Source organism: Anopheles cruzii, chromosome 3, assembly GCF_943734635.1.
Source record: "Anopheles cruzii chromosome 3, idAnoCruzAS_RS32_06, whole genome shotgun sequence".
Lineage (NCBI taxonomy): Eukaryota > Metazoa > Arthropoda > Insecta > Diptera > Culicidae > Anopheles > Anopheles cruzii.
This window is the reverse complement of record NC_069145.1, coordinates 32,383,293-32,444,240: the sequence shown is the minus strand read 5'-3', so window position 1 is coordinate 32,444,240 and position 60,948 is coordinate 32,383,293. Positions and strand designations below refer to the sequence as shown.

At 52.4% G+C, this 60,948-nt stretch overlaps 2 protein-coding genes across 3 annotated transcripts; both read left to right on the top strand.

Annotated features, from left to right (window-relative positions):
• Positions 1 to 6,262: 6,262 nt before the first annotated feature.
• Positions 6,263 to 8,691, top strand: LOC128271582 (uncharacterized). Of its 2 annotated transcripts, XM_053009167.1 has the most exons (4): positions 6,263 to 6,428; positions 6,548 to 7,984; positions 8,069 to 8,185; positions 8,537 to 8,691. In XM_053009167.1, exons 2-4 carry the CDS (start codon positions 6,668 to 6,670, stop codon positions 8,552 to 8,554), a joined length of 1,452 nt encoding a protein of 483 aa, XP_052865127.1. In that variant the 5' UTR covers positions 6,263 to 6,428; positions 6,548 to 6,667; the 3' UTR covers positions 8,555 to 8,691. The 2 variants fall into 2 exon arrangements, with proteins under 2 accessions (XP_052865127.1, XP_052865126.1); XM_053009166.1 differs by lacking the exon at positions 8,537 to 8,691 and having other exon boundaries at positions 8,069 to 8,455.
• A 7,145-nt stretch (positions 8,692 to 15,836) lies between these two features.
• Positions 15,837 to 46,528, top strand: LOC128272774 (uncharacterized). The gene is made up of 6 exons (XM_053010646.1): positions 15,837 to 16,694; positions 30,099 to 30,183; positions 34,847 to 35,026; positions 44,496 to 44,758; positions 44,914 to 45,006; positions 46,175 to 46,528. Exons 1-6 carry the CDS (start codon positions 15,837 to 15,839, stop codon positions 46,286 to 46,288), a joined length of 1,593 nt encoding a protein of 530 aa, XP_052866606.1. The 3' UTR covers positions 46,289 to 46,528.
• Positions 46,529 to 60,948: the final 14,420 nt, after the last annotated feature.

Below are 60,948 nucleotides of genomic sequence, written 5' to 3'. Positions count from 1 at the left end.
TCACGACGATCGCTGCCGGTCGGCGGTCGGTGGTTTGGGATCGATCGATGTGAAACTGTCCCCGGGGCAGTTTGTCAAGTGGTCATTCGGAGTGGCTCACTGCCAGAACTTCTTCTTGACGTCCGCGGCCAAAGGAGCCCATCGCTACGGCGGTTTGACGGCGAGCAAAAATAGTGCCAGAGTAATAGGGTATCATTGGCGCATTTCTATTGCATAACTTCAGGCGTTGGAAGGATGGATTGAATCGGATGCGACAGGTTCCGCAGTCTGTAAGCAGAAGAAGCATTGTTGTGATGTGGTGTTTGGAACCTTCAGAAACAACCTCTTCATCTCGCTGGCACGCATTTCCGTAAGGCTCAACAACCGCTCCGCTCCGAAAGTGGTGCTGTCGGCATCGTCCGCATCGCAACCCATACGCAAGAACGAACGGCGAGGCCAAAGTTAAAGTATTTTCGTTTGCCATTTTCTTTCGCTTCGTTCGGCTCCTTTTAAATGGCCGGCGGCCACAGACCACCCTTCTCGCAATTATCTGCTTGCAGCCTGCGCACAGCCGCCCCCTCCGTTAAACACAGGCCGCGCCGGTTTGTCCGTTCTCGGAGCGCGCATGGTGGGGCTGGACTTCGACATTTTCCACCTTTCCTGCACCACTCTGCGCCGGGTGGCCCGCGGCAGTTTTGGGGATAATGCTGCGAAAGCCCAAACTTTGGTAACGGCTGCGGCCGCCCAGGGCGCCCCCGGGGATGATGGGCGCGCACGATAGCTTAGGCCATTTCTTTGGTAGCGCCGAAGCATTAGCGGACCACCCCCCCCCCCACCCAAGCCCCGAAGCTTCGGTCGCCAGTCGCTCGGAAGACAAAGCAAAAATTGAAAGTTGCTGGCAAGCGATAGTAAATGAAATTACAATGTACGGGCAGCAGAATCGAGCGAGGCTCACCTTTCAGGCTGTTCTGTGTTTGTGTGTGTTTGTGTGTGTGTGTATTACATTCTTTTCTGCTTTTACATAATTGAAAATATTTGCGATTGCGCGTCTGCATTGACTAACAATTGCGAGCGGCGAACAAAAGGGGCATCGTTAGAAGAATGCGACAATGTTGTAGTCGTCTTCGGTCGGTTTTTGTTTGAGCCGTCACTTATGTTGATTGTGAAGGTTTTAGCAAACAAAACAACCCCCCTTTCGATCCCTTCAGCTGAGAGTGAAGATGCCCCGGATGCAGAGTGCATTCTTAGGCTGCTGCCTTCAGCGACGAACCGTGACATCGTAGAGGTCAGATCAATCGCCGATCCTTCGGCGATGGACCAATCCACGCGGAAATATGGCTGAACATTTAATTGAAACCGGCAACCGGGACCGGGAGTTGCCTGGGTTGGGTAAAACAATCCTTCACCAAACCGTCCGCCATCTTGCGGTTGCAGCAAACTGCTTTGAAGTGGGTTTGCGATTCGCTTCGCTGTCGCAGCATTCGCCGGCAGCTTTGGACGCTCCGTTAGGCGGCACAAAAACTTCACCGGACCACAGGGCTTCACAAGGAATCTGCCGAAAGATAGCCGTCTTAAAGTTCGCCCCCAAATAATCCCCCTGTCGCTATCGTCGCTAAACTATTCTCATGTGAGCCGCACATACAGACACAACAGACGAAAAAAGAGAGAGAAAAAACACCGAAACATTGTACGGAATGTGTTCACAATGCCACAATGCTGCCGACCACAGCACAAAATGTGCTGCAAGATATCATCCCCAAACGGGCCACAGATACACCATATTACGTCCCGGTTCCCGGCACGATTAACTAGTTGCTGGGAGGATGGGTTGCGGAAAAAAAACAACCAAGGACCAAGAACAACCGAGGACCAAGCCGAGAAGCCGGGAGCATAGATTTCGGGGGTTTTGGTCTCGCCGCCGCCGCCGGTGACCGCAACGTTTATCCAGCTCGGGGCGAAACGACGGAGCGAAACCGAAACTTGAGCACGAGGAATTTCGGTCGGTCCTTGGCACCCTTGGCCAAACCGGCCTCGCGTTGCGTTGGGTCAAATCGCGCGGACCAAACGCGCTCCAAAGCTCTTGGGTGCGTGGTAAACTTTTCTGCCGGAATCTCTCTGGCCGTTCGTGGAACACGTTTGCCGTCCCGTGAAGCTCGAAACACGCAGCGCGGAACGCGGAATCGTGCTCCGGGTCCGGTTCCGGCCGGTTACGTCTTCTTCACCACCGCTCGCTGGTCTGTCGTCTGTCAGCGGTAGCTCTTTATCTTTCCGGCATCATCCGTCCCACAGGCCGGACCCGCCGGGGCTGAACGCGTCGCAGTGCGGCTGGCTCAACATCAATCACTTCGGTGGGGGACTCCGGCGGTGATGAGCTGCGATGAGTGCGAAGGATCACCGGTACACGTGATAGGCGATCTCGCCGACCGGTGGAAAAGTTAATTTTCATTCATCATAACCACATTATTGTCCGGTCCGGCGATCTGCGGAGCGTTCGTTAAACCTAAGCACAGTCCCCGTGGAGGACCCGGAGCAAAATGTTTGCAGTCCGCTCGGCTGAGGACTACGGCGCGTTCGTTGTCATTCTGTTGGGTGTTTCGGTTGTTTCAACTCGAGTGCTCGAAAGCTGTGTATCCGTTCTGGGACATTTGCATAGCATTAAGCGTCCGAATTAGTGCCAGCGGTGTCAGTACGCCCTGCAGTGTTGTGTACAAGAAGATATAATCACCAGAAGAAGCCACTTTACAACATTCAAGATTAAGGTTAAAGGTAACCCAGCAGCAGTGTGGCTGGTGGCCGCTAGGGGGCGCTTCACGGTGTCCGTTAGTCTCCGACTATCCGAAGTCATAATTAATATGTCCGGCGCGTTTTTTGACACTTACGCGGCTCGTCTCGTCCTGTCGCGAGCCTCGCGATGATTGAAGTTGGGTTGCCGACCGGTCTGATGGGAATGGAACCGCGAGCCAAGCGATCAAATTTCTCAATCACGGCACTCAAGTTGAGCGGGTCCCAGATTGGAGCCACCCCAACACACACACACACACCCCACCGGCACCCAGACCATCACTGGGACGTGCTTTTCCAGATCGGCTCGATTTTTTCCCTCCGCCCGGTCCGTCCCGCCCGCTCCCTGGCATTAGATTGTGTTAAAGTGCCGTAAATAACCGTCGTTGACAACCTGACGACGACAGCGACGACGACGACGACCGTTGTAATCCGAGCCCCGGGTGTCACCCCGTGCCACCAGCCCGCACAGCCGACAGCGACTCACACAGGACCTGTTTTTGTTGGAGCAAGCTGGATGGATTCGATTTCACTAAAAGCCAAGAAGGCGCCCGGAACATCCTGCGGTGGGTACAGTGAATCGGTTTTTGGGGTTACGTCGGTCAGGCCGGTACCGCACCGCAACGGGTGGTGGTAGTTTGTGTGGTCCTCTCTTCACCCAACCAAAAAAAAAAGCTCTCGGATCCCTTCGGACACATACACACACACCAGGCAGGAAGCCACACAGCCAGTGATTGGGATAACTCGATCGGGGTCCGCACATCCACATCCACAAGTAGGTGGCGGCAGGCGTAGTAGGCTCCGTGTCTCCGTGTCACCGTGTGTCCTTCGGTAAGGTATCGTGTTCGGAGCCCGCCACCGCCCATCCTTTCCCCAAGGGTCGAATTGCTGCGCGGCATGGCATCGACTCTAAACTCTCGGTGTGCTTTCCGTTTTATTACGCCGCGCCGGTCGAAATCGATCCCGGACTTTGGGAGGTCCTGGACCGCTCTAATGGGTGCCGCCGGGTGGGAAGTAGCGGAACCGAAACCGACCGACAACCGACCTTGCCCGGCCGGCCCGGTGTTGTGTCCGGATTCCCCTCGGATGACTTTCACTTTGATGGCCGCGAGAGTAAACCGGGAGTACCCTCAGTACGATCGTTGAAGAACTCGTGGAATGTGTCCCTTCTGGGTCGCGTGCAGGAAAGTGGCCCGGTGTTCTGAGATTGCGAAAGATAAAATATTTATGGCCACCGGGGGCGGACATAAACTCCGCTTTGAAGATATCGCGTTATTTCGCGTCAAGGGACCACGTTGACTTCGTCGGCCGGTTCTTCACCACTCGGTGTAAGCAAATTTTTTAGGTTCTCCCACACACACTCCGTTTGCGGGTAATTGCCGGAAGTGGTCGATTTAGGCACCCGGAGACCAGTTATTCTTCTACCGAAATGGTCAATGAAAAGTCAACGCTTGACTCACCGCCGTAAGAGCGTCACCTTTTGGAACGCTAATCGGGTCGGGGATCCACCTACGGCATTTGGTCCGGGAAGAACACAAAGATCATCTGCGTCTGCACACGCGCGCGCCTGGAATCGCCATTTCGAATCTTCCGTCAACGAGCGCCCGTCTCCATAACCGGAGACCGGCTCGTCTAACGACCAGAAGATGGGGCCTTCCACGGCGAGTCACCGGAAAGGGGGTCACCGGGCGTACGGAATTGGCAAGGACTTGAGTCGAACTTTTTGCGACCATTCACCGGTCGTTAACGGCGAAGAACCCCATTCAGTCAGCTGCTTTCGCCCGGCGGCCGACCGGTAGCAACCAGTGCTTTGTCCGAACCGGTTATGGGCATGCTATGTACCAGCATAAAAGCCGCGGCCGGTTTGCGAGCGCACAGATGAACATAAATAACAGATCAAAAAAGGTGGAGGGCACCCCAAGAAACTGTTTATGGAGTTGCGTTGCGGGAAGCTCGAAAAGTTGCTCACGCTCCGGCCGATGATTGGAAACTGAAAGTTGTGGTCCACTTGCCCATTGTGCCATTGTGTTGTTTTAATTGAAACTTAATTAGTGGACTGGTACAACGAAGTAATTGAGGTGGAAAGCAATCAATTCACAGCACCGATTGTGTAGCTCCAAGATAGTAAAGGAAGTGATTGTACCTGAACTTTACCACCTGTTAGGCGAACAGTTACATGCGAAAATACAATTTCATTAACAACAAGGGGATTTCTATGGAACAATGAAGGATGGCACAGCAAAACTTAGCCATAGTAAATTAACCCCGTGCTCTTTGTTCGATGCTATGTTCTCTAGTAGAAAATGGCTATAATGAAACTCTACTAATGGTGTAACGTCAAAAAGATGTTCTGTTGACGTTCTGATATAGTTTTGAAAATGGAGACGAAAGTACAACACTTATTGAACGCTTATGGATGGACAAGGCCGTCGACAACGATTAATGCGTTTGAAGAAAGCTTTGGTCACAGAACGACCAGAATTGGATAAAAGACATGATAAACTGATTTGGCAGCACAGGAGGAGTTCTATCGACACGGAATCTGGGAATTACCTGAAAAATGGGAGGTCACTTGAACTAGCTAACGACGGACAATACTTTCATTAAAACAGTCATATGTTTTGTTGTTATACAGTTAGGCCACAATTATTGAATAAAAACCGCATGAATTAATTCACAATCCCAATATGTAGAGTGTACTAACAAATTAGAACTCTTAGTTCAAGTTCAAGATTAATTCGAGCATTCAAATACTCACTACAAGCACGTTTTGTGTATTTATGGCCCTGTGATTTAACAACTTCTCATTATGGGAAGGACGCTTAGAGAGGATATGCAGACAATTTCATCAATATCGTACTGAAAAAGTAAAATCCGCCAACCACCCTAGAACTTCTACTAATTGACCGATACTGTTGAGATAACTAACTAAAATTACATCTTTTTAAGATAAATCTTTCCTGGTTTGAATAATGCATCCCTCATGAAAATTCGTATTCAAAGATTAGTTGTTCATCTTCAATACACAAACGTCAGAAGTGCAATACCTTACGAGGTTTGCCACGATCTTTAGAGTAAGAAGTACAACAGTTTCCATCTTTACTTCTTCCATTATTTGCAGATCTTTTATAGCTCCATTCTGGCCCATGAGGGATGGGCAATTTAGTTTACCTTTTTTGGGTCGCGCGGGCTGTCAAGGAACAGCCAGCTCTAGTTGTTGTCGCGAAAAATCGATCATTTGGCCCAGTCCTAGTATCTGAATAACCCGTAGGTAGTTGTGGTGGAAGGTGGTCTCGCCAATCTTACGCATGCTCCTACGCGAGCATCGGTATGCGCAGCGGCCAGCAGCGTTCGACGGAACGGCCACGATTTGTGTACAAACAAAATGCTGCGCAAGAGATAAAAATAAGCGGCTCACGCACGCACCGCCAACTGTCAAGCGAGCGCCCGACTATGGTTTTGGGGCCAGCTGCCAGACATTGCCATTTGGCTGCACCAGAGAAGCTGTGCGACCGAAAGTTGTGTTGGCTTTCGTCGCGGACACTCCGACTCCCCGAACTTACGAACTGGACGGAACTTTGAACGGAAGTAGTGCTCTCCTGCCCGGTGTGTGTGGGTGAGCTGTTTACAGTGCCTTGCCGATCGCTGCGAAGACCACGGTAGCTTATGTAAGTAAGGTGCTTTACGTTTTGCACCAAACAAGTGGTGCCGTTTCAAGGCCGACCCGCGCATGCCTAGTGGTGTGTTATTTATTTTGGTTTCACCAAATTCTTCCCCCGTCGTGAAGCGAAGCGAAGCGCCATCGCGCGGAAAGACGACGCAGAATAGTCGATCACGAGGCTGGTGATGTGATCCCGAAATCCCGGTACGACTAGAAAGTACTCGCAAGGTGGTTGTGTCAAAAAAAATGTCCAAAAAGATTCCGGTCCGTACGCTGAGCGAAATAACGCTCGCGGAGCTGGCCGGAACCATCGTCGGAGCGATCGGAACGATGGTGCAGACAAGCTACACGTTCGGCGTGCCACCGGACTACACTTTGCTGATGGTGGAGATCAACTCGTACCTGGATAATATGGGGGCGACCAGCAACATCTACGACGATCTGCTGCGCGTGATCCTGAGCTCCGATTCGCTCGAAGCATCGATGCGCTTCTGTTGCCTGCAGATGCTGCTGAACGAGGGCGTCCAGTGTCTGGCGACCGAGATATTTCCGGTCGCGTACTACGAGCGCATCCTGCAGGTGATCGCCGCGCAGGGGCGCGGTCTGCGCCAGCTCAACATGAAGGGCGTTTGGGTGAAGGAGGACAGTATGTGCTACATGTACGAGATCGTGAAGCGGTTGCCGCGCCTAACGAAGCTCACGATACCGCACATCCCGAACGACGACTTGCTGAAGCACATCGCCGACTACAGCAAGTGCCTGCGCCAGCTTGACATCAGCGGCGAAACGGACATCACCGAGATCGGCATCGAGTATCTGTGCTATGGCGAGTGCCACGAGCTGCTCACCTACGTGGACATTGGGTCGCTGGGCGAGGAAAACATTTGCCACACGGACGTGGCCCTGCTGTTGATGCGCCTCCCGAACCTGGCCACCCTGCAGTCGTACTCGTACGTTGGCCGCAGCTTGCTGCACATCGTCGAGCAGAAGGATGCCGGGTTCCGGTGTAAGCTGGCGTACGTGCACGACATCGAAACGAGTGCCAAAGCGATGGATGCCATCGTGGCTACGTGCCCCCGACTGGAAGACCTTTACCTAGACTCACCGGAAGTCGGCATACTGGCGAAGCTGGAAGGGGTGCGGTTGAAGCGGCTGAAGCTGTACAAGTTCAGCTGCTACGAGCTGACGGGGCTGCTGGAGCCTAGCGGCAGCTCGCTGTACCACCTGACGGTCATTAAGGGCTACGGCCCGCTGGAGGTCAATCGGATCGTGCGCTCGTGTCCGAATCTGATCGATCTCGACTTTTACATGATGGACTCGCTGACGTTCACCGGCGACCGTAGCTTCGCCAGCCTGCAGGGGCTGGAAATCCTGAGCAGCCCCATCACGAAGCCCAGTTTGCGGGCCTTTATCTGCAAGACGACGTCCTTGAAGCGGCTCGCGGTCGATGCCGTTACGTTTAGCGACGAGGACATCAGCTCGATGGTGATTGAGCACGACTTCTACCAGCTGGAGGACGTGTGGTTTACTTCCGCTCCGTATCTGTCCCTGGCCACCGTCGAGGTAGGTTGGGCTCGAACGGTGACCGGAACCGCACCACAGCCATTGGCACCGTACTTTTTGCTCTCTTTGCCCCCGTTTTTCCAGATCTTGATGGACCGCTGTCCGGAGCTGCAAAGTGTCGGGCAGCTGAGCGGTTGGGCCCTGACACCGGACGACGTCACGCTGCTGCGCGGTATCCTGAAGAGCTGCAATGCGTCACTGGTACTATCACCAGCAAGTATATTTCCTTAAGCCTTGGTTTCCCTTTCGCCAATGTCGCTGGCTAGTGTGGGCCTGCGTTCGTGCAGATCTGTTCGTGCGTAGCTAAAGCGTCTATCAACCATTCATTTTTCTATGTCCACCCCCTATGTGCCGGTATCCGGAATGTCCATCGTTCGTTCGTGGCTCGCCTCCTCGCAGATCCTGCGCCAGTTTCGGCTGCGCACGAAAGTCTCGCACTCCCGGTCCTGGTTACCGGGGTAGTTGTAGCAACTGCATAAAAAGTTACCAAATAAACTGCGCTCCACCAATCGCAATGTCTTAATTTCTGCATTTTTTCCCCCCACTTTCCAGATAATACAATCACTTTGATGGCGACACTGGGGAACACTTTGGAAGCCGTTCGATGCGCTTTGCTGATGTGGCGCGTTGCAAAAACTACCGACACGCAGCCAATCCAAAAATAAACGAAACGAACACAAGCAGCAGCATAATTGGTTGTAAAAGGTGAATTCTGTGCTTCAGCAGCCGTTCGTAGATCTCCAGGTCCGTCAGTTCGAATCCTGACAGTTCATCAACTGGAGAATAAATCTTTAAGTCGGTGCTAATGTGGCTCTTCCGGTTCTAACAACACACGTACGCCTGTGGAAATCACAATCCATTAACCGGGCCCTACACTAGAGAAGTGTCCGTGTTGTTTTTAGGGCAATCGGTACAGAATGTTCCTTGTGCGCCTCGAACAGCAGCTGCAAGATTGGCAGCACTTTGTTTTTCTCCAGCCGATGCTGCCTGCCATTGTCATTTGCCAAATCGACCGTACATAATCTTGAAAATGCGGACCTGCTGAGCGAGGCTCGAACTCGTCACTCAATACCCGGGCACCGGCGACGGAACGGTGAGCGCAACCTTTCCGAATCATAAGACGAGGCTCCTTCTTAATGGATCCGCACGTAGAATGCCGAACGAAGAAAGCGACCGAGAAGCACAAATTGGGATGGCCGGACAGCGGCTTGTGGTGCATCTTGCCGATCTCTACCAATTTGCCGGTGCGAAGGATAATGAAGCAAAACAACGCGCGGTCCGGCACCGTTTTTTAGGGAAGCTAAGTTGGGTCCTCTCTTGGGCAATGCTCGGGCTTTCAACAAGTTGCGAACACCTGCCGTTTTGTCGTTGGACCTCAGCACCTCAGTTTGGCTGAGTCGACAGAGAGAGAGAGAGAGACAGAGAAAGAAACACAGCCAACTTGTTTTTTTGCTGCGGTTCCACGACAACAACTTCGGCTTAAGTCCCCGGTCGACTGCCGGGAATGGTGACAAACGCTAAAGACGCAAGATGCAGTGCACTCTGCTCGCGCCGTTTATCGCGCCATCGCCTTCGACGGGACATTAGCGCCGATTACGAACGTGGCGCACGAAGGAGCGCTGGAGCCTGGTTTCTGGTGCTGTGCACCCTGCCGTGCGACCGATGCTGACCGGGCAAGATTGCAACGGCAATAAAACCTGCCCCCAGCACACAGCTGCATTCTGAGTTCGTTACTGCGCAAAACATGGGCCACGGGCTCCAGCCCGTGGAGTCTGGACTCTGGAGACTGGTTCCCGCGTGCTGCTGTTGTTCGGTACCGTTCGGAACTTTTATTGCGTCCGGTCATCCCGGTGAGGGCGAGCCCGACCTTCATTCATTGCCTCTGCTGCGCGTGGCCTTAGCCCGGCGGTGTGCTATGTTTGGGTTAGCGAAACTTATAAGTCGACGTTATGGTGGCACCGTTACACTGCACGCGGGACCTCGCGGAAGACCGAAGCAATATGTATGTGAAAGCGTGGCCAGGACTCTCGTCATAAATTTGGTAGAAAGTTGTGCTATGACAGTCGGGATTAGCAGCAGCGAGAATAGTGGCCTATAAACAAGAAGGGGTTGGCAAACCACGGCAAAAAACGGGAAATTTACTGCCGAGCCCGCGCGATGGCCTTGAACGGGTGCAGCAGCCCATAAAACGCCTGCTAACTCTGCAAAGGGAGGAGAGTCCCAACGGGGGAAAAAAACGCACATCAAATTAACTAAACGAGGTCTTCGGGGGATGCGCACGGTGCGCCAGAGGTACAAGATTTATTGAAACGTTCAATCCCCTGAACCGCTGGGTATTCTCCAATGGTTGCTTAGATCATTGTGTTCGGTGTCGGGGATGCACGCGGGCTCCGTGAGAAACTGCTGTTGCAACCTTGGATGGCGGTCCTTCGTTCCACAGACTTTCGGTTCGGAAGGCGCCCACAAGGCGCACTTGCTTTGGAATCGCCAATTGCCATTGCGGCGTTTGAAGCGGGGGCTCTTCACGAGGCATCGAATTAAGTTGACCGATTCGGACGTACCACCCAGTGACCCAGATATCTGTCGGGGGGCCGATGTACAAATTATGCGAAACAAGATTGACGTCTACGTACTTGGAGTGCGGGGTACCCGATTATACGCAGGTGCTCGTTGACTCCGAAATGCCCGAATAAGACGCAGACGCGGTTGTGTGATGGGCGAGCGTTTGTGTGGTAAATGGTGGCCAGCAAAAGGTTACACTGCAGTTGCTCCATAAGCTCCTCCGCCAGCCAGCAGCGGGGAACAAAAACGCCGTGCGCCGTCCAAATATTTGGTCATCCTGCCTGAAGCCCGCCTCGCAATCGAAACCTTAACTACCACCGGCCACGGTCGGATCAGCCTCCTCACCTGTGTGCAGCATGACGCTGCACGGCGCTGCCGATGATGTTTGATGCTTGATCTTTGGTAACCTTCGGCTTCGTGTCGATCTTCGCAGATAGAGAGATCCGGCCCGGTCGGTGCACCCTGCACCGTGATCGGATCGGTGAATGTTGCCGCGAGGTGGCTGTGGGGTGTAGAAATAACGTGGAGAAGTTAAACATACTCCGAGGAAACCACCGACAGTGGTGAAGCAAAAGTTTGAAAATTACACCCATCGAAGAATTGGAAGGGTTCCGCAACAACACTCGGGGCCGCGGCGTTGATGCCGTTATACAACAACCGGCGGGTAAATCATAAAAGAAAAACACAGCCAAACTCTCAACGAGCAAACCCGCGGCAGTGTCCCGAGGCCCGGCAGGTTTCTTCCCGGGGGCTGCGTATCTTGCGGATGAAGTAACGCGCGGCGTGTTCTGCAACGCCACGACGTGTCGGACTTTGCTGTTGAGCAATGGCCTCTTAAAGCTGACCGAATGCTGCTTGTGTTTGTGTGTGTGTGTGTTTCTGGTTGGTTCTCTCCGCTAACGCCGCTAATACCGTTGCCGGCGATCAACTTGAGAAGACCACGGCAAGGCCACGGATCATCCAGTTTGATGGAAACGGAGCTGGGCTCGCGCCCTCGAAAAATGATCAATGCATTGCTCAAACTTTAAATTGAATTTACGAGCGATCTTTTGGGCGATACACTACAGTTCCCGCTGCCGATGTCTGCACCACAGACATAGAGTGAAGACCGCCCTCCCCCACCGAACGATCATCGGTATCGAAAAGCAGTCAGCGAGCAATTGAACCGCGAGCGCCTCGCCTCAAACCACGAAGTGATCGCTACCTCTTGCCGGCCAGATTGCCGAGTTTTCGTCCATTTTCGAAACTTCTCCATCGTTTCTCCACCGTTTCGTTGGACGCGTCTCGCGCATCTTCCGTCCCCTTTTCTTGCGGAGTCTTCGGCTTTCTTTTCGCGTCCATCTCATGGCGCACCACCAATTATCGCTCGGTCTGTTCTGCTCTGTTCGGATCTGTGCGGGAGCAGACCAGGTCAGGGGCCATCGAAGCATTAGGTGGAGGGGCGGGAGGCCACGTAATAGTTCGCCCCAGCCTCCGCTTCACATAGCGGCCCCAGTAGGCCCCAGCTATGGTTCTGGACCGCAAGAAGTTCTGACAGGAGCCCAGCATAGCGCAGGATGAGAGGCAAGTTCAACGATCTCGCCGAACCGCGTGTTGCAGATAGCGATCCCTAGCAGTGCTATGGGTCCTAAAGTTATGCTTTCGGCGCTTTTACGCCGTTCGGCGCCTGGATGCGGTGGTGGTCCTACCGTAATTGCGGCCATTAATGGTTGATTATGCGATTCAGGTCTTGCCAGGCGGAGATTGAAGGTTCTTTGTTCGAGATTTGACAGCGCCAGCGCTACAGTCGTGGAGTTTAGTGTAGACGTTTTTGTACACTGTGTTTCATCCAGCACACTGTTGTTGTTGTTTGTGACTTCGACCGCAACGTGAGCCCGATGTCCAGAACTAAACGCACCCGAAACGTTGCCGTTTCCATTCGCGCGTTAAGAACAGTTAATTAGCACTCGGCGGGTAAATGCCGGGGGAACTACGAACTACGTTTCCGTTTGAAAGGTTTTGTGGTAAACAAGTTTGGACACGCAGCAGGAACCGCAGGGTGGCCACAAACAACTGCCTAAACCGATCTACTGGTTCAAAATGGCTGAGCTGAAAGCGGTGCTATAGTTAGCACCTTCGGTCTCCGGCTGCCAACTAGGAATCGGTTTGATGAACAGATCGAAACCCTATGAGCTGTCGTCAGGGAAGCCATTGATGTGGACTTCTTCTTATCCGGCCATCTTGGCCTGCACCCCAGACACGTGTTGTTGCTTTCTGTAACGGTGTGCTCCAAATAATGTGGACTACCCAAAGCCCCAAAACAGAGGCTTGTTTATCTTGAGCAAACAATGCTCTACGATGCTCTAGCGTAGCGTCCACCTGACTCTTCACGTTGCGTACCGCAAAGGCTGCGTGGTCCACGTGCGTTGTTACGATATCACCAGAGTTTACCGAAAAAGCTTAGCCAAAAACAGCATCCATCAGCAGGCGGCTACCTGCGCGGGGTTAGTCAACGAGGAAAACCTTGAAACGGCCACCTAAGCCACCCCGGCGCACACATGCGCAAAACGGGCGTACGTACACCAGCGTGCGTTTGCGCAGCGTGTTTGCGGTGGCCCAAAACTGATGCTACCCCTATGCGCTGCGCAGGTAGTGAGTCAGTCCTTCGCCTTCCCGCAGTTGCCGGGTGGCTATTCGCAGTCACGCACACAGCATCACTCGGCACTCTTTCTTCTCACTCCGCCGCGGTGGCCGCGGCCACAGTTCCAATGACCGGCCCGTGATCAAGGTGTTTTCGATGGGCCCCTCTCGAATCTCTCGCTCTCTCTCGGGCGGGCGCGCTGTGTGCGTGTGGCGTAATGTGGCGATGGAGACGGATCGCGCCGAACAGGTCGCGGCCGCGCAGGTTTTTAGTTTCTCCTCGCCACTCGCCGACGACGCAAGAAGCCGTTGCGTCTGCGTACCGTGTGTTCGCGCGTGTCCGCGATCTCTGCTCCTCGCGTTCTGTGTTTTTTTTTTTTCGTGACCACGCACGCAAAGCGTATTGTGGGGAATTTCGAATAATTCGAGGCAAGTTTTCGGGCGGTCGGTTTGTGTGCAAAGCTCGGCAAATATTCCGGCAACCGAGAGTCCAACGGTCGGTGCGCGGTGGCGCAACGAAACGATGTCCGCGTCCGCGTAGTGTAAGTTTCGGGTTGCAGCAGCAGTCACCGTCGTCGTCGTCGTCGTCGTTGTGCTTTGTGTGCACGTTTAATCGCGGCCGCTGCTGCGTGTATGCGCGCGGCCAACTTTGAGGACCGCCCGTCACCCGGGTGGAAAGCTTCGGCTGCCGCCGCCTGTGTTTGTGTTCCATTTAATCCCGGGGACCGTTCGACCGTGCGACGGGGCAACGGTGGTGTGTGGTGTGATCTTGTTTGGTGATGCTGTTGCTGCGCCTCAGCGTTTGCTGCTGTCCGGGGTATATCTCTCTTCGCCTTTACCTTTCGCTCTTCGGTTCGCTTCTCCAGCTTTACTTTTTCCCGTTGCTATTCTTTTGTTTCTATCTTTTGCTCACTTCGGTTTAGTTCTTCCCCTTCTTTCGCGTGTTTCGTGTTTTTACCTTCTTGCGGCGTCTCTTCTTTGTTTCTCCCTTCTAAACTCCGCGCCACCCGGGACGAAGCAACCCGGTTTTCTCCGGCTTCGGCTTCTTCTTGCCACTTGCCTTTGACCACCGAGCACTTTTCGTGCCTGTTCCGCACACCCTTTTTCGGGAACCCATTTTCCTGTGTGGCCACAGGAAGATGGCCTCACTCGCGACGGTCCAGATTTTCTCCGTTTGATGCTTTCCTTCGCTCCACCGAAGGCGCTTTCGCTTGAGGAGTATCTTTTTACCGGTTGTAGGAGTACTGATGGCTGTTAGAATGATCAGATATTGGCACCACCTTTAAATAAATGCACTAAAAAGATTCCGAAGGTTCCGGTTACGAAAAAAGGAGTTCGACAATCCACTGCAGCGCTCGATTATTATCTCACGGTATGCCGGACCCCGACTGTCGCCAGCGTCAGCTGGCTGTGTGTGTGTGGCACACGGTGGGAAAGCAATAGAAATTATACCCCCTTCTTTCTGGTGTGTGACGAGCTAACCCTTCGCAAGCGATGGGAAAGAATCGGTGAACCGGTCCCGTTCTGGTCCCGGAAGCCCAGTGGGAACGAATGCAGGGTGCGAACTAGGAAGAGAGACACCCCTGCGCTCGCTCGGGGTGCCTCCAACCCCGCCAACAGTGTGGGAACGGGAAGGGTGTCGGGAAGTCGGCTCATCAAATGCATGGTCACACATTACCGGGCCTCATTATTGGCGCGCAGAGTCCGTCGGTTGGGGGGGCCTTTTTTCGGTGTCTGTCTTTCGTCCGATAAGCGCGTCAGCTTTCGGTATCTAGCGCATTCGCACCCTCTGTTTTATCAGTGGCCGCGCACCGGAAGGGCCGCCAAAGCCGCATCGACTATGTAGGGGTGCAGTTTTTCGACAGCTCCCGGAGCTGTACCGCTACCGTGTGTTTACATTTTCTGGATCCAACTACCCACTAAGTCGGCCTTACTTCACACACCTTCACCGAGCTCATTCTGTTCCATTCCGTTGTAGGTTCCACAGCCCCGTCCAGAGAGACAAGTGTCCCCGTTCGCCCGGTGGGGAAACTTCGCGAAAGTGACGAAAGTTCGCGGTTCCTGCTGCACTTGCACCGGCCTGTCGCTATCATCACAGCGGACCGGATCCCGCGTATTTATTTTAAGGCCTCCACGCGGCGGCAAAGTGAGCGTGAGAGAAAGAGCGCGAGGCGCAACTTACCGGTGGGGATGATTAGGGGCTACCCAGGGGCAAGATAACGACCGGTGGCAGTGTGTGTGTGTGCATTGCAGCAACGCCAAGTGGTGGAAGATAATCGAAGCAGCAAAAAATAAAAAAATTAACGGCAAGCGACTCCGGCCAATCGATCAATCGACACCAGCGCCAGCGGAAACACGCTACGCTGTGCGGGCTTCGTCCGCAAAAATCCGTGCCAGCCTTTGGCAGGGCGAATAACGGAAGTGCGCCGCCGTGAAATCAGCCGACCGGAAAGCTTCCGGAAAGCTCAGTGTAAGTGAAGCGGCTGCTCCGGGAGTGCGTGCCTGCGTGTAACGGGAAGCAGAAAGTCCCTTGGTGAAAAACACGGCGGAAGAAGCATTAGCGAATGGTGCCGCTATCCGTCGAATCTGATCCGTTTCGATCCTTACGAATGAAAGTTTACTTTTCCGCGACCAACCGTTTTGTGACCGTGTCGGTAAGCGTGTGTGTTAGATGTCACCGACGATAACGGAAATTTTGGGCATCGCAATTCCCACGATCGGCGGCAATCCGCAGACCATGCAGACGCGGGACCATCCGTTCAATCGGTCCACCCGGCCGCTCCTGGAGCGTCGGGCCCAGCCGCAGGTGGTCAGCACCAAGAAGCACGGCAACGGCACGGCTGGCGGTGGCGGGGGCCACGTGCCGAAGGTGCCGGTCCGCGGTTACAATGACTTCAACCTGATCAGCCGTCAGTACGACGCGTGGAACTCAACCGACTCGCACAAAGGCTACCCGTACGGGAGTCCTCCGTCTCCGACGGGTGGTGACGGTGACCCCCAGCGGCACCACTTCCAATTTTCCGATCTGGATGGGCGCCAGCGGGCTCAGCACTACCAGCGGACGGTCAATCAGTACACCGTCAACAGCAACAACAGCGATGACGATGACTACGACGAGCTGGTCTACCACCACAACCAGCTGAACGCGGCCGGCAAGGCGGGTGTCGGTGGCGGGGCGAAGCCTCAGCAGCAGCAGCAGCAGCACCAGCAACTGCGCCGCCGGCTGCTGGATGCGGCCTCGCCAGCACCGCCCACTCCTCCGCAACGGATGTTCCTGGGAGCTCAGCAGCAGCAGCAGCACCATCACAAGACACCACCGCCGCCGCCGAGGCGAACCGAGTCACCGCCTGCTCCGGCAGGGAGCGGCGGCGGTGCCGATATTGATGGACCGTTCGTGTTCGGTGTCCATCATCCGAACACCTTCACGCCGGCCTACGGCAAGGTGGCGACACTGTACGGCACCAACACGGCCGTCGGCGGCAAGGATGCGAAGGATACGGTTCCCACGTCCAGTCCCGTCTCGAGCCAGGTAAGTCTCGGTAGACGAAGGAAGAGAGAGGAGATGCGGGGTTCCTAGGACCGGCTAGGAAAGTTATCGCGATGGTTTATGACCGCTTCCAGCGGTTCAGCTGATAATCAGCTGGAGATACGTGGTCTGTTCAAAAGTTTTCGCGACATTTGAATTTCCGCGAACTACGTATATCCGGTTTTCGATTTTTTTGTGATTGACTTATGGTGAAAAGTTCGGCCATTTTGAATAATCAGTCAATTTTTTACACCTATTATGTTTGGACGTGTTTTGGCTCATCGTAGATTTTTGTCTCGCTCAAAAAATGGATGGCAAAGAATCTTTATTAAATTTTGTGTGATCGTTTTTCGTGTGAATTAAAAGCGCGCACACATTCTAAATGTTGAATGTGGCTTATGGTGAAGCCATTATGACCCAAAGCAGCGCTTATCGGTGGCTCAAAATGTTCTGAGAGGCCGAGAAGAAAATAAGCCGAACCTTGTCCAAGCAAAACAGCTGTCAAAAATTAAGTGATTAATCAAAATGGCCGAACATTTTACCACTTGCCAGTGACATATCTATGTATCCCGCGGAAAAACAAGTGTCACGAAAATTTTTGAACAGACCTCGTACTCCATCCCGAGCAACGGAAAACTGCATAGCCTGGTACTCGTGACCTGCCGGGTTTCTAGATTTCAATTCAATTCGTTAAGGAAAACTTTAAATAAGGTGTCCAAACGTCATGCTGCAGGACCAATCCGTACAAAAAATCCGCACAGCACTGTGTGCGAAACAGATCACAGCACTCTTCACGGAGAGCTTCACGGTAACGGCCTTACGGTTCCCTCAAATCGCTGTCTCTTCTTGACGAGAGTCTCTACCTGCGTCTTGTCTGTGGCGTCCTGCGCAGCGGCAATGCAAACAAAGCAATCAACTTCGGCAAAGTCGGCAAAAGTATCATCTCGGTGCGGTCCGTACCTGAGCACTTTCGGGTCGTAAAAGCAAAAAGATCAGCAACGGCGGTGACTACCCGCAGCGTTAGCAGCCCCGGGACCTATTTGCATACGGCCCATCCCGAAGAAGAAGAGCACGGTCGGGACTGCTGATGGGCAATAATTTATGAGGCCACCCTAGCTCCAGACCCTACGGTTGCACTAAATTGTGGAATAGTAAAGAACCCGGGAACCCAATCCACCTCCGGGGGTCGCGGGCGATGGGAAAACGACAAAATGGGCATGAAAGTCTGAGAAGTCGGCTCTGTGTGTGTGTCTCGTTCGATTGAATGCTCGGGAAAATTGTCCTCATCCTGCCGACGGCCGACCACTCCGTTCCATTTGTTTGCCGTTTCTTTTCTAGTTCTGGCCAGTGCACCCAGCACTCCAGCCAGCCCAGGGAGCCGATAGTTCCTGGGACGGAACCTCTCTGGACGATGATTGAGGTCTCGCCCTTTTTAATAATCCATGACCGGCCGGACTGGCCATGGGTGGATCGGGGGCACGCATTTTGGTGGGGCCTAGCGGCCCCATTTGCCGGTCGTCGCCGGTAGTAATTGAATTTGATTGTGTTCCAGTCCAGCCACGCCCAGCCACCAATCGATACCGGGGTCCGGTTCCGGACCTCCAGCAGCTGCGATGCACCCCGGGAGTTGGATATTGCATTTGGTGGTCGGTTTTTGGGGTGGTGACCGATATTATACCGCAGAGCAGAGTGCTCGGTGGTGCTCGACACCGGTTCGATCGATTGAGTCACGGTCGGTTGTTACGACACGACTGTTATCGACGCGGCCCGAGCCAACCGATAGCCCATCTTATCACGCGAATGTGTGCGAATTTTGCTTCAAGATAACAAGTTGCCCGTTCCGTGTTTCGCGTGATTTGCCTGCCGGTGGCGGGTCGTGTCCTTTGGGAGCGAAACAGCTGGCCGGCAGTTGAGCCTGACAGCAAGCCCCAGCTACTGTTTGCGTTGCGAGATTGCGTCAATTAATTGCAACCGGGGTCGCGCTTGAATGCGCCATCCTCTGTGTCACCGGGTGCTAAGTGGAGCCAATTAACCTGCATCTTATCCGCCCGATTACGTTCCGTCCGTTCGTCCGTCCGTCCCGGGCAGACTTCGTAGCTTGTAAGTGCGTCACAAGAATCCCTTCGAAAGCGTTCTTGGAACCAGTTACCGATAATGAGCAATTACGGAGTTGAGCGGACTTTAATTTTAGAGTTCCCGGTAAAAGGATCTAACCGAAGCGTGGCGGAAGATCCAAGGTAGCGCCATGAAATTGATCCCGCATTTAGGCACCGGCTGTGGAGGCGCTTCTCTGGAACCACCCGAAGGTTCCGTGTGCCCGATGCTGCTTTGGGAACTGCACCGAAATTCTGCCCATCTGCGATGCGCGTCTGCAACTCTCCGGGCGTCTACGTCTATCGCCCAGTGCACGACTTCCGATTCGCTGTACAAACACCACACCGACACTCGGGGTGTGATGTTTACCGTGGCAATAAAGCGCTGTTGCTCCCCTTCCGCCGGGGAGCTGTTGCCATTCGCGGTGCTCTGGCTGGTGGAAAAAGTTTCCAGCTTGCTGCACTGACCTTGAGCAAGGCGTTACATCCGCCAACGGGGCCCGGATCTTGCGACTGTCCCAACTTTGCACCACCCTACTTTACTATCGTTTCGAGGGAGAGTACGGTGCATTAGCGAGGAAGACCCAGATACCGCTGGGTAGTTTAGAACCTGTGAATGAACACCATCAACAGGTGCGCCATCGATTGTGGGTCAAACGATGGTGACTGGGATTTCGTTGACCAAACACGGTCCACGGTGGACGAATGTAGACATTTTATGAACAAGAGCTTATCATTAAACTTGTTAAGAAGATTGCGAAGATTACAGCTAGTGTTTGAACTCCGAAGATGGGGAGGATTTCGCCGAAGAACCAATCAGCCAATAGTTTTCGGTAGCGTATGTCATTGACGGTTAAGGCTCCTTCTTCATTTTTGACCAAAATCCGCACCAAACAATCACTCGTTGTGGGTGCATTTGCTTGTCTTGGACAGCGTGTGGATTTTCCGACCCCCACATGCGGAAATTATGCTTATTAGCTTAACCCTAACGTTTTTAACTTAAGTTTAGTTAAGTTTTTAACGTTTTAGCTTAAGTAACGTTTAAGTTTAATATTTCCCAATTTTGTGCAAGCGTGGAGCGTCCCATTGCTAGCTTTTACTAAATGTTTGTCGTAAATGTCCAAGCTTTTACTAAATGTTTACAGTTTCCAGACTGCAGTTTGACGTTTCGAAAGTCAAGTAATCGGTACCTGAAAATCCAAACACCTGACGAATCACACTATAGTTTAATAAATTGGGGGGCCATCGGTAGCCGTTTCCGGAGGATGTTGCTGCACAGATATCGTACAACAATCGTGTGCGTGGTCGGGTGCGACTAATCTCTGCTCGTCCCGGCGTCCCTTTGAAACCGTTGTGCCAGGCCAGGACCGCAAACGATATCAATTGTCATTTGTCACAAGATCTTCCCACGGAAACCGGCACCGCCCGGCTCTGGGGACGGGGACCCCGGGAGCCTTCCGTCCGGGTTGGCCACAAATCATTCCAACCACCTTTCTGGTGTCACCGGAAGGGAGCGACTCAACAATCCGGTCCTCCCCCCGCTCGTGTGCCGAGCACGTTGACATCGCACGTCGAGTTGAGTTGTACAGTTTAATTAAATTCATTGAAACTTCTGCCATTGAGCGTCGTCGACGCCGGCTAAAAGGTTAAATCGACTGCAAAAAGGCCTGCTGGGCCGGGGCCGGGGGCCACGCGAAACAACCGCCGGTCTCCCGTTAATTATGCTTGCCTTGCCACCGAATCCGAATTCACCGGCGTCGCTGTTCGTCGGTGCGCTCTGGACCGGAAAAGTTAGCACACTATTTGTGCGTAATGGCAATAACAATGAGCACACATTAGCAGCAGCAGCAGCAGCAGCATCGTGCGGCCGGCACGATGTATTACCAGCCATTTCCGGCGGATCGGCTCGGTTCCGTTCCGCCGCCCGGGGTCTAATGGGCGCAAATATCTTCAAGGCTGAGGCCCCGTAAGCCATTTCCCGAGGCCAGCATTCCCGGGAGCATGCCGGCGCACGCTCACCAGTCAGTAGGGCCCCCCAAGGACATTCGGTGGCGCGTTCGCTAATAAATAAACCGACGGCGATAGTCCCGAGGGCCCGTGGGGCCTTGAGCCCCCATGCCCTCCTTGATCCTTGGGCGCCTGTGGCCGTGAAAAAGGGGGGCCACGCGTAGGTGTTGGGCTCTTGGTCACGTTCGGGCCGCATCGCATCGTCCCGGGGTATGGGAAAGACGTGACGAAACGGCTCTAGGACCTAGGAAGTCGGTCGGCGTTGAGTGGGCACGTCCGACTCCTGGTCCGGTCCGGGATGCGGTCGGATTGTTTCGTAGATTGTGTTCCAATTTTTCGCATTCAAATAGCTTCTTCGTTCTCACATCGGGATGACACACTGTGGAGGACCAAAGGACCCCCGAAAGGAGGCGGCTGCGGGGGTACCTTCCGGCGTGACGTGCTGAGGCTTTTGCTGCATCGGCGTGACGGCTGGTGTTTCGCGTTGATTTAGATAAGTCATTAAACGACTTCTTGGCGACGGCTGGACCCCAGTTACTCAGTGCGCCGTAAGAGAAATCCCCATCCCCACGACAGACATACCGTCTCTCGACTGCGACCGCGACCGCAACAGCAGCAGCCGGCAACATCAACAGCATTGCGCCACAAATGAAGGCAAACATAGTCGGCAGCCGGCAGCCACTCGAACCATGTTATGTGGGTGAAGCAGCCAAACCGTGCGAGGGAGAGAGGACGAGACTGTAACAAAAAACTGGGCCACCGGAGTTGGGCTACGTGGTGGCAACATCCAAGCAAGTAGCGCATAATTATGCCGCAAAGTGTTGTGCTGGTTTCGCTGGTGTGAGCCACACCACGCCGCAAATTACTGTTGCTTCAAATTCGGTTCCAAAAACTCACCTCGGTCGTCGTGGCTTAGCATGTGAAACGTCTTAGCCATAACGCCACATAATTCTGGTGCCAACCACACGGCAGGTTGCGGCTATTGGACGAGTACTCCGCCGTCGGATGGTAAGCTGTCTCTCTGGCAGCCATCTGGTGGTGGAGGATTCAATTAAACAAGCGAACTGCTAACGAGACCACTGGACTGATGGACTGGGCTCCGGGGCTCCGGCTGCTCGGCTGTCACCGTGTGATGGGGGCGGCGGACGTTCCTTGCGCCACCCTGCGGTTGACACGGTCCAATTTCCCTGGCCCGGACGGTTCATCTGCATCAAACCATTGGCCAACAAATAAAAGTAAAGGAGGGGCTTCGGTCGACCATGTTTTGGGTAATTATGTTTTCCGTTGGCGAGACTTGGCGTGGGCAATGTGGGTAGCCCACCCGCCGAACCCCCTTTACGACAAACGGCAACTTTGGCAACTCCAGGGGCGGCAAACGGTTGCAGACGATAAGTGTTCGCACATGATCGAACTAATTAAAACGTGTGTTTGGCGCTTAGCACCACACTTCGAGCACGTTCGGCGAGACCAAACAAACCCACTGCGCTTCGACCCTATCAGGGGCTTACCAATCGCAGTGTACGAGCCCGGTACAAATAGAGATGACTTTCGAGAAGCTACCGAAACCAGTCAGCTCATTGGTGTGAAATTTGGGATCGGCACAAAAACTGTTACAAAGAAGAAACTTGTTTTGTCTAAGAATTTTATGGTACACTTCAGGTGATCTTAATCCGAGTTGCGTTCACATCTAAGCGGCTTCTTCATCTCTTCTCTACTGTGGCCCAGTGTTTAGCGCTTATTTCGCACTCTAACATGGTCCAGAAAGTCCTTCGGCAATGGAAGAGTCATGATTGGGAACGAAACGAAGTCGGCATCATGACTTTGACGTCAAGCTAGATGGAAACGATTGAAAAGCATTCATTTGCAGGTAATGCTGCCCAAATCATTATCATGTTTACCCATCAAAGAACAGAATGTTTGGAAAATGAGCACTTTTGTGCAAACATGTAATTTTTAAAGGCTTGTAAGATTTGACTTTAGGTTCATTTTGCGGTGTGCATCAAATGTTTCGGTGGATTCTTTGCCTCAATTGACATGCTTCAACTATCGGGCGATCCATCAAGTGTTTGGATTTTAAACTATCAATTACTTGATTTTTAAAACGTTTACGCAATGGGACGCTTGCAGTTGATTGGGAAACTTAAAATTAAAAACCCATTTTTGAAAGTGGCGAGTCTTCAACTCAAACTGTGGGAAATTTTGAAAACCTCAATCACACACCAGTTACGTAGCTCAGTTGGATTACTGCCGATGCCGTCCGTATTGCCACTGATTATGAAAAGAGTTTCAAGCCGTTCCTTTTAACGTACGATTCATTCGCGCTTCTGATGGGGCCCCGTTTGTTTAAGGGCCCAATTATCGTTTAATGAACATCGCAGCATCGCAGCATTGCGATTGTGAAGCCATTTGAATTAAAAATCACTGCAAAACAATTCGCCGGTAAACCGGTACCGGGGGTCCGAGCGATATCTCGATCGGTTCCGGGAAGCCGGCAGGCAGCGGGCGCTGCAGCATAAAACATGCCGGCACGGACACGAGCATTGAATGGCCGGCCGCCCATTCAATTGGTGCGCGCCGCTAATGATGATAGTCCCGTTTGTTGCGGAATTAATTCCATCATAATGAGATATGGTCCAGCGGGGTCGGTGGTAGATGATGAAAACGAGCGCGTAGAACATCGGAAAGAACCTGCTAAAGGGCCCCGGTCGGCCAGCCAAAGGGCCACTCGTTCAGTTTTATGCTTTGTGTGAAGCACAATCGTTCGGTCAGCTCTTATCGTTGGCCTCCACCAAGTCGGCGAAGTTAAACTTTCATTCGTTCCATTCACTAAAGTGCCACCCGGGAGGGCCGTGTTGTAATTCCCCGAAATTCCCGAGCCCGGGCGAGAAAAAAGGATGCTGATTCATTCATGTTTTAGCCACGTCTGACCAGGGTGTTCTTTTAGAGAGTGCCAGATCGGACCCATTCGATGGCCCAACGAAATGCCCCGAAAGGTCGAAAACCAACGAGCAGAGAGCGAATGACAACCAAAAAAAAAAAACATGTCCTAAAGTAATAACAAAATGTTTTGCAACCGTCAACCAATTGTGACGATCGTCCCGAAAATGGACTACCCGCGATGGAAGATATGGAATGGAGGATGGAATGGAAGAACTCAACACCATGTTTCGCCATGTTTTAGCAGCTCGGTGCGGGAGTCGCGAGCAGGCAAATGAGCTCCCGTTTACGAGCTTTGTGTCCGGGGGAGGGCTAACCGTTCCCGGGTCCAAAAGGACCCGAGGAGCTCCGCGACATTGACGGCACCCGAAAGGCTACGTGGTGGGCTCCGCTGGGAGCTGAGGCTGCCACACGGAAAAGTAATTCCCCGGGGGCCGCGCGCTAAGAACTTCGGATTGCGAAGAACGCGTGCGGACGGCGGTGTGTGCGGTGTGCTGGGTGTAGAAGTCGTTGTTGAGAAAGTAATTTTTATAATCTGATTAAAGTCGTCGGGATCCGCGCGGGGATGATGAGAGCTGCGGTGCGCCGGGTGCGCCGAGTCAAAAGGACGGAACTTTCTTATCCCGTCGGTACACGGCGAAGCTGCTGCTGCTGCTGGAAACCAGATCCCTTCGTACCTCATCGTCCCGGGAACGCCCGGGAGTATAATGTTCTTCTTCGGCACGGGCGCTGACTCCTACGAAATCCTCGTCGTTGGCGGCTCGCTACCAGAAGCCATTCAACGTGGCGCGGCCAAGCTCCGACAATGTGCCAAATGTTTCGCTCACACAAAGCGCGAAACCCGCGAGTGATAATAGTTATCACAGTTTAGGGCTGTTTAGGGCACGCCTAAGTGGATTAGGTGCCCACTGTGTTCCGGTTCCGCTAAAGTTCTGTACATTCCGTAGCGTTGTGATTTGTTGCCGACTCCAAACGGTTCTCCACGTGGAACTAAGCTGCGGGTCCCCAGAGACAGAGAGCCCCGTTTAGAATTGATGGACCACGGTTGTAGGATGATGATCCGGTCCGAGTTACGGGCGGTTACGGTTCGTTCGGTCGTCCGGTGCGGAAGATGCGCTTTTAAGAAGATTATCTTCCCGTTCGCCCACAGATGGCGCTGACGCGCGCGCATGGAACGGAAAAGGTCAAACGGTAATCGGACGAAAGTTAGCCCACTCCAACACACACACTCTGGTGGGAGACATTCCGGTTTTAATCTCTAATGGTATTGTCTGCGGCGTCGACCAAGCATTCCCTCCCCGGGGGGTCCGGTTCGTCCTGTGAACCCCCGGATTTTCGTGGTCCATTTTTGCCAGTTTCTCAACTAAGGTCCGAGCCGCCAAACTCGGCCTCTGTCTCGCTCAGTCCGCTGGTTCAATCGAGGGCCCGTATGGATTGTGACGTAGCCAGAGCCAAAGGTTACCAGTGGCAACCTGAGAACCTGTTTCTAGGTTACGGCGTACACGTGCGAAAATTATCTTCCTCCGGCCAGGCGGCCATTATGCAGGTGTGTGTTGTGGTTGTGGCGTAATATGCAGCAATTGGTTGCCGCAGGGCACTTACGGGGCGACGCGCCACGTTGACCGGCGGCCGGACCGGCCTAATGAGACCGTATTGTCGTGATGAGTGGCCACAGCCAGTCTATCGTTGGCGTTTCGAGGCATTTTTCATTCAGTGCGCCCAGCCAAATGTAACACCTGAGACTCTAATTTTTCTTCTCCGTCACGGCGGATCGCTGTTTATGCAAATTTATGCCATCCAGAATCCAATATACTCGACACCGCCGTGGACGGGGCGAAGATGTCTCGGACCACGTCGGGTTCGCTGGATTCAATAGTCGCGTTTGGCGCTTTTCAATGACACCCACTGTGTGGAGTTGGAGACAAATTTATCGAATTTACCATCCCCCCTTCCGGGTGAGTGTACTCTCCAGCTTCGCGCCACGGCGTGGGCTGGCTGGCTAGCTGGGCGCAATCCGGCCGAAATTGATGTCGCATATTTATAAGCCGCCGAGTGCTGACTTCCGAGAAACGATTTGAAGCCAGCTTGCGGGTCGACTAGTAGCCGAGCTTTTCGCCAAGAAGATGTCCCAATGCTAGCACTCGAGCACTCGAGCTCGGGCTCGCCGTATTCCAAGTATTCCCAAGAATCTTATGAATAATCTTACCCTGCGCTGCGCTGCTCTGCTCTGACAGACCCTTACTCCACCCGGCCACCCGGACGAAGGGTTATAATTTTTGGTATCAAAACTTTGAAATGTTCTCGAGCGTTCAAAAGGTGAACGAAAAGGCAAAATAATCTCGACGGGACCGTCGCCATCGGGGTCGGGCTGTTGGTCGTCTGCCGTTCTGGTGGAGGTGGTTGTTGGAAAGCCCTGTGCCAGCCTGACCATCCCCCTTCAAGACCGCTTCAAGATCTCCCGCACCGGAAGCCAGGAGGTGTATTGGGATAAATTTTGCATATGAATGCCTCTCGGCCAGGCCGACTGGGCCATTGGTGGGTAATTCCTCTAATGGGTCGCCTATGCCTTCTGTTTCTGTGTGCGAGGCGTTAGGAACCGTCTTCACACCGGTACCGCCCGACGTCCCCGGTGCTCCCGGTGCCCTCGAGGTGAGAATTGTGTACTTTTAAGCGACACACAGATCCTTTCTAAATAATTGCCACCTCAGACTGGGCGGATGGTTCTCGAAGTGTAAATGGAGCTCGAACACCGGCGGTACACAATGCCTTTTCTTCGTTTTCTGTGGTTGCCCTCGCCAACGAAGAATCGCTAAAATGTGCCACAAAAATGGGACTATTGCCCACGGAGATCGCATACCGTCGGCTCGTGTGAGTCGTTATGCTTAGGCTTTGCGTTTCGGTTGCTTCGAACATTTTTCCGTTCGAATGGATCCTTACAGTCAGCTTCGTCAGCCGTGCGCGCCAGACATTGCTCGAGTTCGATGGGACGCTCGTGGGACATTTCTCTGGTCGGCTCTGGGCCTCGATCACGCACCACGCAAGTCTGCGTTTGATAGCTTTCAAGATCCCCACCAACCAGCCGGCTTTGCGAAGGTGGATTGCGCTGCCATTCGTTGCATGATGCCCTGGAATGAGCAACACAGCGAGCGACACTCTCTGTACGGCAGACGGCGACCTTGTTCATGTGTGGCGTCTGTACCGTATCGGGCCGTTTCTGCGTCGGGCTCTAATCAGCCCGTCGGTGGCCTTGCTCCAGGGCTTCCCGGGGCCATATCGCAGGCCATGGCTTCCCGGGGGTTAGGGTGATAGCGATAGCCACCCGGCGGCCAACGCAGCGTGACGCATTAGTCCACGTTTCTGCACCGAGATAATGTGTGTGCATTGGTTCCGCCAACGTATCTGACGGAGCATATCGTGCGCATTCAGCATGCATTTAGTAATAAGTTCTTCCTTGTGCACCCGTGAGCACCAGTTGGCACTGCAAGCCGTCAGCAGTAGAAGATTATGATTCGCATCAGTCTCTAGCTAGCTTTTAGCCTCTTTCGGTAAGAGAGTAAGGAAGGTTGGTAGAGAAAAGGTTTTATGTATTTTTTTTAAACGGCTTTCTTTTTCGCAATTGCGCATTTAGTTTGAGGTTGGTTAGTGAACTTTTAGGTTAGTTTGGTTCCACATCGATGCTTTGTTTTTCCGAGGCAGAGGTCTCAATTTTTTATTGACGCTCTAGAAAATGTTGCAATGTCTTATATATTTTTCGTTCTTTGACATTCCCACTCTTTAACATAAAGTTCGATGAGCGCTATGTTGCCAATGCGTAACATAGCAACCAGCTCATCGTGAAGGAAAATGATAAGGCCGTTTCTCCAACTATAAATATGTCATGAAAGTTTTTTAACCCAAGCTTACGTAACACGTTAAATACTACGGAAGAAAAATACATTTTCAGTGCATTTCCGGCTGCAAATACAGTGTTGCATGAAGCTTTGTGTTCCGCAATGAATGTTTGGCCCAAATTTCCAGAGGAATCGGAAGCGCTACACACGCCTCCGGCCTCGGGGACGCAACACTTCAGCGCAGACACCAGCAGGATGCCACGTTTGTATTAACAAATCCTCCATCACTTGCCGGCTCCACTCGCTATGCCCCGTTGAGGCTCAATCACTGAAAAAGGACCTGCCGAGGAGCATTCGGAACGATAGAATGCAGCATTGGTACACTCGACTCCGGCCCGTACTAGAATCGCGTTCATCCGGAGGCATCGCATTCCGGGACGAAAATAAACATCATTAGGACCTTTCGGCAAGTTGCAAGCGCGCAGGAGTGGCGGGCCACCTCAAAACCACCGGTCCTTTACCGGCCGGTGCGGCTCACGCCCCAGACGGCTGGAAAGTGGTTAAGAGGAAAATTTGCGCTCCATTGTAAAACTTGTGCGAAAAGGTCATTCCCGGGACCGAGAGCCGAGTCTAGCGGCGTCGGGAGCGCGCCGGTTTCCGGAATTGCGTCGGTGTTGTGCAAAATATGCTCCCGGGCGCAACCAACACTGGAAGCAAGTTCAAAAGGGAACTGGGGAGCTGCACACACACACCCACGCCGAGACCGTCAGAGGCCACCTCGCACTCTAATTTGTGGCTCGACGACCGTGTGGCACCAAAAAATGCCGGAAATAAGGGAAAACGTTGCCAGAAACACCGCCGCGTGAGGTGGGAAAAAAGTGGTTGCGGTGAAGCCACTCCGCGACCACCGCGATCATAAGAGGGGGGTCCCCGGAAAGAGGGGTGCGGCCGGGGTCGGATATGGGAATTGTTTGCGCTTCGTTAGAGGGGCCCAGAGAGGGCATGAGTAGTCCGCCGGGATTACATGGGAAGTGGGTTTATTATGTTTGGTCCTTTGGTCCCCGGTGGGCCACAGCAGCCCGCGGGCTGTGCGGTAATGGTGGCGTTAAAAATGACGACCAATTTCCCCCGGCCCGACCCCCCGGTGGCAGCCGCCGTTTGTGGCTGATGGATTGGGAAAAGAGGATACGTTTTGCATGATGTTTAATGCGTTCGGGTTCGTTGCAACTTTCCGGGGGCGATTGTTTTAAAACCCGATTCATTTTGCCGCTCTCTCGATTTAATGGATTACTTGGCCGAGTGATTTCGAAGATCGCTTAGAAGCCTTTCGACTTCGGGGGTGGACAGTGCCGCTACATGTTGGGGAATGTGACTTAAGAGCTAAGATATCTGAGTTCTCCGAGGAAAAATCTGTGTCCAATTTCTTTATGGCCTGAAATGCATCGACATTCCCTTCTGGTGTATCCTTAAGGTACTGTAATTTTTAAAACGGAGATAGCACACTTACTCGTCAATAGGAATCATAAGCAAATACCATACTTCTTTGGCGAATTCTTTGAAACATTTTTAGACTCGACAAAGAACTGTCAAATGAAATGGTCTTGCTATTGCAACGTTGCTTCTGTATCGCACAACACTATTGTTGGGTCCAAATGTTATTCACAATGCAAGAAAATGGAAAGAATTCTATTCTTACCGTTCGAGTCTTGGTTTGCTCGTTGTTTTGGCTTCAAATGAATAGTCAACCATCTCATTGCTTGCTAAGTCCGAAAGATCATACACGAACGGGTTTCAAAAAATCCATATGGTCTTTTTCCTGCACTTACCTGAAATGTTTAAGCGAAATAAATGAGAACTTGAATGTCAATATTTGAATGGCTTGCAACTACCTCCACATTCCAGAGCTTGAAAGATCATCATCAGTTATATCTGCTGTAATTTGGGATGCACCCATTAGTGGAATATTTGAAGGTAGTGTTTTTCCAGAAGATCTTTTGGGCATTTTGACCCAAGGCAGATTTGACAGCCAGCTTATCGGGCGACCCGAATCGATCCTGTGCCCAGATTGAGCGTCATCGTTCAAGCTCTTCACTGAGCTCTTTATTCTTGGGCACGATGCAAATTCTGTCACGTCTGACGCACCATTGACACTAGCGCCACTCGTCGTCGTCCGATAAAACCGAAAGTGGACGGTCGGTATTTGGTGAAGTTTTTCGGTTTATCATTCAATCCCGCCTGTCGCCACTGTCTGGACGCGCTCTGTCTGGTCGGTGACTGAACTCAGTAACATCAGTACTGTTTGGTGTTTGCGTTTTTTTCTTCTGCTAGGGTCTCTAGTACGTATTTGCCAACCCAATCTGTGCCTGGGGGACTACGGTCACCAGCGGGTGGGTATAAGTGCGGACCGCAGCAGACGTGACGAATACCACCCGGGGCTAGCGCCTGGCAGAGGTCGCCATTTTCTGCCGAGAAAACTAATGACAGATCGTTGCCTTCTCTCATGCTCATAACCTTCTTTCTCTGTTTCGTTCCCATTACAGACCAGCAGTGATATTAGTTCTAGTGGAAAATCACGTCGCGCCCTGGTGAAGGAACGGAAGAAGGCATCGAAGCGGACGAAGAACGGTAAGTTACTCTTGTCGGGCGGAGTTTGTCCAGTTTGCCCCGCTCCAGTTCCCTGTAGTTCTTGCCTGTGGAGCCGACCACGGTTGGGTTGTTTCGGGAACTTCTCTTATCAGCTGTCAACCAATAGTTTTGTGACCGGACAAATTGCAACATGCCGGCCATCGCTTTATGCTGCCGCGCGGTACTGCCATTTCAGAGAGTGTGAGGGTCCGAACGAACCCATTACGTGGGGGGCGATCGGAGAAAGTAACAAACTGCACTCAATCGTTCCAAGTTGCAGTCGTTCGTGTTGCCGGTGGCCGGCGGAAGATCGATGGCTCCACTAAACCGGAACGGCACGTAGGCCTGTTGGGTTGTTGTTGGGCCGTTTATTTTTCCGCCCTTCGGCGGCGGCGGCGACTTGGGGTTCACAATTTGCAAAAGGGCTGGAAGATGTGTTGTGCAGCCCCGGCCAATGGTTCCGATGGCGGAACGACGGCGATCTTCAAACGGGCGTATAAATCAAAATCCAGTCCAGTGTGTCCAGACGCGGTGGACACTCGCGGTGGATATGACACGGGCAGCACCGGGAGCGATGTCGGAGCATGGCAGCGGGATTATTTATCTTCGTTTGATGGACCATGGAAAGCTCACTTCCTCGCCCGAAGGCCTTGCCTGTTGCACGGCCGCAGCCCAGATTACGGAGCCAGCTGGCACAGCGTGGTGCTCCGTGGTGCTAGCCAACCGTCTACCGCCTACCTGGTTGGCCGAAACCGAAACGGACCCATGTCTGCTGCTCCCGAGGGAACCGATCCGGAACCGATGCTAGGGCCGGGCAGCTGGCTGCAGCGCGCGCTGCATGCGCTGTCCCATTCAATCCATCTCCGCGCTCACAGAGATGGCCCGCTTCCCAGGGCAAGGGCCTGTTGGGCAACCATTTTCTCATGGTTTGCGTTGCGTTGCCTCCGATCGGCGAATAGGAGCTGTAAAACGGAAGGACAACTAAAAAAAATAAATGCGAGAAAAGCAAAAATCACAGCCAAAGAAGGAAGTGTAAGAACCCGGTACGGAAAGCGGACGGCACAAAAACCAGGATCTGCCACTTCCGGTCGGGAGATGCCAGATTGTGAATGGCTTCTTCGGACACGCCAGGGATGTGTTCTTTCTGCTTCTTTCCGCTCGATATTAATTAAATGATTCTTTGGCCTACCGAACAAGGATAACACTGTGTCGGGTAACCCACAAACCGAACCGAACCGAATTCGTCGGATAACTGGCCCAAAACGTAAACGTAAAATCATTAATATGGGCTTAGCCTATGGTGTAGGTTGTTTATTTTTTCTTCTTTTCTTCTTGCTCTCTTTTTATACTTTAATTTTTGCTTCTCATTCACTTCGATCCGCGGCGTTCCCACGTTCGGGTTCCGACGGCAAGAAAGTGACTTCGCCAAAGGAGGGACCCCTTGAGGGCAGAAGCAATCAGCTAAGCAGGCGGGTCCTTTCGGGCGGCCGAAGGCGATGGCACGGAATGGAAACGTAACATTTTTAATAACCAAAGCCTCCAACCTCCAAGAAAAGGTCAAACCGGGACTCGCTCTTTGCTGGGGTGTCCTTGTGTCGGGGAAAGCCATAGGAACCCGCTGGATGCGAATTAAAGCCGGGCATGGAAAAGTGCGTGAAAGGTTACGTTTCTGGTAAGCGAAGCGACTGATTCTTGCACAGCAAATATCACCGCGCGACGCTGTGAGTGCATACGTGTGTGTGTTGAGAGTTTCTTTTCAAGGTTTTTCCTTCCCAACTATTTTGCCGGGATTCCACCCGGCTGTCCTTGTGGCTGGTTGGTTCGCTTTGGTCGCTGGAATCCTTGTGTTTCGTTTGAAGTTCCACCAATCTTGAAGTTGACCTTTTACACGTAGCATTGTGAGCGCCGGTGGTGCCTCACGTGGTTCGAGGATATTAGATAGCCAGAACGGACCCGTACGGACCCGCAAGGCCCACTGAGGGTTTGCTTTCGTTTTGTTTGTATCCCTTAAAAAACCGATCCTTTTTTATATCGCCGAACAGATGTCAACAGAAGGACTCGAAGCACAGGAAAGGAAAAGCAGATCGGTGTGGAAAGATACATTCCATCTGTGGCCACGTTTCTTTTGGGTCACTTGCCAGGTGCAAACTGGAAAACGCTCGACCGAACCAAACCTCAACGCCACAATCAACGTACGGCTGGCGATTCCTTGGAGCGTCTTGATCCTACCAAGCAGAGTATATCGCGCGTAGAAAAAACGCATCCCTTTTTTGGGTGACAAAAAAGCAGAGCTCATTGTTAGGCAAAGCTTCTCGGGCCGGTTAAACCACTCAATCATCATCCAGTCCAGTCGCGACTGAAGTCTGGAGTGTCAGACAGATTGTTTCAATTTTCCATCCCGGTGACAGTTGCCGTTCCGTTCCGATGGCGTTCAACCAGAGTTTGGAGCTGGCAAAACCTGCATCCATTGGCCGGGGGACGACCGGTGTCTTCCAACAGTTTCGGGTGCAGTTGCTTCCATTCAGGGATCTGAGGGTGATTCCTGCACGCGCCGGAAAACTCTTTTTGCTGGATTGCTCGGGATCTGGTCGTGCTGCCGGTCCAGACCTCAACCAAACAGGCCGGTTCGTGCTGCAGTTGTGCTGGACGCAGGCCAAGGCATCGGCCGGTGGCAGCATTTAATCTGCAAATCGATCGCAACCGAGAACGCAACCGTTGCCAATCGTCGGAGGAATAGCCGGACCAAATTGGAGCAACCCAACCGGGCCATGGGGCCAGCGGGTTTTGACGGAAAGCCAAAAAGCGACCGGCGCGACAATGTGCCAAACGGCACCACCCGTGGGGGGGGGGGCCTCCGGTGGCTTTGACTAATTAGCCACAGTGTGGCCGCAAACCCATCGTCCTTGTCGGGCTCGTCCGAGTGGTGGGTTGAAAGTTTCATTCCCAGAACGTTACGCCACCGGGAGGAACCGCGGAACACCATCTTGGTCGTTGGACACACCGACGACTAACGACCACGTCGGTGAGGCTAAATGAGTTACCCCGTTTTCCGGTGGCAGCCTCCGGCACCGCCTGCCGCCCCTTCGCCATCGGGCTAACAAATTAAAAAGAGTTTAAAAATTAATTTGTTTCGTTTCGTTCCATTACAAAACCTGGACGAGAGCGGGCGCGCGGGCGCCAACTTTGACCTTCTTTTTCCGCCGGAAATCGGGTGGGCGGGCGTTCCGTGTCCTTGCAGAAATAAGTTTTACAACAGCAGGAATGCAACCCGGCTGTAAATGTCGTGGCCCACATTGGACCGAGGAGAAACAAAGTAACGACACTGGCCACAAGTAATGGCACAGCGCCGGGGCGCGGTGTGCAACCGACTGCAACATGCAAATGGCGTGAAACATTGTAGTGCACAACGTCTCTGGAGCTTCCCATCCCCAGTGCGGGACGCAATATTTCGTGCATAACTCTCGCAGGGCCTGTAATGATGACCAACGGCTGGTGAAGCCTTTTCCTCGGGCTGCGTGGGCCTCAGTGCGTTTCGGACCAGAGGCAATGAGCTGTGAAAGTTCATTGTTCAAGTTCCACTTGGTTTCCGGTCGAAAAGGGAGGCAATAGTATTGGAATTTCCTCAAGATGCTAACTAGTTTGGGGACCCGGGACCCGGTCTTCTGATGACCGGAAAGATCGGCAGGTTGGAGAAAATTCCCTCAAGTAGCTTTGGAAATAATTCGACGGACTTAACACCACTCCAAACGGCTTGTTTACAAAATGCATGAGCTTTTGACGTTTTGAACACGACTGCTCGATTAGTGCTCAAAATCTAAGTGCTCGACATACGAGCGTGGTGCCCGAATGGATCATCGCGTTTTAATACAGTAACTTTGCATATCAGTTTGAAGCTACGCTCTCTTCGACTCCAAATTGGAGATACTAGGGTGTTCAATAAGTTCGTATGGTCGGTAACAAAGGGCGCCGCTTCGATCCTAATTTTGATTTTGTTATATTGGTTCACTCTTCATATGTCGCTTAAAACGATTTTTTACAATGGAAAAAATCAAGTGTCGTGCAGTGATTGAATTTTTATTTTTGGAAGGTTTAAAAGCAAAGTAGATTTAAGAATCAATGTTGAAAGTATAAAAGGACTCTTCGCCTTCAATTAGGGGGTTAAAAGAGGGGATTCTGGGTTTAAACGTGGTCGTAGATAAGGTTGTGGTAAGACGATCCATGTCAAAAACGTCAAAAAACAGACACATTTTGAGATAAGAACAGCAAAAATCCATGAATTAGAAATCAAATCGTTGGAGTATTCAGCAAATTTGGCACCTAGTTACTTCCATCTGTTTCCAGATATAAAAAAACTCGTGCACGGAAAGCGTTTTTTTATCAAATGATGACGTTATAACAGCTGGGTAGGCGTTCCAGTTTTTTACTTCAGGGATGGAATATATAAATTGGCGTCTCCTCGGAACAAGTGTATTGATGTCTTTGGAAGGCCATACTGAATAATTAAGTGTATTTCAAACCAAAAAATGTGTTTTTCTTATTGACCATATGAATTTATTGAACATCCTAGCAGCCCATTGTTGGTCAAATAAATGATTTTTGTTTTCCATGGCTGGTGTCATGCCAAATAACTAATGAAACCGTCCTTTTTCTCATTGTTTTTCAGACAAAAAAGAAAAATCAAAACCGTCGCTGGAGAAGCGGTTCTCGGAAGCGAAAGCGTCGCCGACCGTCAAGTGTGTTCTCGTCGGCGACGGTGCCGTCGGCAAGACGAACCTGATCGTTTCCTACATCCAGGATCGGTTCATCCACGAGTACGTGCCAACGGCGTTCGATAAATACAACGGTAAGTGTCGCGCTTTCTTCCACCATGCAGCTGATGGATGCCCCCGTTCCCGTTTGGTGGCTGGTACCCATTTTTCAGCAACCAAAGAGGTTTTCGGCACCAAAGCTCCAAGCGGCCTCTGTTCGGTCGGTCGGGTGTGAAGTTGGTGAAGTAGTTTTGCATGGGAACCCGTTAAGCTCGCTCTCAGATTGCAAATCATGAATGCGTTATTTACCACGGCTCACTTCTCGTGTTCGGGCCGCCCCGTTCGTTTTGGCTGGCTGAGCGCTTAAGAGAATTAAAGTCGGTGCAGGAAATGGTAGTTCGAGCATTTCCGGTCCCGTGAACCCAACCCACACGCCGGCGACGTACGGTACTCGGCGCCAACGGATTTCATCGAAACGAAAGAATGTGCACACAACTTCGGTCTCGCATACGGCGCAAACCTTATGGGTTGGTTGCCGAGTTGCCGCTTGGCTGCCGGTTTCGTTATGCGCCGCTGGAGTTCCGGACTTGCAAAACCTCTGGAAAAGTGGAAACTGTCGGCGGAAGCCATTTACACGCCACGCCGACTGGTGAGAGACCATTATTTTCATCACCGGCTTCAAGCAACCGGCAGGCCGGTCGGCTTGCCGAGATATCGTTTCACCGGAGCAGTCCGACAGACGACAGACGACGACGACGACGACGGCTACGTGTTGTTCTTAAATCACGAGAGTTCGCCAGGCCAAATTCCCTCATCCCTCGTGGATGGTCCACTGGAAAGGACATTCTGTTTCGTGTCTGACCTGGGGACTCTGGGGAGCCATCCCGGTACCAACGCCGACGAAATGTGTGGCGGACGAGTTTATGGAAATGGTTTTGAGTGTTGGGCACAAAAAACGCCCCCCAGTGCAGCATCCTTTGGCCAAACAGGACGACGAAACGCGTAGGCAAAACTGCAACAGAGAAAGAGAGAGAGAAAACATGGAGCCAAAAATAAAAATCATTATAAAGTATCGTCCTTCCGGCGCATCCAGCGCTTCTGCAGAGTGTCTCTCCCTGCACCCGGGACACTCCTGTTAAATGGGACACCCTCTTGAGCTGGGATACGAAAAAACGAACCGTGAGCGAATTATTATCTTCCTGGCACTGTGTCATAGGAGCTGGCCGCCAGCTAGCTAGCTAGCTAGCTGGTTAGCCAGCTTTGCCGTGGACATAATTTTTCGTTGACTTCGTTGACAAATAGCCCGGTGAGCGGCGTCGGCGTGGTGTGTGGTCGTTTAGAACTTTTCTGAAATGAAGTAGCAGTCGCTTTCTGTATAGTACGGGTTGCCACTTCTTAACGGTCCTCGTCAGTGCTCCCCTTGTTGAGTTTCTTTCACTCCGGCGTAACACCGGAGCAGTATAAATTTTATTACGCAACCATTTTATTATTTTCACTCCAGAGCCAGAGAGTGCCAGAAATGAATTTGTTCGCAGAGGCCAGCAGCCTATCAGCGGTCGGTCAAAATAAAAAATGAGATTGAGCCTTTTTTGCGACCCCCACATTGAGGTCAATCGACGTTGCGTCGTTTGATCCACCATCCGTCGCCAATATTACTCAGTAAATTTTTAATTACGAACTGCACCCGCGGGTCTCCGATCTTTTTTTTTTTTCATTGGCACTTCCCTTTTTCACTTTAGCCTTCGTAGAGCAAACACTGAAACGCGCACACTCACGGCAACAACACACCGCTTCCAATGCTCTCCTGTGGGTGTCCTGTTTTCTCGATACATTGGCACATTGACAGCGGGCGCGGCGCATTGGCGCAGCGAGCGCCACAATGTCTCCGCCGGTGGCACACGGAAGGTGGCGCCAACCAGCCCACTCACCCACCCCCCTTCTCCGGTCCGCCCGGGTGACTGTAACACAGAAAAAACCCGCGCCCCATAAATATTCATAACGCAACGATGCACTTTTCTGCAGCGCACGCCCGGAGACCCGAGCTCTTTACACGGTCCCCTCCCGTTGGCCACCCGGAAAGTGGGGTAGGTCGGGGAGGAGATCGGTAATGTACAGGTCGTGTAAATGTTGCACTTTTTTTTATATGCATTTATCGCCACTTTTTCCCTGCCATTTCCCATTATCCGGGCGGTGGTCGGATTTCGGAAGGTAACGTTTTGCGTATACGGCCCGGGCCGGCGCCACGTCGAAGGCAATGTAATTATGCTCATCGTTAGCGCCACACGGGTGTCGGTGTCATCAGCCTCGCTGCGTGGACAAGCTTCTCGAGTGCGTTGTTTGCTTTCACTTATTCGCTCCGGGCGCTTGACGAACATTCAAATGTTATCGATGTTTTATGCAAACCTTTTCACAGCTTATCGTGTCGGGGTTTCTCACTCCTTCGATATCGGAGATCGTTTTCAAACCTAATCTTTGACCTGAGGAAATTCACTTATTAACTAACAGTTGTCTTCCGGATGCTGCGGCCAACAAAACATAACTCAACGGTGTACGAAAGTCTCACCCGGCACTGTCCTTTCGGTAGCCGTTCGGTGTGCCGTTCTTTTTTTGGGGGACACGTTTCACATGGAGCCGGAATAATTAAAAAAAAAACTATATATGCTTGCCGGTGACCCCAATGTTTACGAGGATCATATATCGCCGGGCGGCCGGATTGTGAATTTAGTACCGGCGCAGAGGTCAAACAACGGCGGGACCGTCAGGGCGATTAAAATTGATCGATTGTTTTTGTCCTTCCGAGCTCCGACCGTACGCCACAACAACGTGACGTGGTAGGCGCTGGTGTGGGTTTTATTAATTTTCACGTTGTTGGTTTTCCGCCCGTGCGTTTGTTCTCGATCGATCAAACATCGGTCAAACTATCGATCCGAGCGCCGCCGTCTCGTGAAGGATAATGTGCGGCTCTCAATAAAAATGTTCAATCCGACAGCTTACGCTACATCCCTTTTCCCGAGTGTGATCCGAGCTTTTGATTAATCCCCGCGTAGTGTGGCCGAAAAAAAAGAATGGTTTTTTGTACCATTATCTGGTTTTTTATGAGCTGCGCTGCCCGAATCTGCCCGAGCGTGTGATGTTCCGAAGAATTTTTCAATTTCATGCCAACCACGCCAGGAATGTGTGTGCCACGTTATTAATTCTTTCGTCCTACAGCACACATTCCTGGCGTGTCCGTTTCTATTTTCCAACGTCGAACGGCAGCAGCAGCCCACCGAAGGGCGGGAAGTTACTTCACGGCCCGGCACAATTGTTGATAATTGCCGCCCACTGTCTTGCGCCTTGCCCTTGGCTTTGTTGGCACCTGGCACGGAACACGTCCTTGCGCAGGCAGCCCGCAACTCGCAAACCAACACCACCCGGACCCGGACCAGCGGACCGGAAGGACTATTTTCGAACACCGGCTTCACCGGGTGGGGAAAAGCCAACAAATCCTCGTCCTCGCACTGCGGCAGCCCAGAGAGAGAGAGGGAGAGGGGGGGAGCGAGAGGGATCGCGGTTGGACATGCGACGAAGGACAACTGCCATTCCGGTCGGAAGATGCCAAATATTTGGAAAGCAAACAGAAGGGAAGCCCCATAACCGGCACGAGGCACCGGGCGTCGCGGACCTTTACGGTCATCGTCTGCGGAGGAACCGCATCACTCGACTCTCTCTCGAGAGAGAGAGGAGCGACAATGCGAGGACAATGTGGTGTGTAGCCCGCAAGTGCCTTCCGACCGCCCGAAGGCAGCCTTCTGCGTCTTCCGGCACGCGAGGCACTGGGATTTCTGGAGAAAACGGCGTTACTTTTGGGTTCTTTGGGTAAAAGGATTTCGTTTTGCTCCGGCGCCAGGCCGCAGCCTAGGCCTGGTGTGAGCCGAAGCGATAGCATGACACGCGGGGGCCAGCCTTTCTGGCGCACCATTGATAAGCACACCGAAACGTGATATATTCGGTTGGAAATTTTTGTCCAAACAATTTTGACGCCGCCACGAAACGTGATCTCGGTGCCGGCAGGACACACTTGTCACACAAAGCTCATTATCTGCTGAGGCGCGTCGCCCGCAGCCGTGATTTGTTTGCTGTGTGATTTTAGATTTTGTGTGGCCCAGCAGCAGGCGGGCGTTTTAAATCAAAGTTTATATTACTATTGATACGTTTTACTTTAATTTGGGCAGCGATATTGGAGGATACCAACATTTCCACTCGCATTATTATAACACTTTTGAACTACTTAAACATAATACACTGAGCGGTTAAGGCAGTCCGCGTTCATGTCGATGTGGTTCTGTTGGAGAAAGCCCCGTAAGTTCTCGAATTTCGTACCACCGTAGCAGGGGCCAGCCATTACGCCCGTGCGTGCAACATTTGATTCCAAATCACGCCCCGTACGCGCTGAAATTGAATGCAAACATCACGAAATTACATAACGATTTGTCAAACAAAATTTCATCATCTATTTTCGCCAAACGACGACAGACCGCGTGGCGCACTTGTCCTCCGTGGGAGCCAGTGACGTCACCAGTTTGCGAATGTTCCGAGAGCACCGTTTCTCGCTTGGGCGGCGCGTTGTTTTGAGCGGATTTTAAATGATCAAGATTTATCGTTAGGACCCCCACGCGGCCCTTATTGCGTCGGTAATAAAGTAAAGATGGAAAACTCCACCTACAGGAAGCCGCTTTCGGTAAAAACAAATAACCGGGACCCCGGCGGCCGTGGCGGATTCCCAAACGAAACCGAAAAGACACGGTGAAGCGCCGGTCGATGTTGTTGGCCCGGGCCTATTTTCTACCCACGTCACGTCGACATCGTCGCCATGTCGTGGACCGATATCGATAAGGAGGATAACGGGTAACTGGGCGGCCTCGGTTTTTGGGATCGACCGGACCGGAAAATCGCAGCAGCAAAAACAAAGAAAACCACTGGTCAAGATGTATCGATAAGCGACACCGAAGATTAAGACAGATGTTTGATGGCGGCGGCCTCGGCGTCCGCCTCCAACCGAACCCAGGACGAAGAAGCGCGGCAACCAGGTGAGCAGAAACCCGGGGTGTGTTGTCCCTTTTCTGACGCACCCTGTGATGTTGTGATGTTTTCGGCCATCCCGACCAGAAGTAATGGAAACATTCTTTCATGTTTCGCGTGATTAGGTTCTCCGGGATCATCCGGGGTTCCTTTCGCTCACCGGATGCCGGTGAGTAAAGGAGCGCGTGTGTGTGTGTGTAGGGGTAAGCAAGGGTAAGGGACAAAGGATACGGGGACAGGCAGAGATGAAATGAAAAGCATTTCAGGACAGCTATCACCCTGCTTTCGATTGCCGGCTCAAGGATAACCACCAAGGAACAAACAGGATCTGCGCCCAGGAGGTCCAGATGGGAGGGAGCACCTTTGCCAGCACGGAACTGGACCGGTGATTCCCGGGTGTTTCATCTATCGTCGCCGCATCCTTCACTGTGACAGTCTGTGACTGGCAATCGTTTCATGACGAACCTGCTGATGAGGGTCGGCACTCGGGTCTCACCCGTTTGGGAACGTTCGCAGCTGTCGTCGTCGAAGCCCCTTCTCGGGCGGTTGCGTTACCAGCTTCAAATAGTTTAATGTGAGCTAAATGGCACTCACAAAGGAGCCGTGCCCGTTTCCAAGTACAGAGGAATTTGCTAATTGTCAAAATCAATGCCTTCCCTGGGGTTGTTCTTGGTCCTGCCGCTGCTCTGGTTTCGCTGGGTGATGAAACGGGGACCCGGGTCTACAAAAGTGGCCATTTGTTTCACTTAAAATACAACTCCGAGAACGGCGCGCTAAGATCCTACACTGACCGACATCCGGCATGGGAGGAATTTCTTTAGCATTTTTAATTAAATTGCGTTACGCCTGGGGCGGAGATTGGAGCGGCTGCTAATTTTAGCACACGCTTCTGGAGAGGCCGCCGCGACGCGTTGGTCTTAGTGTTCGTTCTCGGCAACGCTCAACAATGTCCGTTGTAACGGTGGCTTCGAAATAATGGGCATGGCAGGGACTTAAACCTTAACGCTGGAAGAGTGTCTTGAAAGAAGTCTCTTGACTTCGAATAAAAAATGTCTTAAAAGATATTTAAACCTGCTCAAGTCAAGAATCGAAGCGAAGAAATTTGTTTCGCTGTGTCCGCAGGATTAACACGCAGGATTTTACTACTAAACTAAACGATGGAAAAGTGATAATTCGTGAATCAATTAATTACATGAACAGCTTTCCAGTTGTGTGCTGAGACTTCTACTTTGAACCCAAGTAGACCTTCTTCACAACGATTTCGTCATTCCGCCATTCCGTCCCAAAACCTTTAAACACTAAGAACGGAGCCATCTCGTGATCCCCCTCGCAGCCACCGGAAGTACCATCCTGTGACATTTTGTGTCAACCGGCGTAATCTTTCCGCATCAATCAATGCCGCATCGTTGCACCCGTTTATGCAAACGCAAAGCGAATGAAATCGTCCTTTCGAACGTCCTTCATTTTTACCTTATATCGATGGCCGTCCCGAACGGCCGCCGGTTGATGCGTAATGCAATAACCGTCGACCGTACCGGAGATGGCTCAGGAGTGGATCCACTAGACGAATGAACAGGCCACTGCACTTGTGCGCTGTTCGGAAGATCGGACCGGACCGAACGGGCTCGTCGAACTGTCCAACCACTCTACGCACCGGTCCTGGATGCTGACCAGAGTGCGGAGCAGAGCGTTGTGCGTGGTAATTGTAGTGAAACCGATACAGTGCCTAACCGAGTTGCTGCTGATGATGTTGCGACCGCCGATGCAATCATTGCAATCGATCGACCGAAGCACTTCGTGCCGTAAAGAACGGGCGGTCGTCACGTTGTCCCGTCAACGGGCGGTTCTATCCGGTGCCCTCGTACGGCACTTTCGGGTCTCGGGTTCACCGGAGGTTCAGGTTTCATGCTGGTGAAGGCATAATCTAACCGTTACCGCGTGGTGCCACGCTCCTCGCTCCGCTAAGAGCGCTCCGAAGACCGACTAAACTCCCATAATTAAGATATCACAGCGACCGAGCGGTGCGATGGTGTTTTATATAATATCGGGTTATAACGTATTCCCACCCTCGATCGTAAAGTCAGCTATCGCACCGCGCAAGACCGGTTTCGTTGTCCGGATTGAGCGTTTCACCTGAGCCCCTGCCGGTGCACTCTGAGAGGGCAACTTCACCGGTCGCGACTTGCTGCTCACCCCGATCGAAGGCTCCGTTATTTTTCAACCACTTTTTGGTTTCGCTTGCGCTTGCGAACCAAGTTCCCAAACCCACGCTCAATTAAGAGCCAACGAAAATATGTTGCCAACGGTGCGGCGCGACCGGTGGAGCCCTCCGGTCTGGTCCGGGCGGGCAACCCGTTTCTAGTGTCTTATCTTGTGTCGCTGTCGTGTGTGTGTGTGTGTGTGTGTGTTTTGCTTCGCCCATTCGGCCACGTGTTTTCTCGATGCTCGGGCCAAGGCTGGGCCCTCTTGGCCGGGCCATTGCACGGACGAGACAGTGTGTCTAGCACGTTCGTGACATCGTTGCATGCTCGATTCCGCTGCATGTACACGTATGACCTCGATCGGTTTTGCATGGCCAATCGACAAGGAATTCGATTTTTCATACCATGCAGGAGGGCGGGAAGGGAGGAAACTATTTTCTTCGTCTCCTTTTGGCGAGTTATGCGAGTATATTGATTGAACAAATGAGGGCATTATGCGGAAAAAGACCATCGGCATCCATTTACCGGGGTTGCCATTTGGGACCATCGCTAAGGCTGCGATGCAGATATAATGATATACTAATACGCGGTGCATTAGTGAAAATAAATTGTTTTTTTTCGAAAATTAATGGAAAATGTTGGCCACAATGAAGAGGGTAAAAGTAAAAGTGGTCGGCTTTGACTGGAGTTGGAGATGCTGTCAAACGTTGGACCCTCCCTGTTATGTTTACCGCGAATAAAACAAGTTCTGGAAATACGAACATAGTTTTCCTTGTAATAGACTCAAATACTTGCAGTCTTCCGAAGACCAATCTTGCTTGTAAATGCTTGAGGTCACATTATGTCATTAAATAGGAATTTTTCAAAACATCCCACCGGGAATATAACCCCTAGTTCCATTGATTGAACAAGTTTTGACAGACCAGTTCTTAGAACTCAATCTCCTTTTAGCTCTTTTTTTCTTTTTACAAAACAGCCGTGCCGTAAGTGGCAGTTTTTCACCTTTAGTCTCGTATTCGTTTGTCCTTCGTTTTCCTTTGACTCCCGCGAGATAATCGGGCCACCAGCCACACGTTTGGTCCATGCTGGCCGTAAATGTTCCAAGAAACTATCGGTTGACGATACGGCTCGTTTAATGGTGAAAAAAAGTGATCCCATAACGGTTTGGAGAGCGACCTAACCTGGTGAAGTCACCTGCGCTACACACCTCCGTGCGGCCCTCTCTGCCGTGTGTGGCCGAGGGCGACACGGTTCCTTCCAAGAACTCGCCCAAACCGGGAGGGGTTGCGCAGAAGGCCCCGGGGAAGAAAGAAATGTCGCTTCGTTCGATAGCTCCGGTCGTTATTTAGATTAAAATATGAACTGACTCCAAACCCGCATGGCCACGACGGCGACGCAGAATGGGCCGAAGATGCGATCGTAGCGTCCGATAGGAACCCAAGGTATGGTTCTGCAGCCCTCGGCGGGCCGGCGGAATATCGTACGACCGACGTGTCGATTATTTTATGATTATTTTCATAATTGGATATAAATTTTAAAATTGATTTGACAGCTGCCGGTGCTCGGGGCAGAACTTTCCACCACCTCCAGGCTCTGGAACTTTCCTCTCAGGAAAGCATTAGAATAGAGCGTACAGTCAGGGGAGGTCACCACGAAGGTCTGGCCGTGCGGGGATTTCGGTCGCCTTTGACAAAGCAACGCGCCGCCACTAGATTCGAGTCCGACCGGACACAAGTGGACCGGAAACCTATGTCTCTGTGGAAGGGCAGCAAGAAACTTAACGTGGACGTGGCTGGCTAGCTAGCGGGACATCCCTTGTGTGGTCCTGAACGAAGCAGAAAAAAGGGTTCCGAGACCAAACTCGACCCGTTTCTCGTTGTGGCCACTCGAGACTCTCTCTTGGCAGTCCACTTGAACCGGTCCACCACAACGCGCGCGCATCGTCACTTGAATGAAACAGGTTTTTTTGGTCCTGCCGGTCCGAAAATCTGGCAAAACCTGCCGCTCACTAGCCCTGGGCATTGAAGTTGCTCCGGAAGTCCCGGACCGGAGCAACGCGGGCACCTCGCGACGGAGTAAGTTCTTGAATTGATGAGTACGAGATGCTCGACGGGCTGGCGCTCGGGCTCGGGCCGTGTTTCGTTTGCTCCTTATCACCTCACCAGCCCACGAGAGCTGGGCTCAATCTCTCCTTACGGCTCTATCTCCTGTACATCGCCGGGTGCAGGACATTCATGTCCTTCACCCCCTTTCGTTCGCACTCAGCTCACGAACCGCTCGCTCGCTTGTCTCTCTTCCGCAGTGGATGTAAGCGTCGACGGGAGACCGATCTGCGTGACCCTCTGCGATACGGCCGGCCAGGACGCGCTGGATACGCTGCGGCAGCTCTGCTACCCCGGCTCGGACGTTATCCTGCTCTGCTTCTCCGTCGTTCGGCCGGAAAGCTTCCGCTCGCTGGCGACCAAGTGGGAACCGGAAATCAGCAAACTGAAGGGCGTCTCCGTCGTGCTGGTCGGGACGCAGTCCGATCTGCGGAATGACCAGGGTACCATCACCAAGCTACAGGTATGCCTCTCTTCGATTCGATTTCCCAGGTTCTGGAGGTTCCGTTAGTTGTTAGATGCCCAACCTTATAGCTGGTCCATTGGAATTTAACTACAAAGTTTCCCGTAGCACTCAGGGCGTTCATTCTAAATCTTCCCTTTTCTCTCATCCAACAGGCACAAGGAGAGAAACCGATACCGGTCTCCTCGGCGTGGGACTTTGCACGGAAAATTGGCGCCAAATATGTGGAAACGTCGTCGCATAAAAAGGTAAGAACTCGGGCCCTCGGGAGCAACAGCTGGGCCCCTCTATCAATCGCGTCCGTGCCGCTGTTGGGTTATTCATGCGCGCCGACGCGCCGACCTCTGAGTCCGACGGCCGACCGTTGACACGGGCGCAAACCTTCGCCTTAACTCCAGCCAAGGTCAGCCGGTGGTCAGCCTTTTGGTCCGGTCGGCTTTTTATTTGGGGAGGCTTCGCTTTTGGTCCGGCCACACATGTGCCGACGTGTGGTTCCCTCCAGTTTCAAACCGTTTGGTTTGATGTGTCGTTGATTTGTTGTTTTCCTGGCGCCCTCCTGCGCCGTCATCTGTTTCGTGACGCTCGATGTCACTAAATGGGCGAAGAAGTAAACCTCCGCAAACTACTCCGCGGAACCTGTCGCTGCCCCTACAAACCTTGACCGGGGCTTTGTGTTTGGTGCTGCGGTTCCGCTTGATCTATATCTCACTTTGGCCGGTTGGCCGGCACTCGAACTGGGAAGTTCGAAGAACATGCTACCCGGCACCGTGATTGTCGTTTCGGTTCGGTTGACAGTTGCGGGGCGTAATGAACCGATGTCCACGAAAGGGTGGGTGGTCACTTTGGGGTGGATAGAACCGAGCGGGGGCCACCTGTTCAAGGTTCCACGGTGCCACGGGTTTGTGCTGTTTACTGGCAAAATTGGTCAGCAATTGAGAGGGCTCGCTGTAGGGCCGCCAGTTGTCCTGACATAATGAAGGACACTCGCCACTCGCTGGCAAAGTTGTTTATCAAGTGGTAGCCAAGCAGCTGGGCTGGGCGTTGCGTGGGCACTGGGAAAATGGCCACGACCGATTGACGGACGAAAACAGCGAAGCCAACGAAGCCCCGGCGTGGCCGATGTTTGCGTGCTTACGGCACGGCATTTATCATGTTTTTCTTTCGTTTGTTCTGATTCTCGTTAACCGGAGCCGAGTCGACCAATGTAAGCGATCCCGCCCCCGGTCAAGCAGAGAGCTTGCGGGTGGGGCTGTTGCTGTTTGTTTCCGATTTTTGGTTGATTGTTCCATGAATTCCGGCCTCGCCGGGCCCCGGCCATCGGGTGGGTCGCGCGGCACCTAATGTTTACAATAGGGAGCTCAGAAACATAAACAGTTTACTAACTTCACCTTTTTACGTTGTTTCCGCCGCTTTTAGGAAGGCATCAAGGAGGTGTTCGATACGGCCATCTGGGACGCGCTGCAATCACAGGAGTTTAGCCAACGGAAGCGACCCCTCTGGAAGCGGTTATGCTGCTTGACCTGCGGATAACCGGAACAGCCGCCGCCGGCGCCCCGGAAACCCCCGGGTGTATCAAGACTGTCAGCGCTCCGTGCGTCGCGGACCTGCCCGCGCATGGCCGGAGCGATGGAAACGTAACCTCAACATACACAACACGCGCGGAAGAAATAGAAACCGACGACAATGAATAGCTTTGCTTAGTGTTTAGTACATTAGCCTGGTTAGCGTGTAACATTTGTACAGCAAAAGGGCAAACACGCAAACGGCCGATGATGGAAGACAGACCAATAGTGAGATGGGTAGACTTGTAAGCGTTAAGCGGGGAACGGATCGAAAGTATTACTTTTGTAAAGAAAACAGAAACAATATTTACGTGAGAAAAGCGGGATTGTAGCGGATTGGTTAAACTCGAAGGTTTTTATTTTATACTCTTTTACACTCAGAGATTACGTGTCCTGCGGCGGGCGAAATAGACTTACGAGTGCACTGGTAGGAAGGTTGTGGTAGTCGTCGTCGAGGCGATTAAACGATAGCAAGGTCCACACGGTCCATATCGAATACTGTGCAGAGTGTACCTACCTAATTATAGCGTCATCACAGATATAAACAAGCAGTTAACGAAAGACGACGCCCCGACCCAGTGTCCTTGTGTGTGCGCCACCCCGTAAACAACTGTCCGAAAGATTTCCCACCGGCACACCGCAAATGCGGAGTGAATTGGAGTCCTGCTTGAAATTGGTGACAGCGCTTCCGTATCTTCGCAATGGTGGTGTCATTCGGAGGGCGAACTTCGGCATCTTCGGCACAGAACTTCACACGGCGATACCGTCAAACAGTGTGTGTGGTAAACAATAGGCAACCCCGGAATGCGTTCTGCTGGCCGATCTGATCAAACTTTGGAACATGTGTGTCTCCCGGGTACCGTTCGCAAAGCGCCAAACTCATGACGACGCCACGAAGCGGAGAAACTATTTCCGGTTTCGTGGCCCGGTCCTGGTCTAATGGTGGTGCTCGGATCCCCACAGCACCACAGTGAATCGATCTCATTTGCATTTCGACAGCTTTCGGTTCGGCCCAAGTCGACGCTCGACAATAGGTAGGACCTCCTCCCTCCGTGGAGTGCTCTCTGTGTCTTCGGAACTTCGTCACGGCAAACCTGCGGAACCTGAGAACCGTCCACCGCCGCGACAGCTGTCATTCTACCACCACTGTCGGGCCCCACCGGATGGCGCGCGCGAGTTTGTCTGCCGGTGAAAAGTCAATAAACTGGAAAGCTGGAAATTTAGCTCACCGCACCCGAGCAGTGACGACCGGGAAGCGGTCCGGTGGGAGTGAAGCAAGCCTTAAACTTGTGTCAGTTGTGTGCCGCAGCTACTGGTGCCCTAGGGTACCTAGGAGCTTAACGAAGAAGCGATAAGAGAGAGAGAGAGACCTTAAACGGAGACACTGGTGCTGCGAACTGACACTTGACAGTGCACGGCACGGTTCAAGTGGGGCGTGCAGTTCGGTCACAGCGGACAACAGAGCGTTTCCGGCTGACTGAGTCGGAGACGGAGACCGGGTTAAACGAGTCGCATCCGGGAACGCGCTCCCCGTGTATACCGGATCTGGAAAACTACACCAGAACACCAGCGGAACTGTCGTGAAAATTGGGAGCCACCGGGTGTCGGCCAAAATCAATTGAACAGCAGCATAAACTTTTGCCGAATCGTATCGAGGACGAAGGTTGCCCCACACAGGGAGCCAGCGACAAAACGGCACGAACTAGTATCACATCCTTCGGCGCAAGATGGACTCCCGGTGGTTGCCGGTGATACTTTCTTTTCGCCCGGTGGACACTTTCGGAACTCTCGCCATCGGACGGTCACGAACGGGGCCAGCGCAGAGTTGATGATGAACAGCCCGGTACGGAGGAACACGCACGTACGGCACCGGGCCCTCTGAACGATGGTGATGATAATTGCAGTTTCGCCGAGTAACTTATTTCCCGGGGAGGAGGTCATAACACCGACAAAAACGGGCACCAGTCCCGGCCTGATCCCGGGCTACACCTTACTTTCCGGTTCTACTTTAGGAAGGCATTCCCGGCTCTACCGTGTATCCGCACGCTGTTTGGCAGAAAAGTTTTGATCGAATGGACCGTGCAGCGCTAGAGGTCCTCCTGGACCGCCATTGACTAAATTGTTTGACTTCGCGGGAGCCTTCGCCGGTGGTGTGGAACTAGGACATTGCTAGGGCAGGGGACCCGAATCGATCTCAGATGGATGGAAAAGGGACCGTATGAACGCTGACAATGGCAACTTTTGACGCTTTCACGTCAAACGCAGACCGAATGTCGTTATGTGCGGACGCGAAAAGAAAATCACCATCTTGGGGGGAGGCGAAAAAAAGAAAAATGAAACCCGCTATCAATAGAGTTATCGATTTCTTCTTCGTTTAACGTGCCCCTGTGCCCCGAACCAAAACCGGGGGGAGCCCATTCTGTCACCTTCATTCTTTCGTGTCCGGGTTGATTTTCCCCACGGTTTTTGTGCACCCCTTTTCGTGAAGTTTCTGCGAGATGATTCCATTCATTCCATTCGCCTAGCATCTGCGCTCGGTTACGCGCCGCGGGAGAAATGGCGACCCTCGGCGACGGAGACTTCCTAGAGTGCAGAAAGTTTTCGTTAATCTCGCAAACCCCATCAGCATTTGGTGGGGCGAGAAACGCTCCGATGGACAAGTGAGGTTTTCGTCTGACAAAGGAACTGTCCGGTCTGAGGACGCTTTGTCTGGAGCGGGCAGTGTGCTAGCAAACCGGACAATGAAACACTTTCATATGCGGGTTTTTATCCCTAATGCAATCCCCGCACAAACGAAACGCTTACTCGACATGACGTTGTGGCTTAATCGTGTTCGAGCGAACGTTCATTAAAGCTCAATTTCCCGACCATATAATCTCTCGGCACTTTCGCGCGATTGGGTTTTCCTTATTTGCTTACGGCGCTGGGCAAATAGTTGAAACGTTCGGAGAAGCGTGGCATCAACTTTTCGATTGGTTTATTGACAACTGCCTGGCGTAGAATTCGCAAAAGTTCTCTGAATCTCTCTGTTGATTTAGGTCGGCATTAATTTTCCCCGGAAAAGAAATGGAAATATTCCAGTGTGCAGAGTTTCCGGTGCAGATCCGGTGATTGCACGTACACGGATGGTTCCACAATCTGTGTTTTTTGGTTCAACAGCAACATTCAGCAGGAGATTCAACATGCTACATTTGTGTATGAAAAGTCAACAACCTAACTAGGTCAACAAGCAGCAGAGGTAAACAGCAAAAACTCATCCGTGTGGAGGTTCACCAGTTTCCGTGTGGGTTTCGGTATCTGTTTGTGCTGCCTACGCATCAAGAGTTCGTCGAAACATTTTCTTTTGAAACCGATATTGAAGCCTGTCTGTCTTAGCTCAAAAGAATCGGTTCTATAAATAGGACAGTTCAAACAATTTGGGGCAAGACATCTCTAACTGAGAGTATAAATCCAGCTCAAAGAAGCAAGTATTAGGACAGGGTAGCGGATCTCTAATGCTTAGCAAGCTCAATCAATTTTAGTACGCTACTCGCTAATAGTACTCAAAGGCCATGAATGTTCACTCAACAAAATTAATTGCATAATAATAGGTGTATTACGCCTAGGTGTATGCAATAAGAACAAATAGCATCCAAAGTAGCTTATACGTGTTTTCAAAGGGTTCCTATTGCTTGGTATGGTGTCTCGTTGTTTTTCAACCCAACTTCGCTTTAGACTTTAGGCAGTTTTAAAATTTATCAGAAAATAATTAACTATTCATTTGGTTTTAACAACTGAATAATTATTCACACATTTTTTAATTGAGCTGATTCCGTTGTCGGCATTTCACGATTTTTTACCCTACTTTATCCTTTTCCATGAGTGAAAAATCAAATAGAAGAAAGTGAAGAGCGCCATGTGTTCTCACAAGCATCGGTTGAGCAATAATGTCGCGTACCAAACCAAAGTGTTCTTTACATAAAGTTGCATTACTGGAAAAAAAACGAAGCGATCAATATTCTCTCGAGTATTGCATCGAACCCATTTCTCGATGCGACCAACCCTTGGTGTCGGCAAACTGGAAAACCAAAAACGCCGTAGTTTTCCACTCTCAAACTCAACGCCAAACAGCGTGGCTCTTCACGCTGGCACAAATATGAATGTAGAGCGTCGACACTACATCGCGCACAAGAGGATTAGGCCACCACCGGGAGGGGAAAACAGCCCGTTGCACTCGCGACAGCAAATCCGATCGGCACTGGCTTCCTGCGTTTCCGGAATGCACTGCAACTGCGACGCGGCGTTTCCTGCTTAACGCTGGCGTTGATCCTGGCCAGGAGCGCACCGCGCCGACGGACCGGTTACCGGGCGTCAAGCGCTTTGCTGTGCTTGTGCGTGTCCTGTTCACCGGTAGTAAGCTCCGGCTTAATCCCTGCCGAAGCCATACATCACGCAGAGAGCTTTCGGTTCGGCGGCACTGTTTTCCGTTGTTTGCCGGTGTCGGATGAGATTCTTTTTGCCCGTCCGTCGCTGGGCTTACACTGTTCCAACTAGACCCGGCGCGGATCGCCCGGGAGAAGCAACGTGGTGCGAAACGGAATAGAAGTTGTTAATTTTCTCGTTTTTCTTTCCCAGACACGGCCAAACAATCGAATCCACGAAATTGAATTCCGGTGCCACTTATCGGAGCCGGCATGCGGCGTGATTCGAAACAATGATTCATCGACTCCCCAATCACGCGCGCACGTGTGTGTGGTGGCAGTGCAGGGAGAGCCGTGCCGGCGGGTGGCACATTTCGTTTCCGGCGGAAATCGAATCATCGAATAAATGCAATTTTCCAAATCTTCTCTCTCACCTGTCGTTCTGTTTGACAACAATTTTCTTCTTCTCACTTCTCACTTCTCTCTCTTTCTCTTCACGCGGAGGAGAGCTGTTGCGCTTCCTACTTGTGCCACGTGTTCCATGAATCCTGTTTCCTCGTGCATCAGCAGCAATCGGTACAAACAGTCGATGAATTTCTCCACAAGGCACTCGATTCGGTTCCAATCAACTTCGGCAGTGCACCGGGCGTTCCATCGTGACGGAGCAACCGCCGATGCCACTGACGATGATGATGACGATGAGGATGATGAAGTGAAAGCTCTTGTTCAAAATCGCTAAAATTAAGGATCTGTACTTGAGAACGGGGAATCGAGACAACCTCCCGTTGGCGGTGGCTCCATTCGGAGCTGCTGCTGCTACTTTTCTGCTGATGAGCCCGAAAAAGACGGAGCTTAACAGATCGGAACCCTAATCCCAGACCTTCGAGGAATAGAAAGAGAGAGAGCGAGAGAGAAACCGAAATACGCAACACACTACCTACGTCATCGGGGAGGTCTCGCCCTTTTTTCGCCCAAAGATCAGGAGGTCGTTAGGGATTCGTGATGCTTTCGTCCTCCTGTTGCTTACTGTGCGCGCACACACACACACACGTCCGTACCAAGAAGCTCTCCGACGTTGAAAGAAGTTTGACGAAGGAAGGAAAAACCTTTTCTCCTCCCTGTCCGGTAAGTGAGCCGTTCTTTGGCCGGTCGACGTCGGTGGCGGTGGCGGCGACCCCTGTTGCTTCTTGTGCGCATTGGTTCCGCCCGGAAATGTTCACCGACTGCAGCTATCGAGATTTATGCTTCCCCGCGGCTGATGGAGCATTATTTATCATCGGGCTCGTTAAGACGGCGGGTCAAAAGTACGACGCTCGGAAAGAAACAACATCAAACTAACTTCCGACCGACCGAAGGAAGGCGCACGGACGGAAATGAAATATCACATTTCAAACCCGGTTTCGGCCGACCGGGGACCGAGAGCGGGTTGCCATGTTTCCGGTGGCCACTGGCCAGCGTTTCTTTTGTTTTGTGTGACGTTAATTAATGAAACCCGATCAACAGTGGCGGTGGCTCTTCAAACTGGACCGGACGGATCGGCCACGGGGCGCGCCTTGGCATCCCGCAAACATCCGCACGGGGTGAAGATAAATGTCACCAACGGCGCAGGACAAAAAGCAATTAATTTATATGTCAATTTTAATTTTCCAATACATCACCGATTCGCTGTGTTGTTGCGTATCGAGGCGTCAAGGCAACGGCCACGACAACGTGTCTCGAGGCCCAAGCGAACGACATATGTTGGGGCATGACTTTAATTACGACCAACATCTTGATCCCGGGTTATGAACTGTCGAGCTGCCAGCGACTCTCAAGTACGGCACCGGTTAATGCGATGTCTCCCTGCAAATATCTTGCAAGCCGGTCGAAGATTGTAATGGAGTTTTCTTGGCGCACGTAGCAATGCCAGAAAGACAGAACGATGTAAAAAATACTTCCTTTAAATTTAAAATTTCAATTCATTACAACGTTAAATAAATGTATATGACATGAAGACTTATAAAGGAGTTTTCTTTGAGCTTTTGGCATTAGTAAATTAAACAAACGTACGTAGAATTACGTTCGTTCGTATCTTAAGTTCAGTTAAGTTAAGTTCATATTTAGTTCAGTTTGCAAGTTATCTTAAAAGAGGTTAGACCATGCCGGCTTTTGTACCTTGAAATACCTATTTGCGGAGATCATTGATTTTCTGCTACCCGTTGAAGAAAACTGCTACAGAATAGCATCTAATGCTTGTTGAAGCTTGCTCTTGGAAGATCACGGGGCTCAAGGTTTCTCAGGGCCCACCACTCAATGTTTAAAACGTTTAAAAATGGCGATTCTTATGACTTAACAAACAAAGAGCATCGGAGGACTCTGAAAAAGTTCGAGGGCGCTGAACTACAAGGTTTTTGGGACGTACACACAGACGCAACAACAACATCCCTACGTTTGAAGGTCCTGGAAGATCCAGATGATTGGCGATGATGGGTGCCACATGAACTAAACGAAAAACAGCAGGAAAACCGAAAAACCAAATGTGAAATTCTGCTCACCAGGTACAAAAGGAAGTCATTTCTCCGTCAGATCGTGATTGGAAAGTGGATTCATTTCGAGAATCGAAAAAAGAAAAAAAAATGGCTCAGATCATGGCTGTATATTTTATTTTAATTATTTTTTATTTATTTAATTCAAAAGCGATCGGCGTAAAGCTAAATTGCCAAACTTAAATCTAGGTTACAGCAACAAAAGTTTGTGGATTACAATAGCTTACGAAGTTGTACAAAAATGTTACGGCATGATGCTTAACCTTAAACTAACCTTAGACCTGAAGCCAGGATCACAAAAATGGTGAGTAAATCGAGCAGAGTTTTGTCAATAGAGTCGCGAACCATAAGGTCCTAAGCAAACAAAACCATTTTTCTGGAACTTTCATATTGTATCTTCACGACTGCCGTCGGTTTCGATGCTGATTATCGTAGCATCATGAACAAAGCAGTAAAAATAACAAACCGATTAGCGCGCCGACTCGCAGGCTGCTGGCAAAAGTAAATAGCACGTATCGCCTGCTTCAAGCCACCCCCCCGGGCTTCCCAACCGAGAAAGCGTCACGGCCGAGCCACCAGGAGCTCCACGAGCGCCCAGCGTCCGAGAAAATTCGCGCTCCGTGCCGAAAACGGATCAATTTATCAACAAACACAAATCGCTCGCCCCGGATGGATTCGCCGCCGTTGGCGGTCGCCCTTCGCTCCCGTCCGCAGTCCCGTCGCTCTATCCGTTTTCGGACTATCGGGATAGCCCGGAACACCGGTCCGGCCGCTTACTTTCGGGAAAAATGGACCACCCCAACTCTTTATCGCACAAAACATTATTCACAATAATCAAACCAATCATCGGCGGAACGGACGAAATGAAACATTTCAACGGAACGCCCCAACGCCCCATGCTTTCCGGCCCCTTCGAACCCACGTGACCCACGGGAGAAAAAAGCTTCTATTTTCGGGCACCTTGTTTCGGTCGAGGTTTAGTGCGCCGTGGGCGTGCGTTCGGCTACGTGCGGCTCCAAAGGGAACGATGGATGGTTCTTGGCGCCAACCGGAAATTGCCCCTATCTGGGTCGGGGCAGATGGCGCAGCGCAGAACAAATATTATTTATTGCCACGTTATTGACCTTCTCCCGCTGGACCGGCCCACGGGAAGGTGCCAGGGACCATTTGCCGCGTTCCGTTGCGCGTTCCGCTGCACGGTGCAGGTCGACTACGATGACCATCGTGTGCCGCCCTCACCCACCCGGCGCCACTCCGTTTCGCGCTGTCTCCCTTGTCTGAAGGCGGTCTGAATCGAAATGTTCGCATCGGAATTCGATGTGAAAATTGCTATATTTCCTAAGCGCCACTGAACGGCCGACGGCTGGCCGGAAGTGCGACCACGGAAGGGACCCGCGAGAGGCGGGACGGACAGCTGGATGAACCGGTCGCTTTGTGGCGGTCGACAGTTGTACAATGGCACGTTGTTGGCACTTGCCAGTGGCTCGTAAATCAACAGGAGGACCCACCCGAGCCGAGCCGAGAGACCATCGATTCCCCCCGATCCGTTTCGATCCGCCCCGACCCGATCCGGGTCCTGCGGTGGAGTGCTCGTTTTCGCACGTCCCATAAAATCGATCACGACGGGGCCACAACCGGCACGGCTGCTGGATGGAGACAGCATCGTTCGAACCCGGTGACTGCGACACCGAAATGGGCTCAGGATGGGTCCACCCACGGCGCGGCGGCAAAAGAGGAAATGGCCGATTTGGCGGCAGGCTATCTTTCACACCCTCCCTCGCTCTCTCTCTTGCCCTCCCCAAGGGTAGGGAACAGGTTGCGACATTCATCTTGGTAGCCGGAGACCGAAACCTCCGGAGCCCGTCGGCAACCGATGAGCTAAGGTGCCGGCAGCCGGCACTTCATTTTTGACCGGGACCAGCCCACAATGAGCGATTGACGACAGCGGTTGGGTGGGTCGCCCGTCAACCCCCGCCCTGTCCCACCTCGGGGGCGGCTGGAGGCCATCTAAACGACCTACCCCCAGCTTTGCGCGATACCGTAGGCCACTGCGATGCCGCAGTCGCCGGAGATAAATTGCGAGCTGCTGGGCAACACGTTCGCGTGGTTCGGCCGGAAATCGCTCTGTCAGCAGGAGCCCCGGCCGCGGCCGTGCCGGGTCGTTGCGTCGAGCGAGTGCGATGGAAAATCGCTCGGAAAATTGTGATCGGCCGGGCGAAGACAAGGTTAGGTTTGGGCAGCATATATTGGAACGCCGACTGAAGAGTTCGCGAAAAATTCCTCCAATTTTCGGATGCGCTGCGTGAAATCCGAGTTAATCTACGATGATATGGGACAAAAGGAATGCGCAATAGCTTTTATGTAACAGCCTGAGACACAACGTGTTTGACAGCAAACATTGTAGTGGGCAATCGGTTGGCAGCCTTTTAGTATTCGTAAACAACTTTTATGGAAGCAACTTATTTAACAATAAAATGCATAAGCAGTTGTAGTTTTTGTATAGTTGAGCTGTTGGTTTTGAAAATTAGGAACCTTTGCTTATATGCCTTTACCTTGGGAAAATTGGGAGCCCGTAATATAACATTCACAGCGATTTCGAAAGGATAAAGTGGATTTTGTGCTTCGACTCGTCACTGTGGATGAGACTTGAGTCTATCACCATGATCCTGAGCCACAACAAGAGGCTGAAGAGTGGTGTGAACCTGGTTCTTCGGATGCGAAACGAGTGCGTGTCCAGAAATCGGTCAAAAAGGTGTTGGCATCAAGTTTTCGGCATGCGAAAGGAATTTGGTCGGTGCCGATCCTGACGCGCCGCATATTCAGCTTCTCCGCCAACCTGCACTCCACCTGGGCTTCCCGGAGATCGGCTCATCAACGTTATCAGCATCAGCAACAGGAAATAAAAGACTAACGCATTGTCAAAACTTCAACTAGACGAGTCATACTTCTATTACGAACTGGACCCTGCTTTTCAGCAAAGACCACGTAACTCGCGCGATGCACGCCGGGAACAGCTAGTATTTCGATAAAAAAAGCGAATTAAAAACCATGTAATTAGTGAATAATATTTTGCCTTTTTGAAACGAGTTCCCATCAAATCCGCGCTCCACAAATCGACCTACGGGCATCAGTACAATAGTTTCAACTTAAATTTTCCATTCATGATGCTTTTCTATTAATTTCTCCGACGCTAAAATCTACTTGTCAAAATACAGCGACGCTTAAATACTCAGCTTCTCAGAGTTTTATGGAATCAAATAAAGTGTGCCGGTAGTTCATTGGATGGGCCACTAACTTGGACTTTTGTAATGGCATTTTTACGTCGTAACCAACAGGGCCGAACAGTGTAGGGTTTTACTCGCTTTGGTTCGTGGACTGGTCAATTGATGGCACGTCAAAGTAACCCAAGCGAAATTGGCCTGACTTGTGTTATCCGTACCGTCCACGGTGCGCAATTTTATCGTCTATCTATTGCAAATTATCGTATGATCTGGGCTTAGGTCGTGATTTCCCGACGCCAATCTGCCCCACTCGCTGATTTATGCGGTCCCGTGGTGCCCCGACCGTCCACTGCCCTCCGACTAGTTCCCGGCCTCGCGTGGTGGTCGGTCCGCAACCTGACGGCCAGGACCAGAAGGCCAGAACATCTGTGTCGCTCGGTTGGCGCGAGTGGGCGAAAGAACGTCGTGGGCCGCCGCGGGCTTGCTAATCCCGGTCACGTAGATCCGTTCTTCCGGATAATTTAATTTTAATCTGATGCCAAACGGCGGTACCAGTGGCACCAACGACTATTGCCCGACCGTTGCGCCCTGCGCCCACCGCGCCCTTTCGCGGCTCACGAGCCATCGCCAGAAGTCATCCGATCCCGGAGCCCCCGAGCGGTAAACAGATTCACCGGCCGGACGGACCGTCGGCCCCGAGTCGTCGAGGACCTCGCTGAGGCTGTTCGAGGGAAACCGGGGCCAACATTTCCCGCATGGTTGCCGACGGCTTGGACTTTAAATGGATGAAATTGGAGCTAAACTTCCACTTTTCCACGAATTCCACGAATCCCGGCAAGGAATCTTTTGTGCCGACTCGACTTCTGCAAGGTTCGGTGCCGGTTTCTTCACATTGTTGAAATAGTTCCCGTTACGTCCTGAGTTCCCAGCGACCGGTGTCGCGCTGGAGAGCGTGGTATCTTGGTCCAAAAAGCCTTCCAGCCGGGCCAGCCCCATCGGACGCACGGAAGGATCATCATCGTCATCATCGGCCCCAACTCATTTCGAATTGATTGCCCTAGCCTCAGTCGGTCACGGCAATGACGCAGTTGGCGTCCGTCCCGTAATTTCAAGAGCTTCTACGCACTTACCATCATCCGAGCGACCGAATCCGTAAACCGACCTTTGACGCCACGAGGCGATAGCGTAGATCCTATAATTTAAGCAATTACATCCTGCATCCTCCGGGCACCGGGCAGTGTTTTGCTGCCCGAGGCTAATCCGGGGCGCCGGACCCGCTGTTTCCGGTTCCGGAGTTTGATTGAATATATCGCCCACCCGACTCGGGAACCGTGTGATGCCCGGGCGTTCGAGCATTCTTCGTCCATCCAGCATCAACATCATCATCATCGTGGCCCTGCAGGGCAAACGAACCAGTTAGCAAGCGTTCCGTACCCAAGGACGACCCGGGAGTCCTCCTTGTTGCCGGGGGAGCTTTACCAGCACGGCCAGGCACTCGGTGACATTCCGGATATCCTGCGAGCTGGTCCAGCCCGCCCGCTGGTCCATTTGGATGGTTTATTGTCGTTTTTTTCCCGTCCCTCCCGTCGTTGCTTAACTTTCCCCATTGTTTGCTGTTGAGTTTCTTCAACGGGGGCCCAGGATTTGCTCGACTGTGGTGCGTCGAGCGGTGGTGCCAGATTGATAAAGCTAATCGCAGCCACGCGTCGGGAAGTTCGGGCGTCCGTCGGCGGAAGTGTGTAGGACGTCTCCCGGTCGTTCCCTACAGAGCACGGACACTGGACCGGGTTTTGATGGAAGGATACTTTCCAATCTATCTCCCGAATCACCGAACCGAACCGAACCGCCCCCGGGCAGACACGAGGAAGAAGGGACTATTTATCTATCTTTCCACTCGACGGACCAATTCGGGGTAGGCGATCGATAAATCCTTCATCCACAGCCTGTCATCATACGCCTGAGCAGCGAGAGCCTTCAGTTTGCATCCGCCCTTAAGCTGTTGCATGAGCTCCATTATGAATAAATCGTGCGGCGTGGAAATGGCTCCTGCAGAGCCCGCCCGTCCGCTATCCTCGAATCGTGGAGTTTCCCATCGATGTCCAATAACTGGTGGCGGGCTTGTCAACGAAACGGATAGACGGACGGACGGGCGTGGGCGGGTTAAACCCGCAAAAACCCCGAGGCGATGCATCTAATTTGACCACCAGTTACCACGGCCACCACGGGCACATTTAGGGGACACCGATAATGTCACCGCTCCATTCACAAGTGAAATCCACCCGGTTCGGTCCCGCATTGGCAACCGTCATTGGCGAGCGTCATCCCACGCGGGATGCTTCGCATTCTCAAATCTCTGTCTGCCTCGATCCGCTGCCACCACTATCTGTGGCCCCCATTGCTTCCTGGGGCCACAACTCACTCACGCTACATGGCACACACCGCACCGCTCTCATTGTGACCGCCTTAACAGTGCTAGCCGCCAGCACTGCGCTCGTTAAAGGAAGCGAAGTGTCCGATTTCATTCATCTTTTCTCTTCCGGCGTGCTGGTTCTACGCCACCTAGTGTATCTCTCGCCCCCCCATCTCTCTTCCTCTCTCACATTCTCTCTCTTGCTCTGTCTGTCTCATTCCAACACATGTTTGCCCTTTCGCTTGCTTCACCACAACTACTTCTATAGCTACTTCTGCTCTTACTAGTGAACTGTACTAAATCTATCTCTCTCCCTCTCGCGGTAACTCGCTATCCTTGCTATCCTCATGGCCCCCACCGATTGGGGCTGGTTTTCGATTTTTCAACGACTTCGACTCCCGCTTGCAGCACAGCGTCCTCAGCCGGGACCGAAAGCGCCGAAAGCTCTGCTCATGCCGTCGTCTACCGTCTGCCCCAAAAAATCAAAACAATCACACAAACTCGCAAAGGGAAAAACTCCCACACCGCAACCGCCAACGGCTCTTACGAAGCAGACCTACCGAACGAGCGACCGACCGACCGACAGCCGAACGCCGCACGCATGCGGCCTGTCATCGTTCGCCTGCTGGCTCCCTCTGTGTGTGTGTGTGTGGCAGCGAACTCTCGGCCAGGTCCTGCCGCCAGGACCAGCCTCCCGTCGGTCCGTCCAGTGCAACGCAATCCATTGAACGTAGGGGCCCCAGAGCCCGTGACTCCCACGCAAAGCTGGCCGCAACGTCGCAACACGTGCATTCGGGTTGCCTACCTCGCAGGGGAAAGCGACGCCCGAACGCTCGGCTTTCATTCATTCAGCTCTCGGGCTCGGGCAGACAGGCGGGCAGCCGAAAGCTCAGCCTCACCTCATTGACTCGTCGGTCCGTCGGTCGGGAGCTTCGGGTGGCCGTTGGTTCGGTACACTGTGACCCAAACAGAAGCGCGGTATCAGTTACAGCAGTGCTCGCGACCAGTGCGGAAGCTCTTCTTCTGGCGACAGAGACAGTGCAGTGCGGGTGATACGCTACACACCTGTTTTCGTACCACGTTCGTACCACGTGAGGTGAGAGTGAAGTGAAGTGTAAGTTGAGGGTAAGGTTGAGGGCCTACCGGAACTTCTGGACCACCAGAGAACAAACACAACTCCAGTGGCATCGCTAAGTGTGGTCAGTCTGTTGATCCTTCCGTAGCCCCGCTCGTCGATGGGTTCGTCTGAAGGAGTCCGTGCCGCGGTAGCCCGACGCCACCGCGACGATACGCAATCAAAATAATACTTCCCGGCCCGGCGGAAGCGACACGCGACACGGTGCTGGAACAAAGGGCGTTCCGTCCCGCTAGTTTATCGTCGGCAAACACACACAATGACATCGCAGTAAGCGTTTGTACAGGGTGTGTGTGTAACTGGCAGATCGTCGCGCGTTCACGCTTGAGTAGGCCGTGCTGTTCGCGGGTTATCATCTTTGTGCCGCTGTGGCCCATTCGTCTGCTTCTGGGGGCAGCGCAACACGTAGCACGGGTGTAGGCACGGGGCCACCACCACCGTGAAGGTACCATGATCGACGTTTACAGCCGCTCGTGCGAGTGTTTGAATTGCCGTGCGATAAGTGGCGATTACACGTAGTGCACACCGAGAAACCCGGCCCGGCCGAGGATATCCTCGCCGCCGACGGTATCGCGCTGAACCAGTACTGCACAAGTGACGGCGCGCGTGAGTGTGTGCCGGTTCCCGTTCTGTTTCTTCCTTCCGGTCCCGGACGGAGGCCGTGGGTGCGCTGGTAAAGGAAGACCACACCATCCTGGTGTGGCTGGTCCCTCATCTGTGAGTGCTTCTGAGTGCGCGTGTATGTGAGCGGAAAATAAACATGAAACCACTAAGTCGTTCCCGGGCACCGCTCTGCTGTCATCTGCTGCTGCTGCTGCTCCTGCTGATCTGCGTTCTGACCATCGTTCGGGGCGCCAGCACGGGCGCGGCCAGCGTACCATCGTCCGCAGGTAAGTGGGCTGGACCGATTTGCGCCTGAAAGTGCGGCAGTACGCCC

Coding starts and splice junctions, on each gene's coding strand:
- LOC128271582 (XM_053009166.1), top strand. CDS start 6,668: ATGTCCAAAAAGATTCCGGTCCGTACGCTGAGCGAAATAACGCTCGCG. Junction 7,985..8,068: donor TGTCCCTGGCCACCGTCGAG/GTAGGTTGGGCT, acceptor CCGTTTTTCCAG/ATCTTGATGGACCGCTGTCC.
- LOC128272774 (XM_053010646.1), top strand. CDS start 15,837: ATGTCACCGACGATAACGGAAATTTTGGGCATCGCAATTCCCACGATC. Junction 16,695..30,098: donor CCAGTCCCGTCTCGAGCCAG/GTAAGTCTCGGT, acceptor TTCCCATTACAG/ACCAGCAGTGATATTAGTTC. Junction 44,759..44,913: donor GTACCATCACCAAGCTACAG/GTATGCCTCTCT, acceptor CTCATCCAACAG/GCACAAGGAGAGAAACCGAT.